This window comes from Canis aureus, chromosome 25 (genome assembly GCF_053574225.1).
Source record: "Canis aureus isolate CA01 chromosome 25, VMU_Caureus_v.1.0, whole genome shotgun sequence".
In the NCBI taxonomy this organism is placed as follows: Eukaryota; Metazoa; Chordata; class Mammalia; order Carnivora; family Canidae; genus Canis; species Canis aureus.
Window position 1 is genome coordinate 38,585,206 of NC_135635.1, and position 72,089 is coordinate 38,657,294.

The window sequence follows — 72,089 nt, forward strand, 5'->3', positions numbered from 1 at the left end:
ACCTCACACCAGTGAGAATGGGGAAAATTAACAAGGCAGGAAACCACAAATGTTGGAGAGGATGTGTAGAAAAGGGAACCCTCTTGCACTGTTGGTGGGAATGTGAACTGGTGCAGCCACTCTGGAAAACTGTGTGGAGGTTCCCCAAAGAGTTAAAAATAGACCTGCCCTACGACCCAGCAATTGCACTGTTGGGGATTTACCCCAAAGATACAGATGCAATGAAACGCCGGGACACCTGCACCCTGATGTTTCTAGCAGCAATGTCCACAATAGCCAAACTGTGGAAGGAGCCTCGGTGTCCATCGAAAGATGAATGGATAAAGATGTGGTTTATGTATACAATGGAATATTCCTCAGCATTAGAAACGACAAATACCCACCATTTGCTTCAACGTGGATGGAACTGGAGGGTATTATGCTGAGTGAAGTAAGTCAATCGGAGAAGGACAAACATTATATGTTCTCATTCATTTGGGGAATATAAATAATAGTGAAAGGGAATATAAGGGAAGGGAGAAGAAATGTGTGGGAAATATCAGAAAGGGAGACAGAACATGAAGACTCCTAACTCTGGGAAATGAACAAGGGGTGGTGGAAGGGGAGGAGGGCGTGGGGGTGGGGGTGAATCGGTGACAGGCACTAAGGGGGGCACTTGACGGGATGAGCACTGGGTGTTATACTGTATGTTGGTAAATTGAACAACAATAAAAAATAAATTTATTGTAAAAAAAACCCAAAATAATCTGTAAACTGGATTCAGGATTATTAATATTAAAAAAAATTTTTTTTTGTTTCTAAGTAGGTGTATTTTTAAATAGCTTTCAAGATACACATATTTTTTTCCTTTAAAAAACGTCTGTCGGAGCAGTTTTGTTGTGTTGCTGGTCGTCCTGTGGTCCCGAGCCCCCTGCGCTTGGCTTGGGTCCTGGTGGCCTGTCCGGGCATCGCGGAGACCCCGGCCTATCGCTCCACCCGGTCTTTCCACAGATCATGCAGGGCCGCACGTGAGCTAGTGATGTTTCAAATAGAGTTAACAAATAGCTATTGGTTACTTTGTGACTATCACTGTTTAGGTGTTTGAAGTTGATTGATGTGGAAAACATAAAAATCTCTGCCCTGGAATATGGAACTTAAATTTCAGTGGGGGAAGAACCAAAAATAAGTGTGTGGGCATATAAACAAACAAGATAGATGAATACAAACAGGTAGTATTTCAGTATGGTCTTTATAGAGCTTGCCTAGAGAGAGGATGGTAGTGGTTGGAAGCAAGTCAGCTTGGCACAGATATATAAAGGATGAGGCTGTACGGTAAAAAAAAGAAAATGATGAATACTAATCCTTCTTCCTTCACAGTGACTTACCATTTTACATATGGCAAAACTGGCAAGAGGCTGTTTGAACTACAAACATAACATTCACATTTAACCTGCTTCAGTGAAGGGACAAGCATAGCAGGTAAGGTGTTGCGATGTCTAACCAGACTTTCCCTGTTCTCAGAGAGAGGTCAGGGTTGATCTCAATATTGGTTTATTCTTTTTTTTTTTTTTTTAATAAAGCCTCTGCTTTAAGATATCTCCACACTTACATGTTCATATCGGGCTCTGCATTCACCCTCAAAACAATTTTTCCTCCTCACTTCTTAATCTCAATAATGCTACCAACATACACTATGTAATTTACTCAAGCCAACACTAGAAGTTATTCATAATAGTTCCTAATTTCTTTTTGCTTTAAGATTTTATTTATTTATTTGAGACAGAGAGAGAGAGGGCATGACTGGTGGAGAGGGGCAGAGGGAGAAGGAGAAGCAGGCTCCCCGCCCTGAGCAGGGAGCCCAACATGGGTAGAGTTGGTCCCAGGACCCTGGGATCATGACCTGAGCGGAAGGCAGATGCTTAGCCAACTGAGCCACCCAGGCACACTTCATAACAGTTCTTTTTTTTTTTTTTTTAAGATTTTATTTATTTATTCATAAGAGACACAGAGAGAGGCAGAGACATACATAAGCAGAGGGAAAAACAGGCTCGCCGTGGGGAGCCTGATGTGGGACTTGATCCCAGGACCCCTGGATCATGACCTGAGCCAAAGGCAGGCACTCAACCACTGAGCCACCCAGGTGCCCCTCATAACAGTTCTTGCTTCACATTATCCTCACCCTTATTAAATGGATAAAATCTTCTTTTTGATATCTAAGGTTCTCAATAATAGCCTTCTCCATTCCAAGTATTAGCTTTATTACTGGTCAGTTTGGATCTTGGGACATGGCTCAGGATGAAACTGCCCTCACTCTAAAATATAGTCCTGGTAACTTCACTTGTGAAGAATTAGGACATTTCAGAATCATTGTCTGCCTCACACTACGTCTACTGAAAAAAGCCAAAGAGAGGCAAAGTGCATGTTGGTAGTAGTCTTTATGGCCTTACTCCTGCCAAGAAAAAAAATCCAAATAGATTTCAGACTCTTGCTACTTTAAGAACTAAATAATCTGATCCTCTGCTCTATGGAGAAACCTATGAGGGGTTAAAAGAAGACAGAGGTTTTATTTCTGTGAGATGTGGCAATTTTCTCTTTTTTGCTATTTGTGTATGAGGTGAGGGATAATTTTCTTTACTCTCCCTGACGTCTGGTTCTCTTGTCACATTGGGGTTCTTTTGTCAAATGATTATGGAGCTGGCCCTTCTGAAGAGCCAGAATGAAACTCTATCAGGATAGTCTTCCTCCTGTCCTCTGGAGACATACTTGCAACTAGTTTTAAAGAATGCCTTCTTGCAAGCAGCAGGTGGAGCTTTAGCTTTTGCTTTTGGAATGCTCTGAAATGAATGAGATGGGTATTGATTAAATTCTCCCTCTCCCTCTGCTGCTCCCCCTGCTTGTGCTCTCTCACTCTTGCTCTCTCTCTCTAATAAATAAATAAAATCTTTTTTAAAAAAGAAAGTCTTTAAGTTCTAAAATATTATAAATATTGACATTTAAAGAACTCTTACATCTCTTTTTAAAACCTATCTACTAGTGATTAATTACTATTACAGAAGTGTTACCCCTACTACGATCATTCATAAAAAAATGAACATGTATTCCTTAACCGTTGTATGTTTTATTCTTTTCCCCTTCAACTAATATTTATATCATACTTCCCCAATTTTCTAAAATATGTAATATAAGTATATATTTGATACTTTTATTTCCTAAGGAACATTGGACTTTACATGTTATAAAATTTCTTCTGGATTGACTTATCATCAAAATTATTATGAGGATAGAATATTCAAAATATATCTTTATTATAAATTTTGATAAATCATCACCAACAAAGTAAAACTGTTAGAAACTCATCTCTCTTTCTTTTTTCTTTCAAAAGATTTTATTTTTATTTATTTATTTATTTATTTATTTATTTATTTATTTATTAAGATTTTATTTACTTATTCATGAGAGAGAGAGAGAGAGAGAGAGAAGCAGGCTCCATGCAGGGAGCCCGATGTGGGACTCGATCCTGGGACTCCAGGATCACGCCCTGAGCCGAAGGCAGGCACTAAACCGCTGAGCCACCCGGGGATCCCTCAAAAGATTTTATTTATTCATGAGAGACACAGAGAGAGAGGCAGAGACATAGGCAGAGGGAGAAGCAGGCTCCATGCAGGGAGCCCAATGTGGGACTCGATCCCGGGACCCCGAGGTCACGCCCTGAGCCCAAGGCAGATGCTCAACCACTGAGCCACCCAGGCATCCCAGAAACTCCTCTCTTAATCCAGTGTATTCAAATATTACTACATTGAGAGAGAATTCAACATCAATTCTATTCCTACTTTTTAGTGATGCATATTGATAAATCTTACTTATAAAGATAAGTAGATAGGAATAGAAGGCGATTTATTAGACTATCTCCAGTTTTTGAACTTTTTCAGTTATTTGCTAAAAATCATAGAGTATTCTGTCATCAAAAATTATTTGTAATGGTGTATTAACAGCGAATTTAGTTAGATTATTCTTCAATGTTATTGAAGGTAAAGAATAATAAATAGAATAGTTTGTAAAGGGTTTGTTATTTCCTAGTCAGTAGTCATTTGTTTTCTCAATTTCGAGGAGGTACACTAAAGCAAGGTTTTAGTAAGTTATTTAACTGTTAATTACCTTTGTTTTTTAATGCTTACAAAGTACCTTGATCAGCCATTATTCTCAGAACAATTGGGAAAATAAAATATTATTAATGTGAGTGTACCTTTTTGACAAGTGCTTCTTTTTTTTTTTTTTTGACAAGTGCTTCTGTTCATCACAGCTTTCAATATTTTTGTCAATCTCAGAGCTGGAGATTTCATGGTCATCATATGAAAAATGTTTGCAGTATATAATTTGACAGACTATCCCCACAACCCAGTTTATCAAATTCAACTTTTTAAATTAAAATAATACGTTAATACATGTGTTGAGTTTTATGAAAAGTGATCTTTAATAATGAACAGAGTACATAATTGAGATAGATTTTTAAAAAGTGGCTAATATTAAAATGAAATAGATATGGTTTATATATTTTATTCAATTCATGATGTTAAGAAGGATAAAAAGTCTATACATTGTTTCTCATCACTAATATATAAGGATATAACAAAATAAAAAATAAATAAAATAGACCTACGTACAACAACATAGATGAATCTTAGCAATGTGGATTGAAAAATAAAGCCCAAGAAGACCAAATATAATATAATAGCTTTAAAAACACTCAAACCTCAACAAATCTAAATGACTTCTTATTTAGGCATATATATATATATATATATGCTATATATATATATATGCTAAAATTAATCACTTGAGTTAGTTAGAACTTGATGCTTCTAATGTATAAAGGACTTGAAGAGCTGGGAAAAAAAATTTGAGCAAAAAATCCAGAGAAATTATGCAGGTAAACCCTAGTAAATATTGAAGTCTTAATGCTAAAGAATATTTAAAAGCAAATTATATAATCCAGGGAAACAGGAAACACATGAAATGAGAAACCCATCTCTAGAAAACAAATGCAGATTCTTGGAATTTTGTGTATAATATATACTTTAATCTTATTTATGCCATCTTGCATTCATCTTCTCTTTCATGAAACACAGGAAATACCTGGGCATGTTGCCCAAGTACTTGGAAATCCTTTGGTTCCAGCTGCTACTTAATTTCTACTGAACAGAATTTTTGGTCAAAGAATGAGCAGAACCGTGTTGCAATGGGTGCTCGTTTATTTGGTGGTGATCACAGAAGCAGAGCAGCTACTTTTCTTTATTTTTCATTAATTTTTTTGTTGTTGTGGAAGAAAATACAGTATTTACAATCTGAACTGTTTTTTGTCTGTTTGTTGGGCGTGGACCCCAAAGAGGGGCTTGAATTCGCAACCCTGAGATCAAGAGCTGAGCTGAAATCAAGACTTGGGCACTTTTAACCAACTGAGCCACCAGGCACCACTGAACAGTTTTTAAATGTACATATCAGTAGTGTCAACTATATTCACATTGTTTCATAGGAAAGCATAGGAAAGTTTCCTAAGCATAGGAAACTTTCCTATGTGTTATATAATTAAACTTGTCTGAGGAGTAGTCCTCCTCCCCTGGAATATTGGCTTTATATTAGAGAATCTCAGGATATTATACAGAAAATTCTCCTTAAGCTTACAGGTTCAATTAAAATTTAATTCTAAATTAATTGCACTTTACCTCAGTAAAATTATTTATGGGAAAACGATCTAGACTGATCAAAAAGGTAATATAAAGGTCCAAATGGAAAAATTAGACTAACAATTTTTTAAAAGAAATTAATCACTACCATTAAAATCTAATAAGCATTCCTTTATGTTTGACTTTTACAAGTAATTTCCTACTTCTTAGAGAAATACTACTTAGAATAGGGAAATTTAAAATTTGATAACGCAAATGCAATTTCACTGTTAAATAATCATAAATGAGATGAAACACATCCAAAATTATAAAATTAAAAAGTGATTAAAAGTGCAAAAACTGATGTGTAATATAAAAAGAGTTCTGTCTCTTGATTTAAAAAAAGAAAAGAGGGGATCCCTGGGTCGCGCAGCGGTTTAGCGCCTGCCTTTGGCCCAGGGCACGATCCTGGAGACCCGGCATCGAATCCCACGTCGGGCTCCCAGTGCATGAGCCCTCTGCCTAGGTCTCTGCCTCTCTCTCTCTCTCTCTCTCTCTCTCTCTCTCTCTCTCTCTCTGTGTGTGACTATCATAAAAAAAAAAAATGTCTGGTAGAATTCTTTAAAAAAAAAAAGAAAAGAAAAAGGATAAAATAATACTATCTGAGATGGGTGGGTTAGGAATCCCTCCCTCTTGGAAACTTGTTGGTATTTTGGCTTGTTTTCTTGGCCAATGTAAGTGGCTCAGTTTAGGGAAATTTTATTAGTAGTGACAATTAATACTAATGTTAGCAATTATAATAATGATAACAGTTATTAAGCTCTACTAAGTGCATGTATTATATCACTTCATGAAACTTATTTTTCAGAACTCATTGTACTGGTTAAAAATTGAATAACTTTCCCAATGTCAAAACCTAATAAGATGAACTATGTTCAACTCCATGTCTATCTAACTCCAAAGAGGGTAGTGCTCTTAGCCATTACATTTTGCTGCCTCTAAACACATATAGACACTTCGATTAAATTTTTCTCCAGTTAATACAAATTTAAATATCTATGTTCAATTCTGGTAGGGTAATAATATAACAATACTATTTATTTTTGCTTAAAAAATTTTTAAGTGTACATTGTCTTATTTGTCACACAATCTTGTGTTCTATTTGGAGACCTTATTATGATTTCTATTTTTAATAGATGAAGAATATACTACTGGGGAGATTAAATTACTTCCTTAAGATCAGAATGAGCCAGAAACAAAACCAAGTATATTAATTCCGAAGGTAACATCCTATCCCAAATCCCACCTCCTACCACAGATTATATTCTTTAGAAGCAGGGTAACTATTTATATTACAACCTGAAATCTGGCATTGTGATGCCCCCAGATATGGTTTTCTTTTTTAATATTCCCCTGGCTATTTGAGGTCTTTTCTGATTCCACACAAATCTTAAGATGATTTGTTCCAACTCTCTGAAGAAAGTCCATGATATTTTGATAGGAATTGCATTAAATGTGTAAATTGCCCTGGGTAGCATTGACATTTTCACAATATCAATTCTTCCAATCCATGACATGGAATATTTTTCCATCTCTTTGTGTCTTCCTCAATTTCTTTCAGAAGTGTTCTGTAGTTTTTAGGGTATAGATCCTTTACCTCTTTAGTTAGGTTTATTCCTAGGTATCTTATGCTTTTGGGTGCAATTGTAAATGGGATTGACTCCTTAATTTCTCTTTCTTCAGGCTCATTGTTAGTGTATAGAAATGCCACTGACTTCTGGGCATTGATTTTGCATCCTGCCACACTGCCAAATTGCTGTATGAATTCTAGCAACTTTGGGGTGGAATCTTTTGGGTGTTCTATATACAGTGTCATGTCATCTGCAAAGAGGGAGAGTTTGACTTCTTTGCCAATTTGAATGCCTTTTATTTCTTTTTGTTGCCTGATTGCTGAGGCTAGGACTTCCAGTACTATGTTGAATAGCAGTGGTGAGAGTGGACATCCCTGTCGTGTTCCTGATCTTAAGGGAAAGACTCCCAGTGTTTCCCAATTGAGAATGATATTTGCTGTGGGCTTTTCATAGATGCCTTTTAAGATGCTGGGGAATGTTCCTTCTATCCCTACATTCTGAAGAGTTTTGATCAGGAATGGATGCTGTATTTTGTCAAATGCTTTCTCTGCATCTATTGAGAGGATCATAGGGTTCTTGGTTTTTCTCTTGTTGATGTGATCTATCACATTGATTGCTTTACGAGTGTGAACCAGCCTTGCATCCCGGGGATAAATCCCACTTGGTCATGGTGAATAATCTTAATGTACTGTTGGATCCTATTGGCTAGTATCTTGTTGAGAATTTTTGCATCCATGTTCATCAGGGATATTGGTCTATAATTCTCCTTTTCGGTGGGTCTTTGTCTGGTTTTGGAATTAAGGTGATGCTGGCCTCATAGAATGAGTTTGGAACAGCTTTAGTAGAATTAGGTATTGTTCTTTAGACGTTTGATAGAATTCCCCTGGGAAGCCATCTGGCCCTGGACTTTTGTGTCTTGGGAGGTTTTTGATGACTGCTTCAATTTCCTCCCTGGTTATTGGCCTGTTAAGGTTTTCTATTTCTTCCTGTTCCAGTTTTGGTAGTTTGTGGCTTTCCAGAAATGCGTCCATTTCTTCTAGATTGCCTAATTTATTGGCGTATGGCTGCTCATAATAAGTTTTAAAAATTGTATTTCCTTGGTATTGGTGGTGATCTCTCCTTTTTCATTCATGATTTTATTAATTAGAGTCCTTTTTGTTTTTAATAAAGCTGGCTAATGGTTTATCTATCTTATTAATTCTTTCAAAGAACCAACTCCTGGTTTTGTTGATCTGTTCCACAGTTCTTCTGGTCTCTATTTTATTGAGTTCTGCTTGAATCTTTACTAACTCTCTTCTTCTGCTGGGTGTAGGTTTTATTGGCTTTTCTTTCTCCGGCTCTTTTAGGTGCAAGGTTAGTTTTTGTATTTGAGTTCTTTCCACTTTTTTGAGGGATGCTTGTATTGTGATGTATTTCCCCCTCAGGACTGCTTTTGCTGTATCCCAAAGATTTTGAACGGTTATATCTTCATTCTCATTAGTTTCCATGAATCTTTTTAATTCTTCTCTAATTTCCTGGTTGACCCTTTTATCTTTTAGCAGGATGGTCTTTAACCTCCACATGTTTGAATTTCTTCCAAATATCTTCTTGTGATTTAGTTCTAGTTTCAAAGCATTATGGTCTGAAAATATGCAGGGGATGATCCCAATCTTTTGGTATCAGTTAAGACCTGATTTGTGACCCAGTATGTGGTCTATTCTGGAGAAAGTTCCATGTGCACTTGAGAAGAATGTGTATTCAGTTGTGTTTTTGTTAAGTAGTGTAAATATCTGTGAAATCCATCTGGTCCAGTGTATCATTTAAAGCTCTTGTTTCTTTGGAGATGTTGCCAGATATTAGGTTGTACTACAAAGCTGTGATCATCAAGACAGTGTGGTACTGCACAAAAACAGACACATAGATCAATGGAACAGAATAGAGAATCCAGAAATGGGTCCTCAACTCTATGGTCAACTAATATTCGACAAAGCAGGAAAGACTATCCACTGGAGAAAGGACAGGCTCTTCAATAAATGGTGCTGGGAAAATTGGACAGCCACGTGCAGAAGAATGAAACTAGACCATTCTTTTACAGCATACACAAATATAAACTGAAAATGGGTGAAAGATCTAAATGTGAGACAAGAATCCATCAAAAACTAAAAGACAACCTAGGCCACAGCTTCTTTATCCATTCATCTTTCGATGGGCACTGAGGCTTCTTCCACAGTTTGGCTCTTGTGGAATTTGCTGCTATAAACATCGGGGTGCAGGTGTCCTGCCGTTTCATTGCATCTGTATCTTTGGGGTAAATCCCCAGCAGTGCAATTGCTGGGTCATAGGGCAGTTCTATTTTTAACTCCTTGAGGAACCTCCACTCTCTTTTCCAGAGTGGCTGTAACCGTTCACATTCCCACCAACAGTGCAAGAGGGTTCCGCTTTCTCCACATCCTCTCCAACATTTGTTGTTTCCTGTCTTGTTAATTTTCCCCATTCTCACTGGTGTGAGGTGGTATCTCATTGTGGTTTTGATTTGTGTTTCCCTGATGGCAAGTGATGCAGAGCATTTTCTCATGTGTTTGTTGGCCATGTCTATGTCTTCTTTGGTGAAATTTCTGTTCATGTCTTTTGCCCATTTCATGATTGGATTGTTTGTTTCTTTCCTGCTGAATTTAATAAGTTCTTTATAGATCTTAGATACTAGCCCTTTATCTGATAGGTCATTTGCAAATATCTTATCCCATTCTGTAGGTTGTCTTTTAGTTTTGTTGACTGTTTCTTTTGCTGTGCAGAGGCTTCTTATCTTAAGTCCCAAGAGTTCATTTTTGCTTTTGTTTCCCTTGCCTTCATAGATGTATCTTGCAAGAAGTTGCTGTGGCCAAGTTCAAAAAGGGTGTTGCCTGTGTTCTCCTCTAGGATTTTGATGGATTCTTGTCTTACATTTAGATCTTTCACCCATTTTCAGTTTATATTTGTGTATGGTGTAAGAGAATGGTCTAGTTTCATTCTTCTGCATATGGCTGTCCAATTTTCCCAGCTCCATTTATTGAAGAGGCTGTCCTTTCTCCAGTGGATAGTCTTTTCTGTTTTGTCGAATATTAGTTGACCATAGTGCTTTTTTTTTTCTTAAAAGCAATTTGATTATGATATACCTTGATTGTGTGTGTATATCTGTGTGTGTGTGTGTGTGTGTGTGTGTGTTCATGTTCATACTGCTTGGGTTCATTAAGCTTTTCGCATCTGTATGTTTATAGTTTTAATCTAATTTGGAAAAATTTCAGTTATATTTTTAGTCAAATAGCTTTCCTGGCCCCTTTTGTGGGACTCCAAATATGTGTATCAGACTTTTTGATATTACTCCACAAGTCTCTGATATGTTCATTTATTTTAGTCTTTTTTCTCTCTGTGAAAACATTTTGGATAAGCTCTATTGCTGTGTCTTCAAATTAACTCATCTATTCTTCATTGTCTAATATGGTATTAATTCTATCCAATGAAAATTTTATTTCAGATATTTCATCTTTTTAATCTCTAGAATTTCCATGTTTCTAAAGAAAGTCTTCAAAAAAAAAAAGTCTTCCAGTTCTCTCATAATGATCATATTTTCTTAGGATATTTTTGTTTGATATCTATTAAGTGTTTTCCCCTTCATTCTTTCTTCCTCTATGTAAGATTTATATATAGAAAAAATACATCATTTGTCCAATAGAATTTTTTTCAAATAACAACTGTATTCACTTCACTTTCATGAAAGTGGGGTTCTACCAGATGAGTTTTTTCCAATGAGTCATGAGTGCTGCCTTCCTCTAAGCACCCACTCATTGTTGTCTTTCCTGGTACTCCATTAGCATAAATTGTCCTTCCACACTTTTTACCTTGGAGTTGTGGGTCTCAAATTTAGCTTGCCCCTGATGATATTTTTTAAATTCTGAAGTCCAATACTCATCCCAGACCAATTAAATCAGAATCTGTGGGAGTGGTACCCAAGTATTGGTTTTGTTTTAAAGCTCCTCACTTATTACCAATTTGAAGGCAAGTCTGGGAACCATTGCCTTTGATATTTGGCTTCATATGTTTCCCATACTTATTTCTTTAGGGCATGTGCAACATCTCCTATCTCTTAAATATACATATCTTTTAAAATTCCCTCTTATATTTTAGAAACTCTCTATGATTGTCTTTTCAATTTCCCTATCTGCAATTTGTCTTCATGGTTTCTGATTCCAGGCCTGTGGAGAGGTAATGATTTATATCTAATCTTGAGAACTTGACTTTATTACTTGGTTAGATAACTAAGTATCTCAATAGTCTATAATAAAACTTGTGTTCTTTCCATTGATATGTGGTGGCTCATTTATCATATATTGATTCTCATATACGTAACTCAAAGCCTTTTCCATTCTGTTCCATTCATCTATTTTTCTTTTGTTTAAAAATTTTATTTATCTATTCATGAGATACACACACACACACACACACACACACACACACACACACACACAGAGGCAGAGACACAGGCAGAGGGAGAAGCAGGCTCCATACAGGGAGCCTGAGTGGGACTTGATCCCGGGTCTCCAGGATCACACCCTGGGCTGAAGGCGGCACTAAACCACTGAGCCACCCAGGCTGCCCTATTTTTCTGTGCCAATAAAATACTGTTGTTGTTTTCCTACAGCTTTGTCATATTCATAGTATTTGGTAGGGCACGTCCATATCTATCCATTCAAGTTTTCTGTTTATATTTGCCTCAAGTTTAACATCCTATATTTGCCTAGAATTTTTTCCATTTCATCTATTTAAAAAAGGCTTTAGCAAATTGTTACTCCAAAGAGATTCAATTATTTTGAAATCTCTATCAATAGTTATTTTTTTCCTGTTTATTCCATTTTAATTTAATTTTTTACTTTCTTGATAAGTCTTACTGAAATTCTGCTATCTTATTAACCTTTTGGATAAATAACCTTTTAGTTTCGCTAATTTCTCCACTTTTATTTTCTATTGTATGGACTTCTCTCCTTATCTTTAGTATTTTTCTTTCCTTTTCCCTGCCTCCCTCCTTATTTCCTTCCTTCCCAACTTCCTTCTTTCCCTCTTTTCTTTCTTTTCTCTTTCCCTTCTTCCCTCTCTCTTACCCTCCTTCCTTCATTTTTTCAACTTGTTAAAAAGAATGTTTTACTCAGTTGAGTTTCTTGATGAATGAATGAATGAATTTTTGATGAATATATTTAAATTATCCAGGGTAAAGCTAATTAGAGTCAAAGATGTCCAGTTAGTGTTGTTTGGTGTCAAATTGTTTTCTCAATCATTATATTATAAATTTCTCTTAATGATCACCTTAAGTATTTTATAAATTTTCCTTTAAGTGCATTTTAACTTCCTTGGATAAATTTTGAGATGTATTGTAATTTAGATTTTTTTTTTCTTAAATTGCAGGGCACCTGGGTGGCTCAGTTGGTTGAGCATCTGACTCTTGATTTCAGCTCAGGTCATGATCTCAGGGTCATGAGATCAATCCCCAGTCAGACTCTGTGCTCAGAGGGAAGTCAACTTGAGATTCTCTCCCTCCCTCTCCCTATGCCCCCCACCTACTTGCCTACTCTTTTTTCTCTCTAAAATAATAAATAAATAAGTCTTTAAAAAACCCCACAAATTTTAATTGTGGCAAAATACACATATCATAAAATGTACTCACCTTAACCACTTAAAGAAAAGGTTTATTTATTTATTTTAGACAGAGTGTACAAGTGGGAGAGGCAGAGGGAGAGGGAGAAAGAATCTCAATCAGACTCTACACTGAGCATGGAGCTCAACACAGGGCTTGATCCTAGGACCCTGACATCAATGACCTCAGTGGAAACCAAGACTCAGACACTTAACTAACTGTACCATCCAGGCACCCCTCATCTTAACCATTTTTAAGTGTACTGTTCAGTGGTGTTAGATACATTTACATTTTTTTTTTGCACTATCACTATAAATCTCCAGAGCTTTTTATCTTCCAAAATTAAAAGTTTATACTCATCAAACAATAACTTCCCCTTCCTCCCATCCTCCAACCTCTGGGAGCCACTATTCTACTTTTTGTCTATATAAATTTCACTACTTTAGGTATCTCACATAAATTGAATCAGACAGTATTTGTCTTTTTGTGACTGGCTTATTTTCACTTAGAATAATGGCCTCAAGTTTCATCCATGTTGTAGTATGTGTCAGAATTTTCTTCTTTCTTTAGTTTTATTTATTAATTTAATTTAATTAAAAGGTTTTTTTACTTTGAAAGAAGGAGAGAGAGAGAGAGAGAGAGAGAGAGAGAGCAGGAAGAGGAGCAGAGGGAGAGAGAGAGAATCTTGAGCAGACTCCACCCTGAGTGCGGAGCTGGACATGGGCTCAATCTTATGACACTAAGATCATGACCTGAGCTGAAATCAAGAGTTAGACCCTTAACCAGCTGAGCCACTCAGGAGCCCATATTTATTTATTTGAGAGAGAGAGAGAGAGAGCAAGCATGAGTGGGTGAGGGGTAGAAGGAGAGGGAGGAAAATCTCAAGCAGACTCTCTGCTGAGCATGGAGCCCAAACCAGGGCTTGATCTCAGGATTCTGAAATCATGACCTGAGCTGAAACCAGGAGTCAGATGCTTAACCAACTGAATCACCTAGATGCCCTAATAGAATTTTCTTCTTTTTAAAGTCTAAATAATATTCTAGTGTATGCATATACAATTTGTTTATTCATTCATACACTGATGAACATTTGGGTTGTTTTTGCCTTTTGATTATTGTGAATAATGATGTTACGAACATGGGTGTACCAGTATCTCTTAGAGACCTACTTTTAATTCTTTTGAGTATATGCTCACAAGTCAAATAAGTGCATAATTCAGTCATTCAATTTTTAATATTTTGAGAAGCTGCCATGTATTTTCCACATTCCCACCAGTAGTTCACAAAGGTTCCACATCCTTGTCAACACATATTCTTTTCTTTTCTTTTTTGGTAGTAGCTGTCCTAATGGGTGTAAAGTGATACTTTACATTGTGGTTTTTGCTTCTGTTTTTCAAAATATTTTATTTATTATTTGAGAGAGTGAGTGAGCACAAGGGACAGAGGGAGAAGCAGGCTCTCTGCTAAGTAAGGAGCCTGATGCTAGGCTTGATCCTGGTACTCTAGGATCATGACCTGAGCTGAATGCAGGTACTTAACAGACTAAGCCACCCAGGTACCCCTCGCTGTGGTTTTGACTTGCATTTTCCTAATGATTAGTGATGTTGAATAGCTTTCCAAGTGCTTCTTTATCCTTTGTATATCCTTTTGGGAGGAATGTCTATCCACATCCACTATTTTTTAATTGGGTTGTTTTCTTTCTTTCTTTTTTTTTTTTAAATGGGGACATGACCCTTTTTTTTTTAAAATTTTTATTTATTTATGATAGTCACAGAGAGAGAGAGAGAGGCAGAGACACAGGCAGAGGGAGAAGCAGGCTCCATGCACCAGGAGCCCGATGTGGGATTCGATCCCGGGTCTCCAGGATCACGCCCTGAGCCAAAGGCAGGCGCCAAACCGCTGCGCCACCCAGGGATCCCTTAATTGGGTTGTTTTCTGTTATTGAATTGAAGGAAGTATTTTATACTATTAATCCCCTTATCAGATATATGACTTGAAATATTTTCTCCCATTACATGGGTTGTCTTTTCACTGTGTTGATTATGTCTTTTAATGTACAATAGTCTTAAATTTATGTATTTTTGTTGCTTGTGTTTTCAGTGTCATATCCAAAAAAACCATTGCCAAATACAATGTCATAAAGCTTTCCTCATTTTATTCTAAGAGTTTTATGGTTTTAGTTCTTATGTTTTGGTCTTTCATTACTTTTGAGTAATTTTTGTGTACAGTGTAAGGTAGGGGTCCAACCTCATTCTTTTGCATGTGGATATCCAGTTTCCCAACATCATTTGTTGAAAATTGAACCCCCCCCCCCCATTGAATGGTTTTGGCACCCTTACTAATAATCATCTGACTATATATACAAAGGTTTATTACTGGATACTTTCATTTCTTTTTTTTTTTTTATGATAGTCACAGAGAGAGAGAGAGAGAGAGACAGGCAGAGACATAGGCAGAGGGAGAAGCAGGCTCCATGCACCGGGAGCCCGACGTGGGATTAGATCCCGGGTCTCCAGGATCGCGCCTTGGGCCAAAGGCAGGCGCTAAACCGCTGCGCCACCCAGGGATCCCACTTTCTTTCTTTTATAAAAGATTTAATTTATTTATTCCTAAGAAATACAGAAAGAGAGGCAGACACATAGGCAGAGGGAGAAGCAGGCTCCCTGTAGGGAGCCTGATGTGGGACTTGATCCCAGGACTCTGGGATCATGCCCTGAGCCAAAGGCAGATGCTCAACCACTGAACCACCCAGGTGACCCTGTTACTGGGTACTTTCAAAGATAGTTTGGAATTCTCTTATAAAGTTAAACATAATCCAGTAACTACATTCCAAGTTATTTACTGAAATAAGTTGAAAACTTCTGTGAATACAAAAACCTACACACAAATGTTGATAGCAGTTTTGTTCATACTCACCAAAGCCTGGAAGTAGTCAAGATGCCCTTTCAATATGCAGATGGATAAATAAACTATGGTACAGCCAGTGAATGGAATATTATTTAGAGCTAAAAAGATATGAGCTATCAAGTTATGAGAGGAGATGGAGAAAACTTGAAGTCATATTACTAAGTGGAAGAAGCCAATCCTAAAAGACAATATACTATATGATTCCAACTATATGAAATTCTGAAAAAAAGCAAAACTTTGAAGAGAGTAAAAAGATCAGTGGTTGCCATGGTTTCAGAGGGGAGGGAGAGATAAATAAATGGAGCACAAGATTTTTAGAGCAGTGAAACTATACATCTTTTAATGATTGATACACATCATTATGCATTTGTCAAAATCCTTTAAATGTATATGACACAAAGAGCTAATCCTAATATAAACTATGGACATTGATTATTATATGGCAATGTTGGCTCATTGATTTTAATAAATGTACCACACTAGTGTAGGATGTTTATGATGGGGAAGGTTGCATGTATGTTTCCGGAAGGAATATGTAGAACTCTGTATTTTCACTGTGAAACTAAAACTGCTTTAAAAAATAACATCTACAAAAAAATTATAGAAGTTAAAAAAGAATTCTTTGCTGTGTGTGAATAAGAATGGGTTAATATTTAAGCTTATTACTTGGATTGGTTAGATATTTGATGTCTCTGCTTAGTTTTAGTGTGCTTAGTCTACCAGTTCAGAAAAACGTGCTAATGTCTCCAACTACAAGTTTTGATTTATCTATTTCTCCTTCTACGTCTGTCAGTTGTTCTGTCATATATTTTGAGTCTCTCTCTTTCTACTATTAGTATTAAATCTTCTTCTATGGCTCCTTTAATGCTTATAACACTTTAACACTTGTAACACTTCTTTATCACTTATAATATTATTTTGTATTGAGTTCTATTTTATTAGAACTTAAAACTGATACTCAAACTTTCTTTAGTTCACATTGCCTGAATATATCTTTCTTTCTATTGTCTTTTTTCTTTCATTTCATTCTTTCAATATTTTTTGATGTTTTACATGTCTTTTGTAGACATCAGCCTTAGATCCAACTTGAAGTTTTCTTTTCGTTTCTTTCTTTTTTCTGTTTTTAAAAAAATAGTAAGTTTAACCCATTTCTATTTATTGTGATCATTTGATACTGAATTATCATTGTTATTTCATATTTCCAGTGTACTTTTTTTAATTTTATTTCTTTTTAAAAAGTGCTTCCTGCTCTTCATTAGGTTAGTCAAAATATATTTTTTAAAAGATTTTATTTATCTACTCATGAGAGGCACAGAAAAAAGAGGCAGAGATATAGGCAGAGGGAGAAGCAGGCTCCTTGTGGGGAGCCTGATGTGGGACTCAATCCCAGAACTCTGGCATCATGACTGGAATCAAAGGCAGATGCTCAACCACGGAGCCACCCAGGTGCCCCAAAATATTTTCTTATTTTAAAAAGTTACATTCTATTTTTGGCCTGTAGTGGATACTCTTAACCTCAGATTCATGCTTGTGATTATTGCTCTTATTAATTTTTTAGACATTGTGTTAGTCAGGATAGAGAATATTATACTGTGGAAAACAATTATACCAAAACAAAACTAAAATGTTTCTTTCTCATGCCATGTATCAATTTCAACTGGCTAGATTCTACATTATCATTCTCTTCACTTGGCAGCCAGAACAGATAGAAGATCCACTCTATGGAATAATGGCAATAATTCTTGGGGAAAGAAAGCTCTGGAGGGTCTCTCATCAGTATTAAATATTTGACCTGAAAGTGACATATGTCACATATCATTGGCCAAAATGAGCTACAAGGCTCCACTTACCTTCAGAGACTGAGAAGTAAAATCATCTCATATGATCAGAAGATAGTAAAACTAGAATATTTGACAAACGTAAGTAATGACTAACATACTTATCAATGTCTTTATATTTCTCCTTAAAAAGACAAGCAATGTCAGCACATTCTAGCTTTTTTTCCCCCCTGGGCTCCATGTTGCTATTGTCTGTAATTAAACTTTTAGATTGTTACAGATATATATTCCTTTAAAAATTTCTTTGGTCTTAGGTTTTTCTGAGACAACAACAAACTTCACTAAAATCAGGTCATTTTATAAAACAATAAATTTTATTAAAATGTTTGATTCTCCCTTCTCATATCTCTGGCAGCCTTTGGCTGCATTTACTTATATTTTAAGGGTATCTTTGTGAGTATTTTCAGTGATAGATGTATTTGGGTAAGAATATTCTTATAGTGTTCTTGTATATAAAAGACTATTTGGCTGGATATAAATTTTAGAATCCAAATACTTTTTTAAAAAGATTTTATTTATTCATGAGAGACACACACACGTAGAGAGGCAGAGACATAGGCAGAGAAGAAACAGGCTCCATGCAGGGAGCCCAATGTGGGACTCGATCCAGGGACTCCAGGATCACGCCTTAAGCCAAAGGCAGACACTCAACCACTGAGCCACCCAGGCATCCCAAATACTTTTTTTAAAAAAGATTTTATTTATTTATTTGACAGAAAGAGCACAGCAGGAGGAGGGGCAGGCTGAGGGAGGGAGAGAAGCAGGCTCCCCATTGAGCAAGGAACATGACGCTGGGCTCGATCCTGGGACCCTGAGATCACACCCTGAGCTGAAGGCAGATCCTTAACTGTTGAGCCATCTAGGCGTCCCATCCCCAAATACTTTTTAAAAAATAAATTAAAAATATTATTCCACTGTCTTCTTGCATCCAATGTTACTATTGAGAAACATGAGGTAAATCAGACTTTTCTTCCTTTGTAGGAGATTTGTTCTTTTTCTCTGGGATTTTAAAAAATACTCCTTCTATCTTTGGTATTCTTAAATTATGGTAATTTGTCTTAATATGTCATTCTATCTTTAGCTTTTATTATACTATCAACCCTTTCAAAAGCCATAATTCTATTCAAAATGAATAATTTTGTGACTTATTTTCTTTTCAAAAGTAAGAATTTCATTACCCAGCAGCGACATTACTCTATCACATTTTTTCTCTTTTTGTGATGTTAGTAGTCACTAGTGGCCACTGGTGGCTGTTGATGACTAGATCCATTAATTCACTGGGTTCCAAAATGCTGATATTGTAAGTGTATAATTTCTTTGTCCTTTATCAGTTGGAATGCTTTTAGTAAGAGATTTTTCCCTTTTAACTATTGTACCTGTAACATTTCATCTAAGAAACACAGGATGTATACTTGATTCTTTCAATTTACTTACTATCAACATTCATGAATTTGTTCTCTGGAACTCTTATAAGATAGTTCAATTAGTTCATATGTTAACATTTTAAACTCATGGATTTAAAGATATTTGATGGGTGTCAATCCATTGGAATTCTTCATATTAAAGGTCAAATAATAACTTTTGACCAGAGAAAGACTCATTAGGTTGACTTCTGAATATTTTTAACATGAGTGGAGAACTGTTTGGTAACTTCCTTGCTATTTGGAATGGTTCCAGGTTCATCTCTACATTCCTTCCCCCAGACATGCAATCATCCGTTCTTATGAGAAACTCGGCTTTCTCTTAGTGGAAAATAGCATTTCAAGACCACAGTCAGAGTGTTAACGATGGTCATTGATCAGCTGGAAGAAATTTTTTAAAATAAATATTTTATGGATAAATATTTTATGGAAGTTTTTTAAAAATAAATATTTTATGGATACAAATATTTTATGTTCTTTTGCTTTTAAAATGGCAAACTTTTTTTAAAATTTTATATCATTGCTAATAAATAATATGTGCTTACTAGGTACAGACACAAGTCAAATCCCAAACACATACCAAGGTATCAACTGGATACAAAAAACACATCCTTCCCCTGTGGTAAGAGAGACCCTCACACCAGCACAAAACCTCAATAATATTGTTATTTTCTGTTATTATCTTTAGGCAGTTTTATCCATTACCTGTCAACTTCTAAATATAATTCTAGGAGAGAGAAAAGTAATTTGAGGAAAAAACCGGAATTTATTTAGGGAGTGATAAAAATAGAAAACTACTTACAGCGAGGATCAATACTGTAGTTGACTTTCTTAAAAACAATCTTTCCTTGCAGCTATGAGGTTATATTGTTCTGCCTAATAAAATAGTACAGCTTAAAAAAAAAAAATCCTCCCTGGAAATTGCATCCTTGGTACCTAAAGAGAGAGGGTCAAGGAAGAAACCCCCTGTCCTGCTCAGAGGGTGGCCGGAGCAGAATGCTGTGCTGAAAGGTGGCCGCCTGTGCACGTCGCAGAAGGAAAGAGGCAAAGGTCCATGCCACAGCATCGCTGCAGACGGACTTCACTCTTGCTCTCTAGAGAAGCTTCTCTAGCATGGCTTTCTCCGCTCTCTTACACTTCTGTGCAAAAATCAGTTCCCAACATTTGAGATACAGCCACATGAGTCTCCTATTCTGGCATGCATCGGTATTCCAGGCACCGCCACAATGTGGATCGTGCTGAAGTATGTTGGTTGGGGCAGCTGGGACCGTGCACGCTCTGACAGTAGGCTCTTTTAAAAAAATTTTTTTTTTTTTTTAAAGATTTTGTTTATTCATGAGACACACACACAGAGAGGCAGAGACACCGGCAGAGGGAGAAGTAGACTGTGTGGGGAGCCTGATGCAGGACTGGATCCCAGGACCCAGGAATCAGGCCAAAGGCAGTGGCTCAACCTCTAAGCCACCCAGGTGCCCAAAATACTTTATTGTTTGAGAAATCCCTGAGGTATTTCCTGCTTTGGAAACTGTGGATATAGTTCATCTTCTTCATTAACGTGAAAAGCCCGTGGTTTTTGAACTGTCATAACTGAAGACTGTAAAAAAAGCCAAATTTGTTTTACTCCCTTGTTTATAATGGCTATCTTCATCAAAACAGAGTATTAAGAATAATTTACATTTACATTTTGTAAATCATGACGAATGCTAAGATAATGTATGGGTCCTATGTCTTAATTCTGATTTATTTAGAGGAGATTGAGCCTTTCACCCAGGTCAAATGGATTCTACTTGCTTAGATTCTAGAAGTTATTTTAACTCGAGCTACATTTTAATTTGCTTCCTAATTGGACTCTACTTTCTCATACAGCTTTCCCCCCTAGTATTGTTAATTGCCTTTTATTAGATATCCTGTTTCTGTTATGCTCTTATTTTTCAACCCTTCCAATTAGTGTGCCTCTTACATGGCATTCAGCTTTAATCTGGTGTTTCCAGAGCCCTCCTCCTACTGCCCCATAGTGGACCCATTGCTATTCACAGTGGCCATTCAAGGACTTCCCTTCCTGGCTTTCCTGGTTAGACCTACTGTTTCTTGTACATTGTGCCTTTTTCTTTGTTGTTGTGGTCATAACTCTTTGTCTACAAACTTAAATGTGTGAGTAATTTCACAGTTTTAAGTACAAATAAATCTGATTCTGAGATTCTGGTATGCCAGCCTGGTAGGAAACTCAGTCTCAGTCATCTTGGGGCTCCTTTTCCCTCACTGCTATTGCAGAAGGATCCAGGAAGCTTATGTGTTGTGCAGTAAAAGAAAGAGGGACTCTTAATCGGTAGTGCAATGGGGTCACCACAGCTTGTCCCATTGTTTGAATCTGTCTGGGATCTGGGTAGTGGATGGCATCAGATTTTCTGTGACAACAGTTCAGTTTCTCTCAGTGAACTAAACAGTTTTTCTTCTCTGAGGTCTATCCACTTTGGGTATCTCTGTCAAGATGCAGAGTACAAGTCCTTAGGGTTACTGGAATGTGACAACTTGTGTTCACATCTAAGTCTTTGGAAATCTCCCCTTCTATCTCTTTATTTGCCTTTTAGATGAATCACTCTAAGTATCACCATCTTCTGAAAAAAAAGGGGAAAAAGAGATATCATCAGGATTTTTTTCTTTTTGTCCCTGTACCAAATACCTTCCCTGAAGTGAGAAAACGTAGGCCCAGTGACCTATGAAGGTGTAATTACATTATTCCTAATACCCAGTTATAATGGTAAGAAGTCAAAGATCAACTTTATGTATTTCTTTTGAGTAAATCTGCATTATTTTTTCTCTCTGGTAGAGTTTAGGGTCCTTTCTTGATGCTCAATCTTTTAAAAATACTTTGAGTCTGTGAGCATTAGTTTGTCATTTTTACGTATTCACTTCTTGTATTATTTTAGGACAAAGAATGAGAGAAATATCTTGAAAAATACTGAGTCTCTGTCACATTTGAATGAGATCCTGTTTCATCTAATTAGTGGGTTATTACTAACTATGCAATCTCATATTGTCTTTAAATCTCCCAGCACTTGTGGGATGTGGTGGGACAGACAAGTCCTATTCAAACTTCTACATCATCCCTTCCTTCAGGGTGCCTTCTTTCCTTCCTCTACATCCCTATTTCAGCCCCATTCTGAGTTATGTGCTCCCATTTTTTTTTTTTTTTTTTAATGATAGTCACACACACAGAGAGAGAGAGAGAGAGAGAGAGAGGCAGAGACTTAGGCAGAGGGAGAAGCAGGCTCCATGCACCGGGAGCCCGATGTGGAATTCAATCCTGGGTCTCCAGGATCCCGCCCTGGGCCAAAGGCAAGCGCCAAACCACTGCACCACCCAGGGATCCCATGTGTTCCCATTTTTCTTCATTATTACCTGGTAATTCTTTCTGGGCAGTATTCATTAAATATATAAGTATTTGTTGAAAATCTGTTTTACCATAATACAGTGTCAGCATTAGGAGGATGGACAATTTGGACCTATTTTGCCCATGGCCTTTTCCCCAATGCCTAGAAAAGTCCCTGGTACATAATAGGTACACTGTGGAACTGGTGAAAGACAATGTTGTATTGTATTCCTGTTGTATTCCCTGTTGTATTCCCACAAACTACAAAGAGCTTAGCACATAGTAGATACTTTCCAAATATTTGCAACTAATCAACTGATTCGTTTTTATTTCCATTACCTTCCTGGCCCTGGTTTCTTCATCAGGAATTTCCCTGTTACGTATTTCCTATTTCTCTTTTTCAGGTTTCATCATCAGGCTGAGTCCAGACACTTTGAATGCAAACAACTATTTCTTTGCTAAGTTTTGACACAAGATTTGGAGTTGAAATGTTTCTTTCACTTTAGAGTAATAATTCATCTATGAGATACTGTGGGACAGTCTGACTAAAGCCATTATAGTGAAAATGGCAAAAACTGAAACCCATAGTATGGAAGAGATTGTACAACCCAAAAGAATGTGCAGCTCAGAATTTTCTCAACTAACAGGCTTTGCAATAATGCACGGTGACATTCTGAATAACAGATTATCCTGGATCCCTCACTCTAACAAACTTCTCTGGCTTGCATTCCATAGACTCATCTCCATTTCTGGGCCTGATTGCCACACATTGGTTTGCTTATTTGGAAGGGTTGTCTGACCAACATCTTAATGAACTTAGTAGCCTGATTTGATTTTCATATCATTAAAAAAAAAAAACCGATTTTATTTATTTATTTATTTATTTATTTATTTATTTATTTATTTAAGTGTAAGCAGTGGAAGAGAAAGAAGGAGCGGGAGAGAGAAAATCCCAAACTTCCTACTTAGTGCAGAGCCTGATGTGAGACAATCTCACAATCCTTAGATCATGACCTGAGCCAAAACCAGGAGTTGGACATTCAACTGACTGAGCCACCTAGGTGCCCCTTCATATCACTTTTTAAATGATGTTTATCCTTTTTTTGTTCTTGCTTTTACTTCCAAGAAATAATATCTTTTATCATGTAGATATTTATTGCTGTGAACTTCCCTATATTAAAACTGCTTTTGCACATCCCAAGAGTTTTTTATGTTATATTTCCATTTTCACTTGTTTCAAGACATTTTAATTTTTAGTTTGATTTCTTTTTTTAATTTCCTCTTGATCCATTGGTTAAAACATTATTTTATGGTATGTGAAGTATGCCACAATCAAATAATAACGATTTCTTTAAAAGAAAAGAACTACATTCCCCAATCAAAATACATAGAGTAGCTCAAAGAATAGTACGTATGTATAACATGTTGTTTAACCTTATATATTTGTGAATTTCAGGTTTTTTCTTGCAATTGATTTCTAGATTTATGCCATTGTGGCCAGAAAAGATGCTTAATATGATTTCAGTCTTATTAAGACTTGTTTTGTAGCCAGCCTAACATGTGATTTCTCCTAGAGAATGTTCCCTGTACACTTGGGAAGAATGTATATTATGCTGCTCTTGGATGGAATGTTCTGTACATGTGTGCTAGGTCCATGTGTCATTTAAGTTCAATGTTTCCTTATTGATTTTCTGCCTGGGTAAGCAATCCATTGTTGAAAGTGGGGCATTGAAGTCTCCAGCTATTACTGTACTGCTGCCTATTTCTCCCTTCAGGTCTGTTAATATCTGCTTTATATATTTAGGTGAGCCTGTGTTGGTTGCATATATATTTACAAATGTTATATCCTCTTGTTGAATTGACTCCTTTATTCATTTTATTTTGACTTTTGCTATTTCTTATTATAGTCTTTGTCTTAGAAACTATTTTGTCTAAGAATAGCTACAACCTACTCTCTTTTCATTTCCATTTGCATGGAGTATCTCTTTTCATCTCTTTACTTTCAGACTGAGGGTGTCCTTAGAGCTGGAGTCTCTTAGAGGCCGCATGTAATTTTGTTTTATCCATTTAGCTACTCCTATGTCTTTTGGTTGGATAATTTAGTCTATTCCATTTAAAGTTGTTATTGTTATTATTATTATTATAAGACAGCTTTATTGTGGTATACTTTATATACCATAAGGTGTTTTAAGTATATAATTCAGTGATTTTTAGAAAATTTGTAGAGTTGTAAAACCATTTCCACAATACAGATATAGAACTTTTTCATCACTCCAAAAAGTTTTTTTTTAAAGATTTTATTTATTTATTCATGAGAGACACAGAGAGAGAGAGAGGCAGAGACACAGGCAGAGGGAGAAGCAGGCTTCATTCAGGGAGCCCGATGTAGGACTCAATCCCGGGTCTCCAGGCTCAGGCCCTGGGCTGAAGGCGGCGCTAAACTGCTGAGCCACCCAGGCTGCCCACCAAAAAGATTTCTTGTGCCTATTTACAGTTACCCCTCATTCCCACTCCTGGTCCCTGGCAACCACTAATTTCCTCACTATATAATCTATGGATTTGCCTTTTGTAGATATTTCATTTTAAAAAATTAACAATATGTATTTTTTGTGTCTGACTTTTTATCTTAGCATGGTGTTTCTGAGGTTGTTTATATGTCAATATTTTATACTTTTTTATTGCTAAGTAATATTTCATTTATAAATACAGCACATTTTATTTATTTGTTCATGAGTCGGTAGACATTCAGATGTAGAGTAAATCTTTTTTCTTTAGAGCTTTATTGAGATATAATTTACATTCCATATAACTCAGTCATTTAAAGTATATAGATCAGGGATCCCTGGGTGGCACAGCGGTTTGGCGCCTGCCTTTGGCCTAGGGTGCGATCCTGGAGACCCGGGATCGAATCCCACATCAGGCTCCCGGTGCATGGAGCCTGCTTCTCCCTCTGCCTATGTCTCTGCCTCTCTCTCTCTCTCTCTGTAACTATCATAAATAAATAAAAAAAAATTAAAGTATATAGATCAGTGGCTTTTTTGCATATTCACAGATTTATGCAACTTTCATCACAATCAATTTTAGAACATATCATTACCCAAGAAGACACTTTACACTGCTTAGTCATTACTCCAAAATCTATACCACCATGCCCTGCCCAAGGAATCACTAATCTACTTTTTGTATTTATGAATTTTCCCAATCTGGACACTTCATATAAATGGAATCACACAATATGTGGTCTTTTGTGGTTCGCTTTCGCTTAGCATAATGTTGTTAAGATTCATCCATATTGTAGCATGTAGCAGTATTTCATTCCTTTTTATTGCCAAATATATTCTGTTGTATGGATGCAAAAATTTCCCCTCAGTGTTATTGAGATATAGTTGACATAGAACATTGTGTAATTTTAAGGTATACAATTTGATGCATTTACAAATAGCAAGATGATTACCACTGTAGTGTTAGCTACCACCTGCATCCTGTCACATATTTGCCATTTCTTTTGTGTGGCAAATGTTTAAAATCTATTTTTTAAGTACCATTCAAGTATATATAATATTTTTAGCTATACTTAACATGTTGTACATTAGACTGTTAATCTCATAACTGGAAGTTTGTACCTTTGACCAGTATCTCCCCATTTCCCCCACTCACCAACCCTTGGTGACTACCATTCTACTCTCTGTTCCTCAGTTTGTCAGTTTTTGATTCCATACATAAGTAATATCATATAGTACTTATCTTTTTCTACCTGACTTAACTCACTTAGCATAATGTCCTCAATGTCCATCCGAATGGTTGCAAATGGCAGGATTTCCTTTTTTAGATGTTAATGCTGTACTAGATATGTGTTTTGTAAATGTTTTCCTCCATTTTGTAAGTTACCTTTTCATTTTATTAATAAATGTTTTTGAATATCTGAAAAAAAGGCTTTTTAAAAAAGCAGAAAGCTTTTAAATTGGAGGTCATCCTACTTATTTATCCTTTGCTTTTGCTGCTTGTGTGTTTGCTTTCATATCCAGGAAATCATTGCTGACAACAATGTCAAGGAATTTTATCCCTATGTTTTTTTTTCTGGGAGTTTTATAGTTTCAGATATTCTTAAAGTCTTTACTCCATTTTCAGTTCATTTTTATAAGTAGTGTAAGATAAGTGTAAGAACCACATTCTTACACTTGTGGCTATCCACTTTTCCTAACACTATTTTGAAGGGATGGTTCTATCTCCATTGACTATTCTTGGCTTCCTTGTCAAATATTTGTTGACCATAGGTGCAGGAGTTTCTGGGCTTCCTATCTGACTCCATTGATCTATGTGTCTATTTTAATGCCAGTGCCACAGTTTTCATTACTTAGCTTTGTAGTATAATTTGAAATCAGGAAGTGTTATTTTCCAGTTTTGTTCTTTTTTTCTCAAGGTTGCTTTGGCTATTTAGAGTCTTTTGTTGTGCCATACAAATTTTAGTATAATTTTTTTATTTTTGTGAAAAATGTCATTGGGATTTTGATAAGGATTGCATTGAATCTGTAGATGATTTATATGTATAAAATGTGTGTAGACATTTTAACAATATTAATTCTCCTGATCCATGAATACAGGGTATCTTTCCATTTGTTTGTGTCCTCCTTAATTTTTTTCATCAAAGTCTTGTAGTTTTCTGTGCAGTTATTTTACTTCCTTGGTTAGATTTATTCCTAATTATTTTAGTGTTTTTGATGCTATTGTGAATGGAATTGTTTTCTTTATTTCTTTTTCAGATGTTTTGTTGGTGGTCTATAGAAACACAATTATTTTCTGTAAGATAATTGTGTATCTTACAACTTTATCGAATATGTTAATTAATTCTAGAAGTTTTTCATTGGGATTCTTAGGATTGTTTTATATATGGGATCAAATATAAATAAAAGCAATTTTGCTTGTTCCTTTTCTTTGGATACCTTTGATTTGTTTTCCCTGATTGCTCTGGCTAAGACTTCTAATGTTGTGTTGAATAAGAGTGGTAAGAGGGGGTACCTTTGTCTTATTTCTGATCTTAGAGAAAAAACTTTCACCTGTTCACCATTGATTATGATGTTAGCTATGGTTTTGTCATATATGACCTTTATTGTGTTGAAGTATATTCCTTCTATACTTAATTTTTGAGCATTTTTATCATAAAAGAATGTTGTAGTTTGTCAAATGCTTTTTCTGCATCTATTGAGATTATCATATGATTTTTATCTTTTATCCTATTAATATGGTGCATTACATTTATTGATTTACATTTGCTGAACCATCCTTATATCCCAGGTATTATTCCTATTTAATCATGATGAATGATTTTTTTTAATGTGCTGTTGAATTTGGTTTGCTATATTTTGTTGAGTTTTTTTGTATCTATATTTATCAGGGATAATGGTCTATAGTTCTCTTTTCTTGTAGTATCTTTATCTGGCTATTGTATCAGAGTAATGCTATCCTCATAAAATGAATTTGGGAGTGTTTCCTCCTTTTCATTTTTTTTGGAAAAGTTTGAGGATTTCCATTAATTCTTTAAATTTTGGAAGAAAGTATTCCATTTGCACTTGAGAAGAATGTATATTCTACTGCTATTGGATGGAAAGTTCTGGATTTGTCTCTTGGGTTCATTTGCTCTAAAGTTATTTTCAAGTACATTGTTTTTTTATTGATTTTCTGTCTCAGTGATCTTGTTGAAAGTGAGCAATTGAGAACCCTACTATTATTGTGTTATTTCCTATTTCTCTCTTTGGGTCTTTTTATACTTTCTTGAAATATTATAGATGCTCTGATGTTGTGTGCATATATGTATATTTGTTTGTTTTATCTTCTTGATGTATTGACCTTTTGCCATTATATAATAACTATCTTTGTCTCTTGTTACCATTTTGGGCTTAAAGTTTATATTGTCTTATATTAGGATGGATACTTTTTTGTTTTTGCTTGCATAGAGTATCTTTTGCTATCTCTTTATTTTGAATCTCTGTATATGTTTGGAGCTGAGGTGAATCTCTTGTACTCAGCATATAGTTAGGTCTTGTTTTTTAACCATCCAGCCACTCTATGCCTTTGATTAGAGAACTCAATTCATTAACAATGAGAGTAATTATTGATAGGCAAGGACTTGTTAATGCCATCTTATTGTTTTCTGTGTTTTATGGTTCCATTTTTTTTCTTCCTTTCTTTATGCTTTCCTTTGCAATCAGTGATTTTCTGTAGTGGTATGCTTTGATTCCTTTCTCTTTATCTTAGTTTATATTTTAGATTTTTACTTTGTGATTCCAATGAGGTTTACATAAAATATCTTGAATATATAACAGTCTATTTTATGTTGATAGCAATTTAACTTTGCTTCCATGCCAAAACTCCATCTTTTACTCTCCCTCTTTTTACATTTTTGATGTCATCATTTACATTTTTATTGTGTCTCCATCGATTTAGAAGTTGTTGATGCTATAGCTATTTAAAATATATATATTCATTTATTTTAGAGAGAGAGCTCGGAGGCAGAGGGAGAGAGAATCTCAAGCAGACTCCCTGCTGGGTGCAGAGCCCAATGCAGGGCTCGATCCCACAACCTGAGGTCATGACCTGAGCTGAAATTAAGAGTCGGACACTTGCTTTACCAACTGATCCACGTGGGCAACCCTGTATTTTTGTGATCTTAACTATATCTGGACACAGCGTTTCATTTGGCTCAGGAAACTTTCTAGAGCAGAGTGTCTCTCATGTGTTTGAAATCATGTTTGTTTTCTGGGGACACAAAATATGCCAGATGTGGTTTATTTTTTCTTGTTCTAGGTGGGATTTATATATCCTCTAGGACTCTAGATTCTTTTAATAAAGAACACATATTACTTTATTTTTTTAAAGAGATTTTTATTTATTTATTCATGAGAGAGGAGCATAGGCAGAGGGGAGAAGCAGGCTCCCTGTAGGGAGCCTGATGCAGGACTCAATTCCAGGACCCTGGGATCATGCCCTGAGCCAGAGGCAGATGCTCAACCACTGAACCACTCAGGTGCCACAAACACATATTACTTTATTTTTTTAAGATTTTATTTATTTATTCATAAGAGACACAGAGAGAGAGAGAGAGAGACAGACAGACAGAGACATATGCAGAGGGAGAAGCAGGCTCCCTGTGGGGAGCCTGATGCAGGACTCGATTCCAGGACCCCAGGATCATGACCTGAGCCGAAGGCAGATGCTCAACCACTGAGCCACCCAGGTGTCCCAACACATTTTACTTTAGACAAAGATCTAGTTTCTAGGGTTGTTTATGAGAGTGTGTGGGTAAATACTGTTATTGCTGTGGGAATACTTTGGGTTGTGACAGTGTTGAAAAATATATGTGTTGTCAAATATGTAGTTTTACTTCCTCCTATTTCCAGCTTAACATAGCAAAGTAGTACGTCATTCAAGTTCACTAAATATATATATGTAGGTATACTTAAAGTAATATTGTAGCTTAAGCAAGAATGCAGGAGAAGGGCCATATTCTGAAGACGGAATTTAGGAAGGCTCTCTAAGATGCTAGATACTTGTTTTTGTGATCTCAGGCTGCTCTAACAAAATACCATAGATTGGTGGCTTAAAAAACAGGCATTTATTTCTCACAGTTCTAGAGGCTGGAACATTTGAGATCATGATGCCAGCATGGATGGGAACACAAACATTCAGTCTAGGACAGTACTGTAGAAGAAGTCAGGGACCCTGATGCTGTCTTTATCACAGAATGTTACATTTCATTTGCCTTTGCCTTAACAAGCTTATTTTTCTCTCCTGTAGGAGGATTTGGGGATTTAATCAATAGCTCCACCATCCTCTTCTCAATTCCAAAACAAAAGTTCCTGTGTCTTTCCATACAATATATGTACACTGTGTACATTAAAAGCTTCAGCTCAAAAAAAAAATAAAAATAAAAGCTTCAGCTCGATGCTCACATTGTCTTTTGCTATCTTGCACACAACTTACTCAGCTCAGAGAGCTTTTTTTCAGAGTACTTTTTTTTTTAAATTTTTATTTATTTATGATAGTCACACACAGAGAGAGAGGCAGAGACATAGGCAGAGGGAGAAGCAGGCTCCATGCACCTGGAGCCCAATGTGGGATTCGATCCCGGGTCTCCAGAATCGCGCCCTGGGCCAAAGGCAGGCGCTAAACCGCTGTGCCACCCAGGGATCCCTCAGAGTACTTTTTAAGGCAGAATTTACCTCCAGCCTGTAATTACCTTTGAAAATATAGCATCCATAAATGAGAAAAGAGAGATGAAGGAATGCTTATTAAAGTTTCATTAGGCATAATGATTATTCTCTTAGGGTATTGAATTGCTAAACTTTTTGTTTGAATGAGTGAAAACACATTGAGAAATGTCACATTACACACTCATCTAGTGATCTCAACATACTTAGTGGAAATTTCTACTGGCAGTTTTTGGGTGTTGCTTTCCCAATTTCCTTTTGCCTTTGCTGTCTCCCAGAGTGAATCAAGGGAAACCTGTCTTTGAAAATACTTCTTCTTTTGACTTGTCTTTTATTTAGGGAACTTTCTGATCTTACCAGAATAAGTAACATTAGTGTTCGGTCTCAAGTATTTCTGATGGTTTACTCCTTTACCCACAGAAACACACACTTGGGGAAGAAGTAAGAGAAGCTCTAGTTCTCCCAACCACAGGACAGCAAGAGATTTAACCCATGATGGGGCAAGCAGAACCTCAAAATAAACGTGAGTACATTCTCTCCTCTCAGTTTTAAGGAGACAAATATCATTACAACTAAGATTTAAAAATACGAATTGTTAGTAGTTAATAGTTGTGAAGATTGAAGATGATGAGGAGGAAGAGTTAAAGGAAATGTCAAAGACTTTGGTGAAGAGGAAGCTCATAGATTCAAATATGTTGGGTAAGAGAAACTTCTTTGTGAAACATAAATTCGGCCAAGAAAGAAGATAAATTATACAGAAAAAAAAAAGATGGGAAGAAAGAGAGTAATTTAGGAAGATTCTTTTAAAGGCAAGAGGAAGAAGGAAGATATACAAAACACACTGAATAAGGCTCAGTTTACCTGAGGCTCTGACTTTATCCCATTTTAAGCTGTACTTAAAGGACACAATATCTTTGTATTACAAGAATATTAAGCCATATTTTTGGGAAATAGGAAAAATGTGAAATACGTAATTTTTAAATTAATATTTTTGCTTCACCTCATCACTCCACCATGGCAGCCTTCAATGGGACCACATTGTACACTGGTCCTGAAATACATTTTTTTTAAAGATTTTATTTACAGGCAGAGGGACTCGATCCTGGGACTCCAGGATCATGCCCTGGACTGAGGGCGGCGCTAAACCACTGAGCCACGCAGCCTGCCCTGACATACACCTTTTTATGTAACAATATAAAATGTCTTGAAGACTTTTACTGTCAATACACACAAATATATAGGATTATTTTAATCACTGTGAAGAATTCCATCATAGAAATTCATCATAATTCAGAATATTTACTATTAATAATGCACATGCAATAATTGGTTTCTGGTGCTTTTTTCTACTTCCAAAAGTGCTACATTGAATATCCTTCCATATAAATAAGTTCAGTTATTCCTTTTTTAAAAAAAGATTTTATTTATTTATTTATTTATTTATTTATTTATTTATTTATTTGAGAGACATAGAGAGAGAGCACACATGAGCAAGTGGGAGAGAGGGAGGCAGAGGGAGAGTGAGAAGCAGACTTCCTGCTCAGCAGGGAGCCCACCTTTTGACTTTTGATGTGGGGCTCCATCCCAGGACCCTGAGATCATGACCTGAGATTCAGGCAGATACTTAACTAACTGAGCCACCCGGACATCCAGTTCATTTATTTCTTTTTTATTTTATTTTAATTTTTTTCAGTTCACTTATTTCTAAATGATAGAGCTCTAGAATTGAAATTGTTGTGGCAAATGTAATTCATTTAAAAATTGATAAGTGCTTGGGATGTCTGGGTGGCTCAGCGGTTGAGTGCCTGCCTTTGGCCCAGGGCATGATCCTGGAGACCTGAGATGGAGTCCCACGTTGGGCTCCCTGCATGGAGCCTGCTTCTCCCTCTGCCTGTGTCTCTGCCTCTCTCTCTGTGTCTCTCATGAATAAATAAAATCTTTAAAAAAAAGTTGGTAAGTGCTGCTAACTTGATCTAACGGCTTTCTAATTTATAGTTTAGCATAAGCATGTATTTCCTCACCAGAAGAGTTTATCTCTCCTCAATCTTGCTGACACTGTGTATTTTCTATTTTCTTTTAAAAATCTCATATGTGAAAAATTATACCATAATATTGTAGTTTACATTTCTTTGAGCATACTTTTTTGTTTAATGACTGTTTATAATTTTAGCAAATTAAATTTTCAGCAAATTTCCTGGTCAGATTTTTGCTTAGTTTTCAAACTGATTTTTGAAATTCTCTATACAGTCTAGACATTAATATTGTGACAAATTTTTCTTTCATATGTCCCTTGTGTTTCAACATTTTTTTGTGTTATATAGATGTTTTAATTTTATGGACCCAAATTATCAATTTTTTATGATTTTCAGGTTTTCTGTCTTATAAAGACTTTCCATTCTAAAAAATTGTTCATATTTTTATGTATGTATGTATGTTTTTATCAGTAAGCTCTAAAATTGATTTATTCAGGAGGAAATCTTTAAGCTCTCCTCTAGATCTAAAGTATTATGATTTCATATTTAGCTTGCTCTTCAGTAGAATATTTTCCCGAGTTCTTGTGGCTGAGGAGACAATATATTTATTTATCTTTCCTTTTATCCTAGTAGGAGGCCAGCATCTGCAGCTGATCCCTTGGGCCACTGCTGTTTTTTTCATCTCACTTCTCAGTGCTTGTTTTATTGCAAATTGTTTGGGTAAGTTATTAACAGAAATGAAACTCTGTGAATTATTTCCCCAAACAACTTTCAAAAAGTTTCTCTAAGCCTTTTGTTATTTTGATTTTCTCCCAATATTTCAATCCATACTGCTTTTTAGGGTCTTGACTTTAAAATCCAGAGCTGCATTTTTAACCTTTGATGGTACTGTCTCGTGTCAGAGAATGAAAAATGGGAGTCAAACTCTTTTCTATACATACGAAGGTTGGTGACTGTAGTAAATCATGCCACATTTTTGACTGAGATTATAAAGGGCTGCATCTTATCAGTAAACAGTAACCAGCAACAACCCAGTTTTCAGATGGACTGTAGTCTGGTTTTGAAAAGAAGAACAATTGAAAGATTTGTTCTTTCTAATAGCAAGACCTTGTATAAAGTTATTATAATTATGGTAATATTGTATAGGTGCAAGTACAGATAAATAGACCAGAGGAGAGGAATAGAGAGCTTAGTTACAGATCCTGCATGTATGAACTCTTTATATAAAACAGAAGGGGATACTGCAGTTATCAGGAAAGGACAATTTTGTTCAGTTCATGTGCTAGAGGACCATTGAGTATCCTTATTCAAAAAGTGAAATTGGTCTCCTGTCTTGTATTATGTACAAAATCAACCCGAGGTGGATTATTGGCCAAAATGTGAAAAGCAAATCAGTAGTGCTTTTTAGAAGATAAATGGAGAATATATTTATCCTCAAGGCAGAGAATGATTTCTTACTCGTGCTAGCCAATGGAGAAAATAAAGTAAGAATACTGTGCAACAGAAATATCAAGAAAGGGGATCCCTGGGTGGGATTAGCGCCTGCCTTTGGCCCAGGGCGTGATCCTGGAGACCGGGGATCAAATCCCACGTCGGGCTCCCGGTGCATGGAGCCTGCTTCTCCCTCTGCCTATGTCTCTGCCTCTCTCTCTCTCTCTCTCTGTGTCTGACTATCAAAAATAAATAAAAATTAAAAAAAAAGAAATATCAAGAAGGAAAACAGCCATAGGAGGTGTTTGTAATGCATGTAATGATTAAAAATTAGTGTACAGTATATATAAACAATACTTTCAAATCAATAGGAAAAACTCCTGACAATACAGCAGAAAAGTAGGCAAAATTTTGAACAGGTACTATAGAAAAGAAATTGGAAATGTTTAATAAACACATACAAAAATGTCAACCTCATTAGGTTTCAGGGAAATGAAAATTCAACTCACAATGAGATACCACTGCACAATACTAGGATGGCAACAATTAAAAAGTCTGGTACTATGAAATGTTGATGATGGTGTGGAGCAACTGGACCTCTGATGAGTTGCTGCCGATGGGAGCATAGAGCAGTACAACCAGCTTGGAAAACTTTGCCACACTGGGTGATATGCTATATGTTGGCAAATTGAACTCCAATTAAAAAAAAAGAAAGAAAACTTTGCCACTATCATAGTTGGCAATATATATATCCTACAACCAGCAATTCCACTCCTAGGCATGTATCCTACAGAGATGCATGCTTCTGTGCTCTAGGATGCATGGTCAAAATGTTCAAAAGTGGTATAATTCATAATAGTCAAACACTGGGAGCAATGCAAATATCTACCAGAAGAATATATAAATATATTTTAATTCATTAAGACAGTAGATCACTTTATAGCAATAAAAATGAATGGATTATGGTTGTATGTAACAATATAGATAAATTTCAGAAATTACACTGAGCAAAAGCAGAACCAAAAGAGTACATATTTTATGATTTTATTTATTTAAAGTTCAAAAGTAGTCAAATGTGATCTGTATGGCTTAAGGATATGTTATTAAGTGGTAAAATTGTGAAGCAAAGCACAAAGTGATTACTTTAAAAGCCATGGCATAGTTATCTTTAAGAGAGAGGAAGTGGGTTGTATTTGGGATGTGAAGGCCATCTGGGGGTGTTGGCAATACTGTGTTTCTTAAGCTGGGTTGTTGTTACCTGAAGTGGTCACTTTTCAATAATTTGATAAACTGTACATTTGTGTTTTTCATTTCTTTGCACTCAGTTATATTTCTTTTTTTTTTTGCACTCAGTTATATTTCAAAGTAAAAATATTTATTTATATTTTTTAAGGGAGAGAGTGTGTATGAGTGGGGAGAGGTGGAGGGTTGAGGGAGAGAGAGAGAGAGAGAGAGAGAGAAACTTAAACAGGCTCCATGCCCAGCACAGAGCCCAATGTGGGGCTGGATCACACAACCCTGAGACCATGATCTGAGCCAAAATCAAGTCAGATGCTCAACCAAGTGAGCCAACCAGGCACCCCTCAAAGTAAAAATACGTAAAAGACCAATAAATGTATATAGCTCGTAAAACTTGGCAGAACTATCCTGGTGTTCACTAAAAATCTCCACTCGAACACATATTCTGATAGAAAAATATGCTTAAAAGCATATACACATGAAGGTTTGCAGAACTACTACCATAAAGCACAACATGGATAATATGATACTAAAAATATTAAATTTCAACAATTCTTTTCAACCTATTCACCTGGAGCTGGAACAAAGGACCTGGGAAGTAAGAATAGGGGATAGTTACCTTAACTCAGGAGAAGAGAAAGATCAGAGTGACCAACTCCCATTTCCCTAATTAAATGGTTATAGAAGAAAAGAAAACTAAAGCAACAACAACAACAAAACAAAACCAAAAAAGCTAACTCTTTTCCCTTTTGACAGTGACTCATCACAACTTTCTACGCTGCAGTAAAGGCATGGGAGTGTTCAAGTTACCAGAGTACCACACGAAGCTGATATGTACCAGAGAGATATCAAAATTGAAAGGTACAGATAGCAAAGGGCACAGGAGAATTTATTTCTTTCTTCCATTTCCATTCAGGTTCATGATCTGGATTTAAAGTTATCAGTACTGAGCAGCCCTGGTGGCTCAGCTGTTTAGCACCACCTTCAGCCCAGGGCCTGATCCTAGAGACCTGGGATCAAGTCCCACATCGGGCTCCCTGCATGGAGCCTGCTTCTCCCTCTGCCTGTGTCTCTGCCTCTCTCTCTCTCTCTCTCTCTCTCTCTCTCTGTCTCTGTCTCTCTGTCTCTCATGAATAAATAAATAAAATCTTAAAAAAAAATAAATAAAGTTATCAGTAGTAAACCAAGAGAGATTAAATCATAAGATGAGTATCTGGTGCAAGAGGGAATGTCAATAAATAGGAATAGATTTCTCATGACTGTAATCAGTTGTATAACTGGAGAATATAACTACACGTCTAAGGTCCATTTCCAGAAATCCAAAACATAATACTAATTTAATTCCATTTTCTTTTGATTCAGGTGTATCTTAAGGACTGTTTCCTGCTAGAATAGAGAGCTTTGCTGAAGTGACTTCCTCTCTTTTATTATGCGGGAACTTGTAAAACCTCATTTGGGAGGATGAGGAAACCCTTGAGAGTTCTATAGGTTCTTTACCCCCTTTAGATAAAATTTCCTGCAAAAGGCTTTGTTTTAGAAACACTTCATATATGAAGCAAATAGATGTAGGGACATTGAAAAATGATGATGTCTTCTAAGAGAATATCTTGTAATTTTCTTATAGTCACTATGTGATTCAGATACTTTTGTTCAAAAAATATTTAGAAATGTAATTTTCAGGATTTTTGAAAGAGGGGGAACGAATGATTTTGTGAATCCTGGTATTATTCCCCAAAATATTAACTGTATAGTTAACAGCATAGCTATGCAATCTGTTACAGATGAAATGCTCCTTTGTAAGTGATTTTTGTTTTAATTTCTCACCAGGGAGCAGGGGCAGTTGCTGTCCTTTTGGCTGGAGAGCCTTCCAGTCCAACTGCTATCTTCCTCTTAATGACAACAAGACCTGGGCTGAGAGTGAAAGGAACTGCACGAGTATGGGGGCTCACTTGGCCACCATCAGCACAGAAGCTGAGCTGGTATGTTAGGAGGCTCCCATCTGTCTCTCTGTTCATTTGAATCTCTTTGCAGAGAAAAAGGAATTTCTCTGCTCTGCGTCTATGCCTTTGCTTCATCTCTTTTATCTTCCTCTCTCCTTTTTCTTCATCTGGCCAATGTCTGGTCTTTCCAGATATGATTTTTGTGTCATTTCCTCCAGAAAAGTATCCTGACCACCTTCCCTTCTCCATCCTCCCTGTTCTAATTTGGAGATGCTTCCGTGTACTTTGTGCATTGTGTGATAATAGCTCTGAGCTTATCTGTTCTCTGCCCATTCACTTGGTAGAGGGTGGGGCCCTGCTTTTCTAATCTTTGCATCTCCAAAGTCCTGCACAGTGCTAAGCACACTGGATAGGTCTTGATAAAATGTTTGGTAAGTAAGTGAATAAATGAATGGTTTAATCAGGACTGAAATAGCTTCTTAGGAGAAAGCATAGGAAAAATAATTCAGTCGTATGGTTGTAATTCTAAATTTAAAAGAATTCTTAAGTTTAATTCAGTTCTTTAAAAACAAATGTGTTTCCTCATCTAATATACATCCATATATGAACAAGAGCTCATAGTCTACCCTTTCCTAAGTTTGGGGGGTTTCCTGGAGGATTCTGTTCCAATGGCTTTGCAACCTATAGGCTCACTGACTCTTTGAATAAAATGGAACTTAATTTAATACACAAGCAATTAAAGAAGGCAATTTTAAAAATGAAAGTTTAAAAATTTGGATCCTATTAAGCACTGTGCTAAGGGATTTGCAAGTCTGATCTCACTAACTCTTCACAGAAACTCTGTGAAGTAGTAGAGTGGTCCCTTTTGAAGATGAGAAGTCTTGGGTTTGGTGAGATTAGAGCACTTACTAACATTACACAATATATGGGAGAGGCAGGGTTTGAAAGCAGATCTTACTGAAGACAGTGCTTTTGTGCTTAGCTGGTAATCTAGATCTTTTCCCTCTTTTCCTAACATAACAGTTATTAAATAACAAATGCAAATATACTTATAAAAATTTCTATTTTTATGCAGAACTTTATTATTCAATTTTTGGATAGACAGTTTTCATATTTCCTGGGACTTATAGATGAGAACCATGAAGGCCTGTGGTCGTCGGTGGACAAAACACCATTTAAACCAGATATTTTGTGAGTATATTGACTGGGGTGAAAGAGCTTTATAGGTAAAGGTGAGAAAATAGTAAGCAGAAATCATTTGGGCTGGAGTATACTGATGTAGAAATGCTTACTCAGAATAGAACACCATGTGTTGTGTAACCTTTATACTAATATACTACAATACTTCTATCAGACAGTGCAGCTCTAAAATTTTCACCAGAGGGATTTTCTATGCATGTCCCCTGACCCTCACACACACACACACACACGCACACACACACATATATATGTTTGTTTTTTTTTTTTTTTCATTTCAGATTTCGGCATGAGGATGAACCCAACAATCAGAAAGAAAATTGTGTTGTCCTTGTTAATGCTCAAGACAAATGGGCCTTGAATGATTTTCCTTGTAACTTTGAGACAAGAAGGATTTGTAAGTTACCTGGAACAGCATTCAACTAAAAACTTCCAAAGGAGTCATTGTGATGGGACAGAAAAGAAGAACCAATTAGATTCAGGCAGAATGTACCTGTACCATTGGAACAGAGAAAACATGCTGGGAGAGTAGAACATTTTCAGTTAGGGTAGCCTTATTTATTTTTGTTCTGTTCATTCAAGATAATGTGTTTTTGTGTGGTATGGTGGCGGGACTCATCTTTACTATGAGAATTTGTTTTCATTAACTTTGCTTTCTTGATACTATATCAGAGCATTTACTTTTCAACTGGTGTGCATCAATTACATATTGAACAGAGTGGCTCCAATGATGCAGTCTCTTAGTCTTTGTTTTCCTCTACTCAGATTCTTAGCTTTTAAGATTCAAACATGAGGTATTCCAACTGGTAGTGGTATGCCTTTTTTTTTTTACTCCAAATATGACAAACTCATTAAATTTTTAAAAAATATTTACTTATTTGAGAGAGAGAAAGAGAGGAGGAGCAGAGGAAGAGAGAGAATCTCAAGCAGATTCCCCACCAAGCACAAGTCCTGACATGGGATTGTGAGGCTCAATCTCACAACCCCGAAGTCATGACCTGAACTGAAATCAAGAGTCTAATGCTCAGCGAAATGAGCCACTCAGGCTCCCCCTAATCTATGTCTTGCAGTCTGATTATTTTTCATTACCTTCATGGTGACCAGCACAGACCATCTTTCTTACCTGGGTTATTACAGTGGACTTCTGACTGGTCTCCCTGTTTCTACCCTCAGCCCCTGTCAATGTTTCCAAGTCTCACAGCACTTCTCCTATTCTTCATAATTTCTTTAAGGCAGCTGATAGTAATTTCATAAAAATAAATGCAAAATTTATTAGGACATTGTGGTAGTCCTAGAAGTTTGAAACACTTACAAAATTTAAAAACTGGTTTTGTCTTTGAAAAAGAAAGATGTGTTAAAAAGGCAAACAGGAAAAAATATAAATAAAAGTATAAGTTAAATCTTCCACACTGAATTCCAGTCTCTTAAATGCCTCTTCAGAGAAACTATGATTATCATAGTTTTTTTTTTTAAAGATTTTATTTATTCATTCATGAGAGACACACACAGAGAGGCAAAGACATAGGCAGAGGGAGAAGCAGGATCCCCCTGCGGGGAGCCTGATGCAGGACTCGATCCCAGGACCTTGGGATCATAACCTGAGCTAAAGGCAGACATTCAACCACAGAGCCACCCAGACACCCCTGATTATCAGTTTCTTATATGTATTTCCATATATGTTTAAATATGTGTTAGATAAATGTATGTATGTATATAACCTACTATTTTTACACTGATGGAAACATTATCTACATCATCTTAAACATCTTGCCATTTTTTTCTCCCATAAATCTCAGAGGTTTTTGTTTGTTTTTTCATCATGGTAAGTATACTCTTTGATCCCCATCCCTTCTTTCCCCTTTTCCCTACCACCTCCCTTCTGGTAACCATCAGTTTGTTCTCTATAGTTAAGAGTCTGTTTCTTGGTTTGTTTCTCTCTCTCTTTCTTTTCCTTTGTTCATTTGTTTTGTTTCTTAAATTCCACATATGAGTGAGGTCATATGGTATTTATCTTTCTCTGGCTGACTCATTTCGCTTAGCATAATACTGTCTAGCTCCATCCACTTGTGCAAATGGCAAGATTTCCTTTTTTATGGCTGAATTATATTCTGTTGTATATATGACACATCTTCACTATCCATTTATCACTGGATAATTAGACCTGGGCAGAATGTATCTGTACCATTAGAACTTGGGTACTTCTGTAGTTAGGCTATGTAGATAATGCTGCAATAAACATAGGCATGCATATATACCTTTGAATTAGTGTTTTTGTATTCTTTGAGTAAATACCCAGGAGTGTGATTACTAGATCATAGAGTAGTTCTATTTTTAATTTTTTGAGGAACCACCATACTGTTTTCCACAGTGGCTGCACCGGTTTGTGCTCCCACCAACAGTGCAAAAGGGTTCCTTTTTCTCCACATCCTTGCCAACACTTGTTTCTTTTGTTTTTGAGTTTAGCCTCCTGACAGGTGTGAAGTGGTATCTCATTGTTTTTTTCTATTTGTATTCCCCTGATGATGAGCAATTTTGAGCATATTTTCATGTGTCTGTTGGCCACCTGGATGTCTTCTTTCTTTGGGGAAATGTCTATTCATGTCTTCTGCCCATTTTTAATTGGATTTTTTTTTTTTTTTTGGTAAACATCTGGCATTTTTTACTTAAAAATACCGTTTGGAAAATATTTTATACCCTGTTCCGTATAAGCAAATAGTATTTCATTATATTAGTATATCCTAATCTGAAATAATCTTTAAGTGGCAAAAATATTTCCATTATATAATAAAAATCAATAAAATAATGGCTGTGAAACAAACCATGAGAACAATCCTAGTTCAGATCAGAAAAAGAAGACAGTTTCAAGAGGATTTCTTTTCCTCATGAAAATATGGGACTGATAAACTGTATTTGAATACATTAAGAGGTGATGTACAATTCTGCATAGTTAAGGGATGCATTATTAATCAGTACATAGAAAACTGGATAAATAACAAATACTGCCAATATTAGCTATACAAAAAGCAAAATTTTTTTTTTCCAGCACCAAAAATCAGTTTTTTAATAAAGGATGCCAAGGTCACATTACCCTCTTGAATACATTAAGAGAAAAGATTCCATAGAGAAAAGATTCCATTCCAGATCCCACCCTAAGCAAAATGTTTTTAAGGAAGTATATAATATAATCATGATACAGTACAAGATTCAGCTGTGAATAATATTTACATATGTATAACATATCTGTAAAAATTTTTGATAATGAGTATGTATCATTTTTACCAAATGTATTAGAATGATTTTTCATTAAAATATTCAGAGGCCCAAATGGTAATATTTATATCTTAACAATAGTTTACTTTGGGAATATTGTCTTGGGAATACAGATAATTACTTACTCTTTTATATTTTGTAACTTCTGGCTTTTCTGGTATCTAAGTATTTTTGTAGGCCCTATTGTAAAATATTATATTTTAAAATAGTTTCAACCAGATGATCTACCCCTCAGAATTTTCCAGATAAATAACTTTAAGCACGAAACTCTGATTGTTTCTTTTCTTGCTGAACTTGAAGACAAAGTTAATTGTATAATAAATTATAAATGTATGGTGAAATAATGTGTACTGATACTTGCATATATCTTTCAGTATTGAAGTAAAATTTAAAATATCAAATTATACCCTACAGAGAAACAATGGTGAACAAAAGTATTTCCATAGGTCTTTCAGTGTGTCCTCATTGATGTTTATAATTTGAAAAAAGGGAATTAGAAAGTAGAAGATACATATACTGGATTACTTTTAGGTTGAATGACTTTTGGTTTAAAGGCATTTTGGTTTCAAAACCACATATGGTCACTTAATACCTTAGAGGAATAAACATTTGTAAGGAAAAATATATTTTATATTAATGTCCATGAATTAATGATGTATGAATTTTGAGGGTCTCTTTGTCAAGCTGTGTGCAAGAAACATGGTTATTAAAGGTGCTATGTTCCTGAAATATTCTTGAGTAACCTTATCAGTATTGAAAAAATAATATGCAAGAAGTGAATAGGCTTGAGGTAGGAAATTGTCAAGCTGAATGTTCTCTTAGAACAATTTGACTGTTGGACCCTGGCCCTAGCTGAGGAATAGCCACAAATTCAGGTGAGATTCAGTTATTCAGTGGAAGAGAATAAAGAGAAAAGGGAGGTGCTGTGTTGAATAGACTGAGTAATAGTCTGTTTGGAGCTGAAGCTTAGCATGGCCTGCTCCTAGCGAGACGCAGTAAAGGTCTTTAGCTAGAAGTCCACATGTCTTTGGAGCAGGAGTAAGTTTTATGACTTGAAGGAGTCTTACTCACTGTACAGGAAAGCATAGTTGAGGGTACATGCTTGGGCAGGGGTAAAAATGAATGAAGCAAATCCTGCCAAAAGGAGCATTCTTTTCTTTTCCCAGTATTTGTTAGAGAATTGCTTGGTGAGTTTTGAGAAGTCCTGAAACTAATATGAAGAAAAATGCATGTCAATCAGTATCACAAATTATAACATTTAAAACTACTTATTTTATATCAAAAGCAACACAGTCCTTACGAAGTCCCTATGAAGTCCTCATTAAGTGCAGCACATGCAGCACATACTTCTCTCATGCTGGAGTTATATTCATGCTCTTTTTCCTCCGTATTTATGCATTTAAGTTGTGCTTTCTGTTCTTAGAGAATTTTTTTGTTGCTTGAAACATTTATTTCTGGCATTTCACAAATCCGAAACATGTTGAAGAAACAGGGAACATCATTCCAGTTTTTCCTTGGATTTGAAGAGTCTCGAATGGTGGCACAGTCCTCCACTGTAACTATATTATTGGGCTCCCCTACATCCCAGAAGCTAAAAGAGAGTAATGCAGGAGATTTAAAATCCCAGCTACAAGAATCCAAGTGACCTAATGTGCTAGACAAATTACATTTGTTCTGTGTAACTTCACAACAGTTTTGTTAGTTAGGCATTATAATCTCCATTTTAATGATGAGAAAAAGGAGTCCCAGAAAAGCTGAACCATTTGTCTAAGTCAATAGAGTTTATGAGTAGCGAAGCTGAACTGGATCTTCCTGACTTTCTATTTTGTCATGCTCCCTCATGAATGTAGGCTCATAATGAGAAGTTACTGATATTCTGATGGATTTGTTTCCTTCGCACTCAATATCACATCTTACATTTGGTTCCCTTTATTACACATCAAGTTGGTGTTAACTTTGGTACATGCTTCAGTGGTGCTCCAGGGCTGTTGTGAAGCAACTTTCTAAAGTCTCCATCCAACTGGACTATTCTCTTAGGACTGACCTGAACCATCTCGACCTTTCATTTCCTCAAATGCTAAGTGAAGATTGATAATGTCAGTGTATCTCAGAATGGTGTAATTTAGGTAAAAATGAAATAATGAGGGGATCCCTGGGTGGCTCAGCGGTTTAGCGCCTGCCTTTGGCCCAGGGCGAGATCCTGGAGTCCTGGGATCAAGTCCCACGTCAGGCTCCCGGCATGGCACCTGCTTCTCCCTCCTCCTGTGTCTCTGCCTCTCTCTCTCTCTCTCTCTCTCTCTCTCTATCATGAATAAATAAATAATCTTTTTAAAAAATGAAATAATGAATGAGATAAAAACTGAAAACTCCAAAGTGTTGTGCTCTAATGATGTAAGGTCATTATTAAAGAGAAAAGAGACATTATTTCAAGGGGCTTCCATGCTTTCACTCCATAAATCTGCTTTCTCAAATCACTATTTTTGTCTCATTTACTAGTTTGGGGCATAAGACTCTGAACTACACTCTTTCTCTCTGCTGCATTTCCAGTGAATTAGTCTTTAATTCTAACCCTCTCCTTATTTTCATCTGTTATTTACCCTTTATTCAAATAGTCTCAGAAAGTGGGAGCACTAGATCCTTATGCTTTCTTCATCTATCTTCTTGCATGTAATATCACCAAGAGTTGACCTGAAAATATCTCATGGAACAGAAGGAGGTTCTGAGAACTCCCCTAAACAATGGTCTAACTTCGAGATTTAAGACAGCGTTAAAATTCTTCTGCGAGAAAGAAATTACCTCAGAGATTCTGTGAAAGGTGTGCCATCTACCCATTGCCATTGACCCTCTTTCACCTGGTCTGTCAGTCCAATATAAAACTCTTTCCTCTTAGGTTTCGCAAAGAAAAGGAATTCCTATGGAAGCAACACATTAAAAAAAAAAAAAAAAAGATCAATTGTTTCAATTTTGAACAAATGTTGAAGGTAATTGTTATTAAAAGTGATAAAGCAGGACCCAGACTACAGATGATAGATAAGTGGCTCTGAAATTGTAAGATCATGGAGAATTCTCTCCTAATTTTTTTTATGGTGGTAAAAACATACATAACGTACATCTTTAACAGAGAAGGAGGTTCTCAATATCTCATTCAAAGTTTATCTACTGTTATTTGTAGCAAAATTTACTGTATATATACATCATAAACATTATTAATCGCAGCTTAAAGATAGTAGACATATCCTTGACATATCTGACATAATCATATGATATGTTCATCAACGTAATAGCCATTCTAAAATGAACTGCCAGGTGATCCCCGGGGGGCTCGGCGGTTTGGCGCCTGCCTTTGGCCCAGGGCACGATCCTGGAGTCCCGGGATCGAGTCCCGCATCAGGCTCCCGGCATGGAGCCTGCTTCTCCCTCTGCCTGTGTCTCTGCCTCTCTTTCTCTCTCTGTGTGTCTATCATAAATAAATAAATAAATCTTTAAGAAAAATAAAACATAAAATGAACTGCCAGCCCTTTTTTCCCCATCTTACTGATAAAGAAGCTAAACACAGAAATGCCTTTTTTAAAAAAAGCTCTTCTGATAATGAAAATAGAGTAGTATCTACTTACAGAAATAGTAGGAATAGCACACATTTTAATACATTTATTTAACAAATAGTAATTGCGGGCTAAACACTATATACATGTACGAAGAAAGAATAGATCCTATGAAGAAGGTTACACTGACACCAGAGGAGTCAATGCACTCCAACTACCTGCTCCTCCTGTGTGTTGATAACAACCAGATGAGCTCCCATGTTGGAGCAGTTTTTTAAACTCGATGTCCAGGACATAGTATTAGTAGAAAAGAGGTAGCAGCTAGATTGAAAATGTACCCAGTCTGACGGACAGCAATTCTTGACTGAACCTAGGAGAGAAGTTTCCATGAGTGTCCTAGCCCAGAGGAGCGCCATGTAGCATTCTTCTAAGCCTTGGAACAAGACTATATATATAGGAACTTTGGGAGTATATTTTTGAGATTTCCAAATTCCCTATTCTATATATATATTTTTCTCCTTCACCTCATTGGAAGCAAGTGAGGAGTAAAATGAAAGTGCATTTCTGAAGATAATATCTTCCACTTCTAGATTTTCTGTTCAGACATACATCAAATTTATTCTAAAAGTTTTCTATCATATCCCCCAAATCTCCTTGAACTTCTTACCACCAATTCCTCGGCATTCTCATATAGTACAGGCAAGATTTTACATTTTGTTTTTGAAAAACAGGACATCCTCCAACTACTTTACTCATCCTCAAATCAATCTAGAAGCCAAAAAAAAAAAAAAAGTGTTGATATATAAATGTTGATGTTCAAATTTGAGGACTATTATACCCAATCCGTCATTGGAGCAGGAGAAGTCCATGAAAGCCTCATGTAGCTGGAACTTATTCTCGTCACAGAGTTGAAAGTTATGATATGTCACTGTAAGGAAAGGGGCAGCGTTAATGTTCATTCCTCTTGAAAAAAAATAAATTTGATCATTTTTGTATTTAAAACAAAAGTATCAATAATCATGATTTTTTTTCTTTTCCTTCTTTCTTTTTCCCTTCTTTTTTTACACTCTTTGTCCTTCTACATGGAGAGGCACTGAGATTTACTTACTCAAAGAAAGAAGAAGGAATTCACATTAAAAAAAAAAAGATTCTATTTATTCATTCATGAGAGACACAGAAAGAGAGGCATAGACACAAGCAGAGGGAGAAGCAGGCTCCATGCAGGAGCCTGATGTGGGACTTGATCCCAGGACTCCAGGATCACACTCTGAGCTGAAGGCAGATGCTCAAGCACTAAGCCAACCAGGCGTCCTGAGGGAATTCACATTTTATGGTTTTCCTGATTTATGAAGACAAACGTACTCAATCTGTGGTCCCAAAACCCAGAGAAAACAAATACGTTTTCACTCTTATGCCTACCCTTCCTTCCTTTCTTTCAGAAAGTGATTTTGTCATGTCTCTGGCTAGGATCCCATAGAGAAGTTTACCCTAATGATAGGAGGGAATACAAAGGAGAAGACTCAAGGCCACCAAAGAGATGAAAAAAAATGTCTATCATGAGAAATGTGTCAGAGGTTGCTGAGATGGGGTAACCATTCTGTAGTATTTGGGATTCTAGTTGAGCAATAATCTCCAGAGAAATAGGGAAGAAAGTGGAACAGAAATATCCTTTGGGGGAGAAAAGAACCCCCAGGCAACAAGAAAGGTTTATCCTAATATTCACCAGGGAGATTAAACTTGCCCTTTAGAACTCACCAAGACATCTGGTGATAAAACAGACACTTAGCAGTAGAATGGAGACCCCAGCAATTGTCCTTAAGAGCACTTGGGAAGAGAAGCATCCTCTCTCTGTAGAAATAAATATGCAAACATGGTCAATCTTCCCCTTGCAAGATACAAAAGAGATTTGTTTTTTCTTTTTAAGATTGTTAAATTAAAAAGTTAATTAAATTTTTAAATTAAATAAGTTTAAAAAACCTTATTTATTCATGAGAGGCACAGAGACACAGGAAGAGCGAGAAGCAGGCTCCCTGTGAGGAGCCCGATACGGGACTTGATCCCAGGACCCTGGGATCACAACCTGAACATAAGGTAGATGCTCAACCACTGAGCCTCCTAGGTGCCCTACAAAAGATATTCTTATTCAACCACTTCTTTCCTTCCACTTGCACTGTTCTATATGGAGTAATTCTCCAACTTCAGCATGCATCAGAATCATTTAGACAGTTGGTTGGAACACAGATGATGGCACCTCACCTCTAGAGTTAACAATTCATTAAACCTGGTAGGGAGCCAACAAGTTCCCAGAAGCTGCAAAAGCTACTGGTCTGGAAACCATCTTTCGGAACCACTAGAATAAACCATTGCTAATCTTTTTTTTTTTTTTAAAGATTTTATTTATTTATTCATGATAGAGAGAGAGAGAGAGAGAGGCAGAGACACAGGCAGGGGGAGAAGCAGGCTCCATGCAGGGAGCCCAACATGGGACTTGATCCCAGGACTTAGGATCATGCCCTGGGCTGAAGGCAGGCGCTTAAACTGCTGAGCCACCCAGGCTGCCCTAAACCATTGCTAATCTTAAGACTCATGACCCGAGAGAGATGTGCAACTTTTCCTTCCTAAGCCTCTCAGGTTTCGACCCTTCTTTGTCTTTCCCTTTCTCCCTCTCATCTTCTCTGTTCTTCTTGTTTCTTCCCTACTCTCCTTTTCCTGGTGTCTCGTTTCCCAAGCCCTCTGTAAATCAATTCAGATAAAATGTAGGCCATCTTCTAGTGGTTCCCCTCCTCCTCCTTCCTGACACACATTTTACAGACAAGGAAAGTGGGTTCCAGAGAAGTGAGGTGACTTGCCCAAGGCGACACAGGGAAAAGGTGGGCAGAGCAGTCTGATTTAGCTCTCCCTGGAATCCAGTCAGTGATCCTCAGTATAATATACCATCCCTGACCACTGCCTCAGCTTTCTCTCTTGGGTTCTGTCTCTGTCTTCCTTCTTTTGCTCTGGTGGAGACTTTTCTATTGTCCCATCCCTCAAAATATTTATCACCTCTTCCCAAAGGAAAGATCTACAATAGAAAGGGAGAGTTGCAAATTTTACCTGTGCCTTGGGATATAGATGGTTGGGATGAATTCATTTTCTCTCTCTCTCTCTCCCTCTCCTTCGCTTGTCAGTTTCTGAGTCCAGAAGTACTTTGTTAGTAAGATTCAAGGAAAACGAATCTTTTTTCTTTTTCTTTTCTTTTCTTTTCTTTTTTTTTTTTTTAGGAAGTGTGACCTTAAGACATAATAATATGAACATGTTCTGTGGTTTTGCATTTCAGTCAGTGTTTCCTTTATTGCATAAGGATGAAAAGAAAAGGGAACTTACTGGATGACATGTCTGTCTTCTCATTTTAGGAAGCACAAAATGGGGAAATGGTGAGGTGGTTAAGTAGCATCAGAAATGGGCTGAGCCTGTAGATACACCAAGGGCTTAAAAATACTGTTTTGTTTTGGTGGATAAAATGTCTCTACTTTCCTTCAGACCTCACCCATCCTTTAGTTTGTCCTTGACATTTGTGAGGCCGACCTCTACATTTCCAATTTCACTTTCCATCCTTACCACCACACATTTGTTAACAAGGGACAGAACCACACTTGGCACAGAGCTAGGCATACAGTACATGCATTTACAACTTAGCCATGTGAATTCCTTTTCCTATTTTATGGCTTTGTTTTTTCTTTCTCCTTCACTGGCATCTCTTGAACCTTCTTGATTTCTCTCACGCTTGTGTATGTTGTATTGTGGATTTATATCTCTTCTATCAAAGTGCTCACCACTATGCAATCTCACAGGTCCATCCCAGCTGAATCACCTCATGTGGTGTGACTACTTTGAAATTCAGCTCCATTCCTATGTCAAAACACAGCTTCCGGAAACTTCAAGACTCAGCAGATAGTGTCATTCTATTCTACTGAATTATTTGAGGATTTTTGTTTTGTATTGGTGCCTATATTAGGAGAAATAAATTTGAATGTCAGAAGAAGCAATTTCAATTAGACAGGGGGGCACCTGGGTGGCTCAGTGGTTGAGCATCTGCCTTTGGATCAGGTCATGATCCCAGGACCCCACAGGGAGCCTACTTCTCCCTCCACTTATAGCTCTGCACCCACCCCTCCACCCTGTCTCTCATGAATAAATAAATTATATCTTAAAAAATTCAATTAGACATGAAAATATAATGTTTCTCTGGAAGGTTAGGTAGATGTAGTAGTGTTCCACTCCCTTCCATAAAAATACTTAAGAACAGGATCAAACTGGTCTCTATTGATGAAAATTCACAAGTGTCAGGAGGCATTAGTAATATACATATATGACCTGGTAATCAGTACACTGTGACTCACAGATTTCACATCTTAGAAAATATCCTTGTTCTCAAAGGGACTTTTTATTGTTTCGATGTATTACGCAATTTCTTCTGCATCCTTTATTTTACAGTTATGTAGATTTTTTTTAAAAGTTAAAAAATTCTACATGTATATTTTATAAAAGATATGCATATCTAACATGGGTTTTATCAGCCAATTGCTTTTGACTGGTAAAAAGAAATTATCTAGTGGATGGGTTAAACGAATTATTAAATGATGAATCATAGTGACTACAGTCCATGATTTATTAATTATGATCAATCTGTAATAACAAATATCAAGAAACAATTATATGTTAATTTTATGAACATGCAATTGACTAATGTTAATAATCAACAAATTAATATCTTACTAGTCAAAATACATGTATATTTTATCCTTTGTCACTTTTTCCAAATTATAAAAGCAATATTTTTATTGTCAATAGTACGAGAAAAATGTGGCAAGTAAAAGAACTCCCATCTGTGCTAAGTGCACCCTTCTAAAGTCAACCAAGCTTAATACTATACATTAATGTCTCAATGTGTATACATGCTTAAAGTATATACCTTGAGACATTTTCCAAGCTTAAGTCAAGTTTATATAATATATTGCTTATTTTTGGTCAAATGAGATCATACCTGCAATATTTTTATGTTTTAAAAATCACTTTTATAGTCACCAATGTATTTAGGTATCTATCTTAACTCTATTGTTTAAACTTTTTCTGTAATCTATAAACCAGGCACAAATAATTTATAGTTTTTCCTTCCTCTTACACATGAGGTCATGGCTACCTTTATATATATTTGCAGGTGCACATCTTTTGGCTCAATGATACATGCCAAATGTTAAAAATAATTATTTGACTTGAGCTTTCATCATAGAATAACATTATAAGCCATAACCATAAATATAAAATTTTATCTGAAGGCAATTTTCTTTGCAATTGAATATTAAACCTTATTAAGTAAATGTAACACAATGGCATTACATTTGGGAGCACTGATTGCTTGACAGAGCAGCTGGTACATGACTCATGCAATCAGTATGCTGCTATATTTTTGTGTGATATAAACTTCCTCTTCACTGTGGGAGAATAGAGAACAAGATATTTTTGGACACTTTACTCTTCTGGAATCTCTTATTGCTACTCTTTAACAACAATAAGAATTTCTTTCTGTTTCAAATATGATTTTCCATGAATTTTGTTAAGCAAGATTTTGGAACTTTTCTGCCTATGAAATTGCAAGATGGCAAAATTGATATTCTGCTGTTAATTCATCTGTGTAAAATGTGAAAAATTCCCATGTAGAATTTAACTTAAAAGACCTGTCACCTAAATGGAAGTTAAATAACAAAACAAATGACTTATTTCATCTTTAAAGATTTTAACGTCTTTCAGAGGTATTCTGCAAAGATTAAATGCTATAATTAATTTCTGTTACATTTGTATTATTAGCTCACATTTTATAAATGTATGTGAAGCATATTATTTAAATTTTTCTGAAAAATTTTATTAAAGCTATGAGACATTGTACTCCTCATTTTCTTTAGAGATTTATTTATTTATTTATTTATTTGAGAGAGAGAGAGAAAGAGCATGAGTAGGAGGGGCAGAGGGAGAGGGAGGGAGAGAATCTTAAGCAGACTCTTCATTGAGTGGGGAGCCCAACACAGGGTTCCATCTCATGACCCTGAGATCATGACCTAAGCTGAAACCGAGTCAGACGTTTAACCAACTCAGCCACCCAGGTACATCTGCACTCCTTTTTAGTATTTGTATTCACTACCAACTTTCTTATGTATTTTTTAATTAAAAAAAAAAAAGAACTTTAGAAGAGAGATTATGAAGATATAACTATTTGAAATGGTAGCTGTAATGATGATTAGATCATAATGCACATTCCTTAGTGAATTACTTGGCATGCAGGTCCCAAGCCTTCAATTAAGTGGGGCTATCTCTTCCCTGACCCTCCCTTCCCCTTCAACCTCTCCTTTCCCATCCCCTCCCTTTCAGTTTAGTTCTGTTGGGAGCAGATTGGGAAGAGGCTGCTACAGGTCTCTTGAAGACTCAGTCAGAGATGAGCAAAGTCATGGGAATAGCATGTAAAACACATGAAAGAAGCAAGCATCTTCTAAGGCCTAATGAATTCTATTTGGGGGACAAGAACAAGTTATTCATTTGCTTTTTCCCATGCTGGTCCCAATTTGATGCTACTGCCTCTGGTTCTAAAAATTCTGCTTTGGGCTTCAGTCAGCTCTCACTGTATTTTGGCAGCTGAAAAATCAAATCTCTTTCCTCTGGCAATAGAACCTCTCTGTGAAGCTATCTTTGATACGTTGATAATGTTGCCCTTGTGCTTCTTATATATCTCAATAAAGGAAAGTGTTATTTCCTATCACAAATTCAATTATCATCTTTTTCCTCAGTTTATAATCAACAGTGGCCTTAAATGTTTGAGATTTACTATGTGAGCTCTATGATATTTACCAAGAGAAAGGCAAATGCACAGGGAATGGAGGAGAATGTCGGAGCTCAATGCAGTGATCTAATATAATACATTCATTCACAAACATGATACTATGTCCCAAATAGGAGGGATTATTTGCTGGAGATCATAAATATTGAGTGACAGAACAAGATTTAAGACCCAGACCTCTCATTTCAGTGGTTAGTGCCATTTTCCCCCTATTTCCTGCTTGCTTCCTTACTAGAGAGTAGGTTTTCTCCCAAAGGCAGTTGAGAAAATAAAGTGGCCTTCACAGAGTCTGCCATCAAAAGGCCACAGACCCTGGATTTAAGAGCAGTCGTGGAATTCTGACAGCCTTTTCCTGAATTTACAAAGTAGAGCAAAGGAAAAATGCACATTGTCTACACATAGGATTTCACATAGGAATTAAACAATTCATACATTTTTATTGAGATATAATTTACATATAACATTGGGTAAGTTAAAGGTATACAACATGTTGATTTGATACATTTATAGATTGCAAGATGATTACCACTGCAGCATTAGCTAACACCTCTGTCACATCCTATAATTATTATTATTATTTTTTAAAGATTTTATTTATTTATTCATGAAAGACACAGAGAGGGGGTGGGGGGCAGAGACACAGGCAGAGGGAGAAGCAGGATCCATGCAGGGAGCCCAACATGGGACTCCATCCCAGGTCTCCAGGATCACACCCTGGGCTGAAGGTGGCACCAAACCGCTGGGCCATCGGGCTGCCCTATAATTATTATTTCTTTTTCGTGGTGAGTACAGTAAGTTCTGGTCTCTTAGCAACTTGGAAGTCTATAATACAATACTGTTGACTATAATCTCCATGCTGTGCATTCAGTCTTCAGGAGTTATTTCTCTACTAGTTGCAAGTTTGTGTCCTTACATAATATCTCCCCAAATATTTAATGAGTATAAGCAATGTGGATGGGATAGATGGTACCTGTTTATGAAGGTATTATCATAGTAATTCAAGTAGGAAAAAGAAGCAGTGGTGTAAGAAATACCTGACAGCTACCATCTATCTGTACTACTCATTTGTTCTTTAATATATGTCACTCAGTGGGTTAAGCTATTTACACAAATCTCATCTAATGCACAATGATCATAATGAGGTCTTATTATTAATCTAATTTTAATGATGAGTAAATTGAGCCAAGATGGAGAGGTTAGAGGGCATGCTCCATTACATTAAGATGTAAGAAATAAAGTCACATTTTGAACCCATTAAAAAATTCTAAAAAGAACTTCTTCATAACTATTTAATATTAGTTAAATATTAAATATTAGTTAAAAATTTTAATGAAATTCTTGGTATTTGACTTTGTATACAGATTTATCAACTTTTTCAAAACCATTATTGTAGCATTTTATTCTTTTAGGTAGGTTCTAAGCCTAACATGGGGTTCAAACTCAGGATCCTGTAATCAAGATTGCATGCTTTACCAGCTGAGCCAGCCAGGTGCTCTTGTAACTTTTTATTCTTGATAATACATATAGATTTGTATTTTATCACACTGAAAGGAGTTTCAACATATAGATCATGTAGACATTTAAAAATTCAATTTATATTTCCAATGCCTGATTAAGCTTAAATAAATCTATAAGCATTGACAATGAATCCAAAGAATGCAAAGATTGTATTGACATTGATTAAATAGGATAATTCCCTTTGTGAATGATGATCACACACAAGTCAAGGAATTCCAATAATGACCTATGAGTATACACATTCAGCTATCTGGCCTTCCAAAGCTAGAAGCTAAGGCTTCTGTGAATGTGCACATTCTGACTAATAAAGTAGCCTAAAGCCATAGGCACTACATCCCTCCCTTTGTAAATTTATTTGATTATAGTCACAAGATAAATAGCTGTTGGGGGAGGTTCTTGAAGAGAGGTGACCCATGTGCTGGATCCAGGCACTCAGAGGCTCCTCATTCCCTCCCCTGTCTCTGGAATGTAGATTCTACTTGCCCTCCTGCTCCCAGAGCCTGCCCCAAGAACATGGCCTTGAGATAGTCACGTGATGCTGAGAACACCTGCATGGTGTACAAGACCAAACCCAACCAAGGCCTCTTTAAACTTTAGGATTTGCTTACTGGCCATGTGTATGTCATCAGTGAGAATGGCTAAAATTAACAAGACAGAAAATAACAATGTTGGAGAGGATGTGGAGAAAGGGAAACTCTCTTGCACGGTCAGTGGGAATGCAAGCAGCCACTCTGGGAAACAGTGTGGAGTTTCCTCAAGAAGCTAAAAAGAGAGCTACCCTACGACCCAGCAATTGAACTACTGGGGATTTACCCCAAATATACTGATATAGTGAAACATTGGGACACCTGCACCCTAAAGCTCATAGCAGCAATGTCCACAATAGCCAAACTGTGGAAGGAGCCATGATGTCCTTTCACAGATGAATGGATAAAGAAGATGTGGTATATATGTACACACACACACACACACACACACACACACTGGAATATTACTCAGCCATCAAAAAAGATGAATACCCACATTTTCTTCCACGTGGATAGAACTGGAGGGTATTATGCTGAGTGAAGTAAGTCAGTCGGAAAAGGACAATGATCTTATGGTTTCACTCATACGTGGAACATAAGAAATAGTGAAAGGGATTATAAGGAAAAGGAGGGGAAGTGAGTGGGAAAAATTAGAGGGAGACAAACCATGAGAGACTCCTAACTCTGGGAAACAAAAGATTGTGGAAGGGGAGATGGGTTGGGGGGATGGGGTGACAGGGTGAGGGGCATTGAAGAGGGCACTTGATGGGATGAGCACTGGGTGTTGTACTATATGTTGGCAGATTGAATTTAAATTAAAAAATAAATAAATAAAAATGTAAAAAACCAAACTTAAGATTTGGCGGCCGGGGCCGGCCCTCCTTCGTCTCCCTGCTGCCCAAGGCAAGCCTCATATGTAAATTCCCTTTGCCGAGCAAAACTGCCCCCTACAACCTGGAGCAACTTGTCTCTTTCTGGGGTCTGCCCCTGCCCTCTGCATAAGGGGCGGCGGCGAGGGAAGGGGGAGTTTGGGATTTGAGGCAGGAGGCTCCCGAGAGGCTTGGGAACACGCGGCAAGCCCCGGCCGGGGACGGACAGGAACGGGCCGCGGCCCAGGGACGCCTGCGGAGGCGGGAGGCGGGAGGCGGGAGGCGGGAGGCGGGGGGCAGTCCTGGGTTGGCCCGCGCCCTCTGTGCGGGGTGGCCCATATGGCAGGTGCTTGCGAACCACCGCACGAGCAGGGGGCCCCAAATGCCAGCCAGCCTTGTGCTCTTGGAGAAACCGGGCAGCCCGCGGCGGCGGCGGAGGGCGGCCTACGGCTGGGTCGCCGCAGGGCTGGCCTGACTGTGGGCCGCTCTGCCGCCACCGGCGCCCAACGCGGCGGGAGCTCGGGCGGGGTGGGAGGAGCTGACGGTGGAGACGGGCGTGGGCGGGCTCAGGGCGCAGCCCGCGGAGCAGGGTAATCCGCCGAGTGCTTCGTGCGCTGTTCTGCAAAAGTAGGAGGGCTTGGAATGCCTCAGATTGAGATCCAGACACCTGTGACAAAGCTGGATTCGGATGCTAAGAAGTAGAGTCTCCGAGAGAGCATCAAAAATAAAGAGGAGAATGTTGTGGCAATTGATGAGAAAACAAACAAAATGGCCCAGGTCTTCAGACCCCGAGTACAAAGGAAAATTTTGTTGTTGTTGTTGTTTTTAAACAGTGGGTTTATTTATTTTTTTAATTTATTTATGATAGAGAGAGAGAGAGAGGCAGAGACACAGGCAGAGGGAGAAGCAGGCTCCATGCACCGGGAGCCCGACGTGGGATTCGATCCCGGGTCTCCAGGATCGCGCCCTGGGCCAAAGGCAGGCGCCAAACGGCTGCGCCACCCAGGGATCCCCAAAGGAAAATTTTGAATAGCAATTAGCAACCTCCAAACTGCTAGGAGACAGTCTACGTTTGCTGGAGGAACCCACAGGAAATTCAAGGCTTGGGCACCGCTCTTTGGCAGTTCTCCTGGTTGGGTCAGACCCACTGTCACCGAACCACCATGAGTTTGATCCTTGGTGAACCACAGATACACCAGGTGGAGTTGTCTCACAAGTAAACTTTATTTGCAGCAAATGAGATCACAGGGAATAACTTCCAAGGCCATGACCCCTCCCACTCCCGCCAAGCAAGGGTGCGTAGGTTCCTTTTATTGAAGGTTCAGGTGAATATTTAGTTAAGGAAGCCTTGTCACCATAGTATGTAGGGGCGGGCATAAGGCCGCACGTGTGCCTAAAGGTAACACCCTATATACATGCTGTATGTTGTGTAAAGGAGGCTTGTAGTCCTCCTTGGGTGGCGATTTTAGTATTATAATAAAGTAAAGGTAACTGTAAGTCATTCTAGAGGTCACTCCATGGTCCATGTGTGAGACAGGAGTGGGGGTCACTATCAAGCGTCTGGGTGATCTGCGCTGGCTGGAGGTCTTGTCAGGGCAGCCTCTTCCTTGAAGGGTGGTTTGGGTTTCCATTTGCCTAAATGAAGAGAGAAGCTGGAAAGAACTTAAGGTAAAATGTGGGACAATGGTCAGTGAGTACAAGCAGGTGGGCAGTAAAGGTCAGGTCTTGGGGTCCAGCTAGTGACACCACTTTGTCCCAGAAACTGTGATTGATAAGATGTAAGCCTATCCAACCCCTAAGAATGTGAAAGAGGCGCAAGCCTTGGTACGGATTTTGGGGTTGTGGAGGACTTTTATTCCCCACCAGGCACAGTGCTTCCATCCTTTATGTCACCTGGTAAAGAAAGGGCGTGTGTGGGACTGGGAATCAGAGAAGCAAACTGCCTTTGAGAAACCAAAAGTACGAGCGAGGCGTGTATTAAATATCTGGGTATCTCCCAAGCAGGACTGGTGTTTGAGTTAGATGCGTCTATGACTCTGGGAGGTATGGGTTAGGCACTGTGGCAGAGCCAACAGAAGGGGAGAGTAGCCCTAGGATTTTAGTCCCAGCTCTGGAAGGGGGCAGAAACCCAATATACTCCCATGGAGCCTCAGCTCCTAATGATATACACAGTGTTCCTCCAGATGGAACCTCTCACGAAGGTACAGTACATTGTGGTGAGAACTTTTCTGCTTGCTAAGGGGTGGGTTGAGAACATATTCCATTGAACAACCTCAGCCATGGCTTAAACCCCTGCTTTGAATTAAGTGACTTGTCTCTTTGTAGCGGAGGAGCACCATGTCACCAGCCCTGTCTCTAGAAAGGGGGGTGGTACTGGGTCTTGTGAGTATTTAAATCCTCCAGATGCCTGCCCCTATTTCTTCTTCTCCTCCTCCTCCTCCTCCTAAGACTTTATTTATTTATTCATGAGACACACAGAGTGGCAGAGACATAAGCAGAGGAAGAAGCAGGCTCCCTCTGGAGAGCCTGATGTGGGACTCCGTCCCAGGACCCAGGGATCACGACCTGAGCCAAAGGCAGATGCTCAGCCACAGAACCACCTAGGCATCCCAACCTGCCCCTATTTCTATGGCAGCCCTTGCAGCCTGTGAAGAGGGGCCAAAGGAAATTCTTGCTGATGCATGGTGTACAGACGGGTCTAGTCAAGAAAGCCAGCCCACATGGACTGCTGTCACTATTCAACCCATTAATGGATGCCGTCTGCATGGAAATGGAAACAAACTGTAGCAGCCAGTGGGCTGAGCTCAGAGCAGTCTCAATGGTGATCACTATGTGCCCTGGCTGTTAACCCTTTACACGGTTGTTGTCCTGCTCTAAAAGGATTAACCCTATGGTGTGGACAATGGAAAGCCAAAGGGTGGATGATTATGAATAAACCCTTACGGGGCTCAGGATATGTGAAAAGACACTTGGGTCCATCTGCAAAAGCCTGAGTGGCCCTCACTGTTTTTCATGTCCTAGCTCAGAAAGCACTGACACTGCCCGGCCATCAGGAAGCTGAGTCCTTAGCTCAAGTGTGAAACTTCGCTATTGACCCTCCAGTAGATACAGCAGATTGGATGCACAGAAAGAGTGGCCGTCACAGTGCCATCATACCACTCGGGATGGTGTATTGCCGGGAATGCGGAACTGCCCTCCAAGTGCAGTGACTTGGTTAATGCAGTAACAGCATGTTCTGTGTGTTCTAAATAATGCCCAAGGCAACTGCCAAAAGAAGCTGGGAGTCATTCATCAGAGTCCCCCACTGGTGAGGGACTGGCAAATTGATTATATTGGCCTCCTCCCACTGAATGAGGGTTCTAAATATGCCCTGGTCAATGTGGACACTGCATCTGGCTTAATCCAGGCTTTCCCCGTTGCTGTGCAAACCAGGTGGTCACCATTAGGGGACTAAAGAAACCAAGTACTATACTCTCTTCGAATAGTGATTGGGAGTCACATTTCAAAGGTCATGGTATGTTAGATTGAGCAAAAGAATGACAGTGAGTAGACATTCCATCTCCTTCATAACCCACAAGCAGTGAGGTTGGTAGGAAGATCTTACAAAAATGCAAATCCGATATTATTTCTATAATTTAAATCCAGCAAGAGCTCTCCACACACCTTTTATTTTCTTTTTAAGATCTTATTTATTTACTCATGAGAGACACACACAGAGAAAGAGAGGCAGAGACATAGGCAGAGGGAGAAGCAGGCTCCATGCAGGGAGCCTGATATGGGACTCAATCCCGGGACCCCAGGATCATGCCCCGGGCCAACGCAGGCACTCAACCTCTGAGCCACCCAGGCATCTCTCCACACATCTTCTAAAATAAAGTTCAGATTTATTATTATGGCCATAGGCTGTTCATTAGGAGCTTATAATTTCAATATGCTTATTAGAACATTTCCACATACACCTGTTTTTTTTTTTTAAGATTTTTATTTATTTATTTGAGAGAGAGAGAGAGAGAGAGAGCTAGCAAGAGTATAAGCAGAGAGAGACAGTGAGAGAGAGAGCACAAGCTCCCCACTGGGAGCCTGATGCGGGGCTCAATCCCAAATCATGACCTGAGCCAAAGGCAGACGCTTAACCACTGAGCTACCAGGTGCCCCTCTACACACCCTTGTAATAGTATGGCTAATACTCTTGCTTCTCCTTCCCTCTAGCTGGAAGTTAGATTGCCTGTGGTCTTTCTCTTGGAATCTCCAGTGCTTCGTATTCATATTTTTTATTTTTTAAATATTTTTAAAAAGATTTTATTTATTCATGAGAGACACAGAGAGAGAAAGGCAGAGGGAGAAGCAGGCTCCATGCAAGGAGCCCGATGTGGGACTCAATCCCGGGCCTCCAGGATCAGGCCCTGGGCTGAAGGCGGCACTAAACCACTGAGCCACCCGGGCTGCCCCATATTTTTTAAATATATAAAAAACAAGACAGAAAATGAGTGGAAGTGGATTGCCAAACCCAGTAAGTTTTTATAGTGATCATAAAGATGTCCTTGTTCCTGAAAACAGCTGGTTCATATCACTCTTTTGGAAAAGAGATTCATAGCATAAAAATGATCAACATTTTTTCAATATTCTTGGCAAAATTTGTATGCAGTGCAAACCCACATTTGAATTTGTAGTTGTTTTTCCAGTATGAATTGTGTCGTATATAACTGTTCTTCAGTGTGAATGAGGTCAAACCTTAATGGATACAACTTTGTACTCTATTGTCCTTGTTTTGCAATTTCTTCAAAACGTATACTTATAAAGTTTCTTCTACTCATTGTTATTTTTTACTGTAAGCACTAAATGATGATAAATCTGTTGTAAAACTGCTATCATAATCAAATTATAACTTTCAAAAAAACACTTATCATAATAAAGATACTCAATAAGCAGAGGGTTCCATATTTCTTAAGTTTTCTGTAATTAAAGTTCAGAATTCTTGGAATGTATTCTCTCTTCCTTTCATACATTGTCAAATACATTTTTTTATATAGTCTATGTTTTTTGCTCAGTATCACTGTACTTTCTAAATTCTTGCTCTTTCAGTGTTCATTTCAATTCACTCTTTCTGGATATTTTGGATTCAAATGTCTAATAGGTGATTTCTTTCCTGTTAAGGAAGATCTTTATTTTTCAGTGTTATGGTCTAATGAATGTAATTGGGTATATTTATCTCAGAATTCAAATATGGCTTTGTTTAAGATATATTTGCTTTATACATCTATTGGGGGAATGACTGCTGGGATATAATAAATCAAGCTGTATCCTGTTCAGATATGTATTAAGTATTGGATTGTCCTGAAGATCCACATCCAAACAGAGAAATCAGTGCCTCCCCGAAATTATGACTTTTTTTTTTTTTTTTTTTGTCCCATGAAAATCTTCTAGGAGCTGTTCTGGCCTTCTGGCTATTGGTTTTTCTCTCCCCACTGTTCTGATCTTAGGACTGTTTATCCAATATGGAGACATACATAATGATATTTGCATTATCAGAGCAAATAATTGAAATCTCAGTTATATCCTCCTTGTTTCCTTAATGCTTTGCTTCTTCCATTCTTTGATTTTTATTGGTTGGCCTAGTCTGGTAATCTTTGTCTTGAGATAAACACTCTTTGGAGTTATAGCTTCTATAGTTATTTCTGCTATTTTAGCCAAGACCTCCATTGTCGCTGTGGCCTTCAAAACCATAAAACCAGGAAACACTATGAATGTGGTTGGTGATCTAATTCTTAAATGCTATAGTCTATAGTGGGCTTCCTCATCCAAGTATGTATCTGCATGATCTGGCTGGGAACTTCTCCATCTTTCCCTAACATTGACACACAATCAGTCTGGCAAAGTTTTCCTTCAGTGTAACGAGGTATCCAGCACTGTTTTCTATTGTGTTCTGGGTAACTTGGGCTTTCTAGCATTTCTGACCTTGACTACTGCTTTTCTGGGTCTAAGGCTACCAAGTAGTTTCAGTAAGCCCCAAACAATCACATTCAGCATGCTGATTATCTGTAGTGTGTGGATTGCTTTCATACCCACCTATCTGAGCACCGAAGGCAAAGCCATGGCAGCTTTGGAAACTTTCAATCTTCATTGATATGAAATGAACAATAATGTGGATAAAGATTCCAAAGTATGGCATGAAATAAATGCTTTTTATCAAAAATGGCAATTGCTTTTTAAATCAAGTGACACTGTCGTCACTGTGGCAGCAAGCCATGATGAAAAAAGCTGTGGGGTCAGAGAGAGCAAGGTTCAATGTCAATACCCCTACTGGCTGACTCTGACTTCCAGTGTATCCAATTAACATTTCCTTGAATAACATTTTTCTCATCTTTAAGCAACATGTAGCAGGTGAACAAGGGTTAGGGTGAAAATTAAATGAAATCATTCATGTGAAAATATAATGGGGCTCAAAAATATGCTGCCTTTCTGGGAGCTCTCTTTTTCTTCTTATTCCAATAAAAATTAAATTTTAAGGCATTTTAAGTTCTGGTGGTAGAAAGCTAGTGTTGTTTAGTTATCCCTCAATAAACTATTCATAAACATGAAACAAGATGAAATGTGAGCTTTGGGTGGTCTAAATGTGCTTCCATACACCCACATGACATATGGATCCAAGCTTAGGGAGAACTGAGGGAAACAGTGCTTAAGGCAGATCCCTCTGAAATAGAAGTGGGGAAATGATCAACTGAGAGAGAGAAGAGCATCCTTCATGCGAGAGGATTGCTTTTGAATATACTCAGAATTTTCAGACATTTTCTCTTTCCTCTCCTCCCCACTGATATCCAGTATACAATTTCCTAATTTTCAGTAGTGAGATGTGTAATGGGTTAGATATGAATCAAGAAACGAACTTTTGATCCAGGAATGTAAGATAACAATTGTGGTTAAAAGCACCTGGATGGGGCAGCCCAGGTGGCTCAGCAGTTTGGCGCCGCCTTGGGCCCAGGGCTTGATCCTCAAGACCTGGGATCGAGTCCCATGTCGGGCTTCCTGCATGGAGCCTGCTTCTCCCTCTGCCTCTGTCTCTGCGTCTTTCTCTCTCTGTGCCTCTCATGAATAAATAAAAAATAAAATCTTAAAAAGAAAAGAAACACATATTTGATAAATATTCACTTGAACATTTGGTTAGGCTCTTGCAAGAATGTCAAATTTCTACCATTTATATGGAAATGTTTCTGGGGCAGCCCCAGTGGCTCAGCGGCTTAGCGCCACCTCCAGCCCACGGTGTGATCCCGGAGATCCTGGATCCAGGCCCACGTCAGGCTCCCTGCATGAAGCCTGCTTCTCCCTCTGCCTGTGTCTCTGCCTCTCTCTCTCTGTGTCTCTCATGAATAAATAAATAAAATCTTAAAAAAGAAAAAAGTAAATGTTTCTGAAGACATTTATTCCTTCTATCAACACCTTACAATTCAGTGCTTGATATACAACCCCAATATAGAAAGATTCGCTCTAGAGAAGGTGACCTTACATTGTCATAATTGGCTGACCTTCTTTCTGGTTTTTTAAAACTAAGCTTTGTCCCTTTTTAAGTGATAAGTTCCAGTGAATAGATGCAAAATATACTCGTAGAAACTTTCCAACACAAGTTCTGAAACACAATCTTTTCCGTTATCATCAGGTAATAAACTGTGAGTATAATTTGCCTTACATCAAAGCAGATTCCAATGGACTATTCCTTCCTTTTCCTACAAATTTTATGGCCAAACAGAAGCAACTCAGTTCCATATAATCAAAGTGGCAAATTTATCTTAATTTTAGTTAGAAATCTATTTTGGGGACTCCAGTGACTCAGTCAGTTGAGCAATCAACTCTTAATTTCAGGTCAGGTCATGATCTCTGGGTCATGTGATGGAGCCCTGCGTTTGGGCTCCCTGCTGTGTAGGGACTCTGCTTGAGCTTCTCACTCTCCCTCTCCTGCTGACCCTCCTCCTCATTCTAAAATATATAAGTACATCTTTTTAAAAAAGAAATCTATTTTGTTACAGAAAGAAAAAAGGTGACAATTGAGCATGGATTTGGCTAAGAATACCTTTAATTCCATGTGCCTTAGTCTTACAGTTGTACTGTGTTCAATATTGTGTGCAAACACAATTCCTCTCAAGCTCCAGAACTTTGAATGACATATAACTCTTGCTCTAAGAATAACCCCCAAAACTTTTACCTGATATAGCAATTTCTGAGCATCAGTTGTTTCCAATGCTTCTGTTATTACTTGGGGCATGGCCACCAAGGACCCTGACCACCATAGCAAACGCCAGCTTAAGCTCTAGAAATTGAGTGTGTGGCACTTGTCTGTGTGTCCACACAGATGATGACATGGCAACTGAGGAGAGCTAACAGAGGAAGATCAGTGTACTCCTGTCCCAGGCAACTTGGCCTTTAAAAGACTTATATAGAGGGATTGATCTATTACTGGATAATCAGAAACGGTCTGAACAAAAGAATTCCCTTGCCAGAAAAAAATAAACAACTGGAAAACTACATCTCCCAGAAAGAATTGTCCTACAGGTCACCCAGGTGCTTTTTTTTTTCTTTTTAAGATTTTATTTATTTATTCATGAGAGACAGAGAGACAGAGAGAGAGAGAGAGAGAGGCAGAGACACAGGCAGAGGGAGAAGTAGGCTCCATGCAGGGAGCCTGACGTGGGACTCGATCCCAGGTCTCGAGGATCAGGCCCTGGGCCCAAGGCGGTGCCAAACTGCTGAGCCACCTGGGTTGCCCCATCCAGGTGCTTTTAAGCACAATTGTTATCTTACATTCCTGGTCTCCAGGAATCTCCAGGAATCTCCAGGATCTCCAGGATCTCCAGGATCACATCCGGGGTTGAAGGCAGTGCTAAACTGCTGGGCCATCCGGGCTGCCCCAAATATGTGTTTCAAACCAAATGTTCACAAGTCAAAATAGATGGTAAGGGGCATTTTACACAGCAATCAATTCATGGTTAATGCAGAATACTTCATCATCCAATGGTCCTTTACGAAGTACCTAAATTTATTATTTCAGTTTTTTTTTTTTTTTAGATTTTATTTATTTATTTGAGAGAGAGAGAAAAAGAGAGCATGCACGTGCACATGTAGTGGAAAGAGGCAGAGGGAGAGGGATAAGCTGGTTCCCCACTGAGCAGGAAGCTGGGACCTGGGGCTCGATCCCAGGACTTTGGGATCATGACCTGAGCTGAAGGCAGACATTTAACCGACTGAACCACGCAGATGCTCCAATTATTTTGTAATATAGTACATCTAAAAGTATAGATAATTTTCACATACTGGTTAAAGAATTTTCATTATATGAACACCTTTTTAATAACCATCTTGCTAAAGTACGTAGGCATCTGGGTGGTTCAGTTGGTTAAGTATCCACCTTTGGCTCAGGTCCTGATCCCAGGGTCCTAGCATCCAACCCAAGTTGGGCGTCCTGCTCAGCAGGAAGGGGGTGGGTTGAGGGGTTGTGGGGGTGGGGAGTGTCTGCTTCTCTATCTCCCTTGCTCCTCCCCCTCTTTGCTTGTGCTCTTTCTCTCTCTCAGATAAATAAATAAAATCTTAAAAAAAAAAAAAAAAAAGTATCCGTATCTATGAAGTTCCATTCTCCAGGGATGTCCTTTCCCTGACCACATTCTGCCCCCTGCAGGTCTCTAGAGGGAAGCTCTACTCTAAATTTTGTGTTCATGGAGGGAGGGGCAAGGAGGCGGTAGAGTAGGGGTCTTCAACTCATCTGGTCCCACAACTTACCTAGATAACTTTCTTTTTTTTTTTTTTTTAATTTTTTGTTGGAGTTCGATAGGCCAACATATAGCACATCACCCAGTGCTCATCCCATCAGTTGCCCCCCTCAGTGCCCGTCACCCAGTCACCCCCACCCCCCGCCCACCTCCCCTTCCACCACCCCTTGTTCATTTCCCAGAGTTAGGGGTCTCTCCTGTTCTGTCCCCCTCACCTAGATAACTTTCAAAACATCCTGAATACCTACGAATTCGACCTGAGATTTTAAGAGAGAACAGCTAGAACGCTAGAGAGAGAAAAGTTTTTGCTCCTAAGAAGGTAGGAAGGTGAAAAAAATAAAAAAGAATAAAGTGCGGGAGGGGGACCGGGACTAGCAGAGCTAAGCGCAGAGGCCAAAGCCTCCGGGGCAGGAAGGCCCAGCCCTGGAGAAGCGGGAACTTTTAAAAAGTCTGCGCTGGAGCTTCCCCTGAGGGAAAAGTGCTTAACCGGGAAATCGGGCAGGATCGCAGGACGGGCCGTGAAGCCTCTGGGGAAGCCAGTCGGTGAGGTGGGCCGCTCCGAGAGGCCGCCGGGGCGGAGGTGGCTGTAGCCATCCGTTCGGGAGAGGCGGTCCCTGGGAGCTTGGGTCCAGTGGCACAGGGGCCCTGGCTGCCAGGGCGCTCAGGCAGACAGAACCCGCGATCCTTCATTCCCCGGGACAGGCTGAGCGGGGAGGGCACAGGAAAGCGAGAACCCAGCTGTCACTGGGCGCCCCGCAAGGTGTGTGGATCAGCGTGCCCGTGCCTGCCCTCGGGGGCGTCTGGGCCAGTGTGGACTGGGAGACTGCAGTTAGTTGCTCTGGGGGAGCTCGACTCCAGAGCTGGAAATCTGGCTGCTGTCATTTGTTTCCCTCTTTGTTTCACCTCGTGCCTGGGAGAGGAGGGGCCTCGAGGGAACAAAGGCCTCACAGGATTAACAGCTCACCCTGAGCCCAACACCTGGCAAGGGGGCGGGGCATCTCTGCCCAGGCCCAGCAGAGAATCAGCACAGCAGACCCTCCCCCAGAAGAACTGCTGGACGTACAAAGGGAAAGCCAGTTTACTGATCAAGAAGCATTGGAAAGCTCCAGGACTAAGGGAAAATAGCATATAGAATTAGTCTTTTTTTTCTTTTTCTTTTTCTTTTTCCATTAATACCTGTTTTTATATCAGACTAAAATTTTCCAATATTTTTTATTTTCCCACCTTAACTACAATATTTTACCAACTCTTCATTTTGAAGTTTTTTCCTTTTTGACTTTTGTATATCTACAATTACTGTTTTTTTTTAAATTTTTTAAAAAATATTTTATTTATTTATTCATGAGAAACACACAGAGAGAGAGAGAGAGAGAAAGGCAGAGAGACAGGTAGAGAGACAGGCAGAGGGAGAAGCAGGCTCCATGCAGGGAGCCTGTCACGGACTTGATCCCAGTTCTCTAGGATCAGGCCCTGGGCCGAAGGCTGCACCAAACCACTGAGCCACCAGGCTGCCCTACAATTACTGTCTTAGATATATATTTCACTTCTGGACTCCCTTAAACATGTTCAATTTAATTTTGGTGATATACAAGATATGGGTATTCGTTTTTTGGTTTTTTCTGCCTCGTTTTGTTTTAAAATGGTGGAACTTAGTACCTTCTAACACATGACCAAAATATACCCAGAACTAAGTGGAAAACTGTGTTGGTTCATTCTGTGAAATTATATTCTCTCCTCCTTCCCATTCTGCCCCCGTCTTTTATATTGTTTATGTTTTTTTTTTTTTTTTGTGGTCAATGTTGGGATTTATAAAAGTACTGTTGGTTTATATAAATTTTGGATTGAGCATCTTCTAACATACAAAGCAAAATACACTCAGAACCAAGAAGATCACCCTCTAGGACCCCTCAGGTAGACTACATTCTCCCTCCACTACCACTTCCTCACCACCACCATCCCCCCCGCCTTTATTTTCTCTTTTCTTGTCTTTACTTTTCTTTTTTCTTCTTCTTCGTTTTTGATTTTTGGTTTTTTATTTTTACTACTTTGTTTTATAATTTGTTTTTCACTTTAGTAGTCCTTTTGTTTTATTTTGTTCAGTTCTTTTTTTTTTAATTTTTATTTATTTATGATAGTCTCACAGAGAGAGAGAGAGGCAGAGACACAGGCAGAGGGAGAAGCAGCCTCCATGCACCAGGAGCCCGATGTGGGATTCGATCCTGGGTCTCCAGGATCTCGCCCTGGGCCAAAGGCAGGCGCCAAACCACTGCGCCACCCAGGGATCCCTCAGTTCTTTTTTTTTTTTTTTCATTTTCTGGTCTCTGGCCTCTTCAGAATCATCTAGAGTATATTTTACTTAGGACATGGTTGGATATTTTTGACTCAGCCCACTCCTACAACCACTCTGCACTGGACAAAATGACTAAAAGGAAGAATTCACCACAAAACAAAAAAACAGAAACAATACTCTCTGCCACAGAGTTGCAGAATTTTGATTTAGATACAATGTCAGGGGGATCCCTGGGTGGCGCAGCGGTTTAGCGCCTGACTTTGGCCCAGGGCGCGATCCTGGAGACCCGGGATCGAGTCCCACGTCGGGCTCCCGGTGCATGGAGCCTGCTTCTCCCTCTGCCTGTGTCTCTGCCTCTCTCTCTCACTGTGTGCCTATCATAAATAAATAAAATTAAAAAAAAAAAAAGATACAATGTCAGAAATTCCATTCAGAAGTATAATTATAAAGCTACTGATGGCTCTGGGGAAAAAGTGTAAAGGACTCTAGAGACTTTGTTACAACAGAATTGAGATCTAATCAGGCAGAAATTAAAAATAGATTAAATGAGATGACCCAAACTGGATGTTCTAACAGCTAGAGTTAATGAGGTGGAAGAGAGAGTGAATGACATAGAAGACAAGTTGATGGAAAGGAAGGAAGCTGAGGAATAAAGAGAAAAAACAATTAAGAGCCCACGAGGAAAGGCTTAGGGAAATAAATGATAGCTTGAGAAGGAAGAATATAGGTCTAATTGGGATTCCAGAAGAGGCTGAGAGAGAGAGAGCACCACAAAGTATATTTGAATAAATCATAGCTGAGAACTTCCCAAATCTGGGGAAGGAAACAGGCATTCAGATCCCAGAGATAGAGAGGTTCCCCTTCCCCCCAAAATCGATAAAAATTGTTCAACACCTTGACATTTTATAGCAAAACTTGCAAATTTCAAAGATAAAGAGAAAATCCTTAAAGCATGAGAGACAAGAGATCCCTAACTTATATGGGGAGAAATATCATATTAACAGCAGACCTCTCCACAGAGACCTGGCAGGCCAGAAAGGGCTGGCAGGATATATTCAGGGTCATAAATGAGAAGAACATGCAGCCAAGAATACTCTATCCAGCAAGGCTCTCATTCAGAATAGAAGGAGAGATAAAGAACTTCCAAGATAGGCAGAAACTGAAAGACTATGTGACCACCAAACCAGCTCTGCAAGAAATATTAAGGGGGAATCCTGTAAAAGAAAGAAGAAGCCAAAGAAACAATCCACAAAAACAGGGATTGAATAGGTAATCCGATGACACTAAATTCATATCTTTTGATAGTTACTCTGAACGTGAATGGGCTAAATGATCACATCAAAAGACGCAGGGTATCAGACTGGATAAAAAAGCAAGACCCATCTATCTACTGCCTACAAGAGACTCATTTTAGACCTAAGGACACCTCCAGTTTGAAAAGGAAGGGGTGGAGAACCAATTACCTTTCAAATGTCCTCTAAAGAAAGCTGGGGTAACAATCTTCATATCAGATAAATTAGAGTCTATACCAAAGACTGTAGTAAGAGATGAGGAAGGACACCACATCATACTTAAAGGGTCTATCCAACAAAAAGACCTAACAATCATGAATATTTATGCCACTAATGTGGAGGCTGCCAAGTATATCAATCAATTAACAACCAAAGTAAGGAGATACTTAGATAATAATATGCTAAGTAGGAAACTTCAACATGGCACTTTTAGCAAATGACAGATATTCCAATCAGAACATCCTCAAAGAAACTAAGGGCCTTAAATGATACACTGAATCAAATAGATTTTGCAGATATATACAGAACTTTCCATCTGAATGCAACTGTATGCACATTCTTTTCAAGTGCACATGGAACTTTCTCTGGAATAGACCACATACTGGGTCACAAATCAGGTCTCAACTGATACCAAAATATTGGGATTTTCCCATGCATATTTTTAGACCACAATGCTTTGAAACTAGAACTCAATCACAAGAAGAAATTTGGTATATGTGCTGCCGAAGCGAGCACCACAAGAAGAAATTTGGAAGAAACTCAAACACATGGAGGTTGAAGAACATCCTACTAAAAGACTAAAAGATGAATAGGGCAATCAGAAATTAGAGAAGAATTAAAAAGATTCATAGAAACTAATGAGAATGAAGATACAACCATTCAAAATCTTTGGGATACAGCAAAAGCAGTCCTAAAAGGGAAATACATCATAATACAAGCCTCCTTCAAAAAATTGTAAAAAACTTATAGACATAAGCTAACCTTGCACCTAAAGGAATTGGGGAAAGAACAGCAAGTAAAGCCTAAACTAAGCAGAAGAAGAGAGATAATAAAGATTTGAGCAGAACTCAATGACATGGAGACCAGAAGAACTGTAGAACAGATCAACAAAACCAGGAGCTGGTTCTTGGAGAGAATTAATAAGATAGATGAGCCCCTAGCCAGTCTTATTAAAAAGAAAAGAGAAAAGACCCAAATTAATAAAATCATAAATGAAAGAGAAGAGATCACAATCAACAGCAAGGAAATACAGGTATCATGAGCAGCTATATGCCAACAAATTAGTCAATCTAGAAGAAATGGATGCATTTCTGGAACATGAAGAAATAGAAAACCTGAACAGGCCAATAAGCAGCGAGGAAATTGAAGCAGTCATCAAAAACCTCCCAAGACACAAAAGTCCAGGGCCAGATGGCTTCCCAGGGGAATTCTAACAAACTTTTAAAGAATAAATAATACCTATTCTACTAAAGCTGTTCCAAAGGATAGAAAGGGATGTAATACTTCCAAACTCATTTTATGAGGCCAGCATTACCTTGATTCCCAAAACCTGACAAAGACCCCATCAAAAAGGAGAATTATTTTTGCATATCCCTGATGAACATGGATGCAAAAATTCTCACCAAGATACAGTCAATAAGATCCAGCAGTGCATTAAGAGATTATTCACCATGGCCAAGGGGGATTTATCCCCGGGATGCAAGGCTGGTTCAACACCCGTAAAGCAACCAGTGTGATAGATCATATCAATAAGAGAAAAAACAAGAACCATATGATTCTCTCAATAGATGCAGAGAAAGCATTTGACAAAATACAGCACCCATTCCTGATCAAAACTCTTCAGAGTGTAGGGATAGAGGGAAATTTCCTCAGCATCTTAAAAGTCATCTATGAAAAGCCCACAGCAAATATCATTCTCAATGGGGAAAAACTGAGAGCCTTTCCTCTAAGATCAGGAACACGACAGAGATGTCCACTCTTACCACTGCTATTCAACATAGTACTAGAAGTCCTAGCCTGAGCACAAAACAAAAAGAACAACAAAAAGAAATAAAATTCAAATTGACAAAGAAGAAGTCAAACTCTCCCTCTTTGCAGATGACATGATACTGTATATAGAAAACCCAAAGGACTCCACCCCAAAATTGCTAGAACTGATACAGCAATTCGGTAGTGTGTCAGGATACAAAATCAATGTCCAGAAATCAGTGGCATTTCTATACACTAACAATGAGACTGAAGGAAGAGAAATTAAGGAATCAATTCCATTTACAATTGCATCCAAAAGCATAAGATACCTAGGAATAAACCTAACCAAAGAGGTAAAGGATCTATACCTTAAAAACTACAGAACACTTCTGAAAAAAAATTGAGGAAGACACAAAGAGATGGAAAATATTCCATGCTCATGGATTGGAAGAATTAATATTGTGAAAATGTCAATTCTACCCAGGGCAATTTACACATTCAATGCAATTCCTATCAAAATATCATGGACTTTCTTCAGAGAGTTGGAACAAGTCATCTTAAGATTTGTGTGGAATCAGAAAAGACCCTGAATAGCCAGAGGAATATTGAAAAAGAAAACCAATGCCAGGGGCATCACAATGCTGGATTTCAAGTTGTAATACAAAGCTGTGATCATCAAGACAGTGTGGTATCGGCACAAAAACCATATAGATCAATGGAACAGAATAGAGAATCCAGAAATGGGCCCTGAACAATATGGTCAACTCATATTTGACAAAGCAGGAAAGACTATCCACTGTAAAAAAGGACAGCCTCTTCAATAAATGGTGCTGGGAAAATTGGACAGCCACATGCAGAAGAATGAAACTAGACCATTCCCTTATACCATATACAAAGATAAACTCAAAATGGATGAAAGATCTAAATGTGAGACAAGATTCCATCAAAATCCTAGAGGAGAACACAGGCAACACCTTTTTTGAACTTGGCCACAGCAACTTCTTGCATGATACATCTATGAAGGCAAGGGAAACAAAAACAAAAATAAATTATTGGGACTTAATCAAGATAAAAAGCTTCTGCACAGCAAAAGAAACAGCCAACAAAACTAAAAGACAACCTACAGAATGGGAGAAGATATTTGCAAATGACGTAATCAGGTAAAGGGCTAGTATCCAAGATCTATAAAGAACTTATTAAACTCAACACCAAAGAAACAAATAATCCAATCATGAAATGGGCAAAAGACATGAACAGAAACCTCACAGAGGAAGACATAGACATAGCCAACAAGCACATGAGAAAATGCTCTGCGTCACTGGCCATCAGGGAAATACAAATCAAAACCACAGTGAGATACCACCTCACCCCAGTGAGAATGGGGAAAATTAACAAGACAGGAAATAACAAATGTTGGAGAGGATGTGGAGAAAGGGGAACCTTCTTGCACTGTTGGTGGGAATGTGAACTGGTACAGCCACTCTGGAAAAGAGAGTGGAGATTCCTCAAAGAGTTAAAAATAGAGATACCCTATGACCCAGCAATTGCACTGCTGGGGATTTACCCCAAAGATACAGAAGCAATGAAACAGCAGGACACCTGCACCCCAATGTTTATAGCAGCAATGTCTACAATAGCCAAAGTGGAAGGAGCCATGATGTCCTTCAACAGATGAATGGATATAGAAGAAGTGGTCTATATATGTACAATGGAATATTACTCAGCCATTAGAAAGGGTGAATACCCATCATTTGCTTCAATGTGG

The 72,089-nt window shown here is 38.0% G+C and overlaps 2 protein-coding genes across 11 annotated transcripts; one reads left to right on the plus strand and one right to left on the minus strand.

The window, feature by feature from the left end:
- The first annotated feature begins 1,352 nt into the window (after positions 1-1,352).
- On the plus strand, positions 1,353-42,430 carry CLEC4D (C-type lectin domain family 4 member D). Of its 10 annotated transcripts, XM_077871192.1 has the most exons (9): positions 1,358-1,458; positions 6,836-6,921; positions 17,515-17,737; positions 31,072-31,174; positions 33,255-33,344; positions 36,051-36,155; positions 37,122-37,273; positions 38,310-38,425; positions 38,713-42,430. In XM_077871192.1, the coding sequence occupies exons 4-9, from the start codon at positions 31,144-31,146 to the stop codon at positions 38,855-38,857; spliced, it is 639 nt and encodes a 212-aa protein (XP_077727318.1). In that variant the 5' UTR covers positions 1,358-1,458; positions 6,836-6,921; positions 17,515-17,737; positions 31,072-31,143; the 3' UTR covers positions 38,858-42,430. The 10 variants fall into 10 exon arrangements, with proteins under 10 accessions (XP_077727316.1, XP_077727321.1, XP_077727317.1 ...); XM_077871190.1 differs by lacking the exon at positions 6,836-6,921 and having other exon boundaries at positions 1,353-1,458; XM_077871195.1 differs by lacking the exon at positions 6,836-6,921 and having other exon boundaries at positions 1,353-1,458; positions 33,258-33,344.
- Positions 41,004-48,491, minus strand: CLEC4E (C-type lectin domain family 4 member E). The gene is made up of 6 exons (XM_077871189.1): positions 48,337-48,491; positions 46,999-47,091; positions 46,082-46,171; positions 45,462-45,613; positions 44,498-44,613; positions 41,004-43,292 (listed from the first exon to the last, which is right to left on the minus strand). The coding sequence occupies exons 1-6, from the start codon at positions 48,371-48,373 to the stop codon at positions 43,121-43,123; spliced, it is 660 nt and encodes a 219-aa protein (XP_077727315.1). The 5' UTR covers positions 48,374-48,491; the 3' UTR covers positions 41,004-43,120.
- Between the last annotated feature and the right edge of the window lie 23,598 nt (positions 48,492-72,089).

Excerpts from the sequence above, each read along its gene's own strand:
- CLEC4D (XM_077871190.1), top strand. The coding sequence starts at position 31,144 with ATGATGGGGCAAGCAGAACCTCAAAATAAAC. Across the intron at positions 36,156-37,121 it reads AGAGATATCAAAATTGAAAG|GGAGCAGGGGCAGTTGCTGT; the intron begins GTACAGATAGCA and ends ATTTCTCACCAG. Across the intron at positions 38,426-38,712 it reads CCATTTAAACCAGATATTTT|ATTTCGGCATGAGGATGAAC; the intron begins GTGAGTATATTG and ends TTTTCATTTCAG.
- CLEC4E (XM_077871189.1), bottom strand. The coding sequence starts at position 48,373 with ATGAATTCATCCCAACCATCTATATCCCAAGGCACAG. Across the intron at positions 47,092-48,336 it reads ATCTATATCCCAAGGCACAG|AGAGAGGATGCTTCTCTTCC; the intron begins GTAAAATTTGCA and ends TTATTTCTACAG. Across the intron at positions 44,614-45,461 it reads TCAACACACAGGAGGAGCAG|GAATTCCTTTTCTTTGCGAA; the intron begins GTAGTTGGAGTG and ends TTGCTTCCATAG.